Source organism: Malania oleifera, chromosome 2 (genome assembly GCF_029873635.1).
Source record: "Malania oleifera isolate guangnan ecotype guangnan chromosome 2, ASM2987363v1, whole genome shotgun sequence".
In the NCBI taxonomy this organism is placed as follows: domain Eukaryota; kingdom Viridiplantae; phylum Streptophyta; class Magnoliopsida; order Santalales; family Ximeniaceae; genus Malania; species Malania oleifera.
In genome coordinates, this window is record NC_080418.1 from 139469119 (window position 1) to 139541207 (window position 72089).

The 72089-nt window shown below is 37.5% G+C and overlaps 2 protein-coding genes across 2 annotated transcripts; both read left to right on the forward strand.

The window, feature by feature from the left end:
- The first annotated feature begins 28068 nt into the window (after nucleotides 1-28068).
- Nucleotides 28069-44247, forward strand: LOC131147829 (pyruvate dehydrogenase E1 component subunit alpha-3, chloroplastic). Its single transcript, XM_058097432.1, has 3 exons — nucleotides 28069-29018; nucleotides 29125-29905; nucleotides 43601-44247. The coding sequence occupies exons 1-3, from the start codon at nucleotides 28752-28754 to the stop codon at nucleotides 43876-43878; spliced, it is 1326 nt and encodes a 441-aa protein (XP_057953415.1). The 5' UTR covers nucleotides 28069-28751; the 3' UTR covers nucleotides 43879-44247.
- Nucleotides 44248-48153: 3906 nt separating this feature from the next.
- On the forward strand, nucleotides 48154-59454 carry LOC131148974 ((R,S)-reticuline 7-O-methyltransferase-like). The gene is made up of 2 exons (XM_058098967.1): nucleotides 48154-49048; nucleotides 58974-59454. Exons 1-2 carry the CDS (start codon nucleotides 48257-48259, stop codon nucleotides 59271-59273), a joined length of 1092 nt encoding a protein of 363 aa, XP_057954950.1. The 5' UTR covers nucleotides 48154-48256; the 3' UTR covers nucleotides 59274-59454.
- The last annotated feature ends 12635 nt before the right edge of the window (nucleotides 59455-72089 follow it).

Consider the following 72089-nt stretch of genomic DNA (forward strand, 5'->3'; position numbering starts at 1 on the left):
ATTTGTGTATAAAGGTAGTTAGAACTCTAGTAATGTAATTTATGGATTTTATATTTTATTTCAGCTGCATATGAGTGCTTTATATTTGATGAATAAGTTATTAGGTACACTGACGTCACTAAAGTAGCACTCCGAGCCCATATGGCGGGTCGAGGTCGTTAGAGGTGGTATCAAAGCCTAGGTTTGTTAGATTCTGCAGACTTTGAGGATTGATAATTACCAGAGCATAGGTTGAGATAAGATAGGGATAGGAGTGGGTAGGTTAAGATGGGTTTTGGTCTAGAAGCTTGGAGGAAGAAATCTATTGACGGACTTCTTTGATTTTCTGAATCAGTCGCGAGTTTTAGAAAACCATGGTAAATCCATCGATGGTCTCATTTCTAAGTTAAGGGGCTTGAACTCAGGAAATTTAGGTTGGAATGTTAGTATAAGTGGGTATGTGTGTGAAGTTAATGTTAGGATGGAGATTTTTACCACAATGGTTTTGTGATAAAATTGGAATATGAATTATTAAATTAGAACCTATATATTATATCAATTCCATTATTCCATATTTGTATTAATTATGTTAAATGTGAAAATTTTAAGTCAGGTTATATCCTATTTACATACTGTCAGATAGTGCCATTTTATTATTTGATTCGAGGTCAACCCACTTGTTTGTGTCTCGGGAATTTGTTAAACTATGTGGGTTAGAGGCTCAATTGTTAGAGACTTAGTTAGGAGTGGGCACACAGGGTCAGTGTTAATATGTAGCAGGGTGATCAGGGATTATCCAGTAGAGATTCAGGGGAGAGTGCTGCCTGCTAGTTTGATAGTCCTTGATATGCATGGTGTTGACGTTATTCTGGGCATGGACTGGCTAGCATCCAGCTATGCGAGCATTGACTGTCGCAGGAAGGAGGTGGTATTCAGACCTCCTGGGGAGCTGGAGTTTGTATTTGTTGAGTCGTGTGTGCATTCAGCACCATGGATCCTTTTAGCTATCTAAGCAAAGAGGTTACTTTTGTGGGGATGCCAGGATTACCTTGCAACTATTAAGGAAGCGCCGAAGGAGGAACTCAAGTTGGAAGATATCCCAATGATAAGAGAGTTCTCTGAAGTTTTTCGAGAGGATTTACCAGGATTGTCTCTTGATCGGGAGGTGGAATTTACAATTGATTTGATCCCAGGGACAACACCAATATCCAAAGCTCCATACAAAATGGCTCTAGCTGAATTAAAGGAGTTAAAGGAGCAACTACAAGAGCTTCTAGACATGGGGTTTATCAGACCGAGTGTATCGCCCTGGGGTGTACTAGTGTTGTTTGTGAAGAAGAAGGACAGGTCAATGAGGATATGCATCGACTACCGAGAGATTAATAAGGTAACGGTGAAGAACGAGTATCCATTGCCCCGAATTGACGACCTGTTTGATCAGCTTCAGGGTACGCAGATTTTCTCTAAAATCGATCTGCGATCTGGACATCATTAGGTGAAGGTTAGATCAGATGATGTACTGAAAACTACTTTTCAAACTTGGTACGGCCACTATGAGTTCTTGGTTATGCCATTCGGGTTGACGAATGCTCCAGTGGTATTTATGGATCTAATGAACAGGGTATTCCACGAGTACTTAGACCAGTTTGTTATTGTATTCATAGATGATATTTTGGTCTATTCGAGGAGCCATAAGGAGCATAAAGCTCATCTAAGACTAGTACTTCAGGTACTCAAGGGAAAAAAGTTATTCGCTAAATTTAAGAAATGTGAGTTTTGGCTAGATCAAGTTGCATTTCTGGGTCATGTGGTATCCAAGGAAGAGATTTCAGTGGATCCAAGCAAAGTAGAGGCTATAGTTGATTGGGTAAGGCCGAAAAACGCACAAGAAGTCAGAAGTTTTCTACGTCTTGCCCGATACTACCATTGATTTGTCGAGGGGTTCGCTAGGTTATCAAGGTCTTTGAGATGACTTACAAGGAAGAATGTGAAGTTTGACTAGACCAATGAATGTGAGCAGAGCATCCATGAGTTGAAGCAGCGTCTAGTCACTGCCCTAGCGTTGACCCTCCATCAGGTGAGGGTGGATTTGTAATTTACAGTGACGCATCGTAGAAGGGACTTGGTTGTGTTCTAATGCAACAGGAGAAAGTCATTGCATATGCGTCTTGTCAGTTGAAAGAGTACGAAAAGAACTATTCTACACACGACTTGGAGCTAGCAACAGTTGTGCTTGCATTGAAGATCTGGTGACACTACCTTTATGGTGTAAGGTGCGAGATCTCTACTGACCATAAGAGTCTCAAGTACTTCTTCAACCAAAATGAGTTGAATATAAGGCAGCACAAATGGCTCGAGTTGATAAAGGATTACGACTGCACCATTAGTTATCACCCAGGAAAGGCAAACGTTGTAGCCAATGCATTGAGCCAAAAATATGGGGGTACGTCAGCTTCAGCAGTTATGGCTTTGCACCAGATCGTGATGGACCTGGAGATGTTGGGTGTAGAATTGGTAGAAGGGAATCATCAGGTGTTCATTTCTAGTCTGGTGGTTCAACCAACTTTACAAGAAATAATCAAAACAGCTCAGTTGAAAAATGCAGACTTGATGGAGATTGTAAAGAAGATAGAGGATGAGTAGCACACAAACGTCAATGTTGTTGTGGATGGAGTTCTCACATTTCACACTCGATTGTGTGTGCCAGATGACGCAGAGATAAAGAGGACGATTCTAGGGGAAGCTCAGCATTCTCTTTATACTGTTTACCCAGGTAGCACGAAGATGTATAGAGACTTGCGAGAATTGTTCTGGTGGAGTAACATGAAGAGGGAAATTGCTAAATTTATGGGTCAGTGCTTGACATGTCAGCAGGTGAAGGCAGAACACTAGAGGCCAGTGGGACTACTTCAACCACTAGACATCCCTACGTGGAAGTGGGAACATATCTCAATGGACTTTGTATCGGGATTGCCTTCAGCGTTGCATGGATAGAATACCATATGGATAGTGGTTGACAGATTGACGAAGACTGCCCATTTCATTCCGGTTAGAACCAATTATTCCATGGATAAGTTGGAAGAACTCTATGTTCAAGAGATAATCAGAATACATGGCATGCTAGTGGCCATTGTTTCATTTCGGGATCCGTGGTTCACTTCCCGTTTTTGGAAGAGTTTGCAGGGAGCGTTAGGTTCTCTACTCACTTTTAGTACTGCATTTCACCCTCGGACGGATGGACATTCCAAATGAACCATTTAGATTCTTTAGGATATGTTATGGGCATATATGTTAGATTTTGGGGGCAGTTGGATCCGATATCTACCGTTGGTTGAGTTTGCATACAATAAGAGTCACCATGCCAGCATTGGAATGGCACCATATGAGGCCTTGTATGGTCTTCGGTGCCGATCTTTGTTGTATTGGGATGAAGTAGGCGAGCGGCAGATTTTGGGACTAGAGCTTGTTCAGAAGGCCTTTACAAAGGTCAAACTTATCAGGGAAATGATCAAGGCAGCCCAGAGTCAGTAAAAGAGTTATGCGGATACTCGCCAACAGGAACTAGAATTTGAAGTAAGTGATATGATATTCTTAAGGATTGCTCCAATGAAAGGGGTGATGAGGTATGGAAAGAAGGGCAAGCTGAGCCCTAGATACATTGGGCCGTTCGAGATTCTATAGAGGATTGGTTCGGTGGCGTGCATGATAGCACTTCCCCCAGCACTGTCTAGGATACACAACGTGTTCCATGTTTCCATGTTGAGGAGGTATATTCTAGACTCCTCACATGTGATCAGTTATGAATCGTTGGAGAACGGAGATACTCTAGTATACGAGGAGGTACCAATTCAGATTTTGGATTAGAAAATACAGGAACTGCATACTAAGGATATACCATTAGTGAAAGTGTTGCGGCGAAATCATACAGTTGAGGAGGTTTCTTGAGAATTAGAAACGGAAATACGCCAGAAGTACCCGCAGCTGTTCAGCAAGGGCTAGTGCTAGATAGGTAAGGGTAAGGTTGTATAAAGAGGGATTAGAGTAGGTTGTGTGGTTAGTTGTGTATAGTTTTAATTATGGATAGTCTTTGGAAAACTTTGATATGATTATTGCAATTTCCCAAAGACAGTATTGTAATCACGGTATTCCTCCGCCATAAGTAAGGGTAGTTAATAAACGTGAAATAGGGCCGCTATGTGGGTGGCTACCGACTCTTCTATAGACAGAGATCGTGAATTAAGGAGATAAATGATCATAGTTAACAAATTTCGAGGACAAAATTTTTGTAAGGAGGGGAGAATGTAGTGATCCTAAAAAAAATTAAATTAAATTATTAAATTAAACTAAAATTAATTTTTTTAAAAAATAATAACAAATTAATTAATTAAATAATATTAATTATTATTATTATTATTATTATTATTATTATTATTATTATTATTATATAATGATATAATATAATATATTATAAATTATAATATATATAAGTTTAAGTTATCTTGAAGGATATCAATCCTTCAGGAAATAGAGAGTTACTTTTTTTTTCTTTCTTCTTCTTCTTTCTCGTTCTGTGCGCAGAGGTCTAAACATCCCTTTCCGTCTCCTCTCTCCCACTCCCTTCCACCATGTCTCTGATATTCGGCCGATCAAAAATTCGAAAATACCGTTGGGCTCTACTCACCGCTACCGACATTTCTACTAGAGTGGATCTATCGTGGGAGTGGCATAGACATATCTCCTGGGGTAAGGTCAAATCTCAAACTTACCTCAATTTCTCTTAAACTATAAGCCCCATTAACAAACAAAAATTGCTATGAGACTCGTGGGGAGATTCTCTACAATCTAGCCGGATCAAGTTTTCGAATTGGAGCTCCAAGGTACCGATCCTAAATCGGGGGTAAGTTTGATAATTTAAACTTTTATTAGGCTATTTAGGGTATTCGTAACTTAAGGGAATTTTAGGGAAAGTTATTCTAGGGATTGGTATGAGTAATATAGTAAAGTTTGAATTTCAAGGTTTCAGGGGTTTTTGAACGTCATGGGGCGTAGGCTGGGATTTTATCGGGCTTTTCAGGAATCAGGTAAGGGGATTAAGTTAAGTCGGTAATTTTATGAAATTTGAATCAATTTAATTGTTATGTTTATATAAATATATATATTTATTTATTTATTTATTTATTTACTCATTTGGGAATTTAAAGGCTATTTTGAAAACCAACCGTTCAAAATGGATTTTACAAACCTAGGATATATGGTATGGTATTTTTGAATAAAATGAACGGTGGAAAGCTTGTTTGTTTATATGGATATGTTAAAACGTGGAAGATCGGGTGGCAGATAATTTTACTAGTATAAATTATTGTAAATCTAGATTTGAGATTTTGAAATACTAAATTGTTTGAGAAATACTAGAAATGCTTGTGAAAATACTAGAACTATTTATGAAATACAAGTGTTTGAATTAACGGCCAGTGGCTGGGTATTGTTTGATTGGCCAAGGGTTGGGATCATGATTTGACGGCTGAGGACTGAGTTTTAATTGATAGCTATTTTGGGATTAAACTATCCCCACTATTTTGGCTGACTAATGGAAATGTGAAAATATGTAGTTGATGCACATTCTCATATACCCATCTTTCTTTTTCACAACCAATACCGGCGCTCCCCAGGGTGACACGCTGGGCCTGATAGACCCTTTATCTAATAATTCTTGTAACTGTTCCTTTAACTCTTTAAGTTTTGTCGGTGTCATTCTATACAATGCTTTAGAAATTGGCGTTCTTTCTGGAGTTAGGTCAATAGCAAACTCTACCTCATGATCAGGAGGTAGTCCCGACAAATCCTCAGGGAATACATCAGGAAAATCCCTCACTACCGAAATATCCTCTAACCTTAACTCCCCTTTTGATACTTCCTTCACGCAGGCCAAATATCCCTGACAACCCTCCAGCAACAACCTCCTTACCTGAATGGCGGATAACAATTGTGGTGGGGTGCGCACACATGACCCCACAAATCTGTACTCCTATCTATCTAGAAATCCGAACACTACCTCTCTCTGATAACAGTCTATACTGGCGTAGTTAGCAGCTAGTCAATCCATTCCCAGAATAAACTCGAACCCACGCATATCTAAAATCATCAGGTCAGCTGGTAAAGACCTCCCCTGAATACAAACTAGACAGTTCCTAAGTACCTTCTTACATAACCCAACTACCCCAATTGGCATAGCCATTGAAAAATTTATATCTAATGGCTAAATTTCTATCCCACAAAATTTAATAAATTCTAAAGAATGAGTCGCCCTTGAATCAAACAAGACAGTAGCTTTATATGACAGTATTGAAATAATACCTGTCATGACATCTCCTACCGCCTCAACGTCTCATGGTGTCAAAGCGTAGAACCGTGTTGGGCCGTATTTCTCTGCTGACCACCTTGGGATGCCTGGTGACCTCATCTATATGGTCTAAGAGTAGACGAAATCACTGGTGGTGCTCGGCAATCTTGCCATGTGGCCAGGTCGATAGCATCGGTAACATATCACCTCCCTAACCCCACACTCTCTTGGGTGTCTCCTGTAGCATCTGGAACAGGGAGGGGGCATCAATATGCCTTGTACTACTCAGTCTCTCATCCCTTGTCTCTAACCATCTTTACTATTCTGCCTTCTCCAAGACCCTCGGTTAGGCCCTGCCTGAAAATTTGGAGGCGCATGCCTCTTCCTCTGACTTTGTGTTATAGCGCCTCTCTGTAGGTCACTCTCAATCACTGTACCTCTATCAACTATCTCTAAGAAAGTATGGGTCCAGAAGCCTACAACCTACTCATATAATCCCCGACTCAGGCCCTCCTCGAACTTCCTCGCCTTCTTTTCCTCATCTGGCACTAGGTATGGAGCAAAGCGAGACAACTCAATAAATCTAGCGACATACTGTTGCACCGTCATGTGTCCTTGTGTAAAACTTAAAAACTCTACTGCTTTTGCACTCCTATTAGTAGCAGGAAAGTACCGCTCAAAAAATATCTCCCTGAAATGGCTCCATGTCATCACTTTAGGTTCAGGCCTCTATTCCTCTAACATTCTCGCCAATCTCCACCAATGTTTAGCCTCTCCCGTCAATTTAGAAGAAGCAAACAGGATCCTTTACTCGTCAGTACATGGGAGGACTGTCAACATCTCCTCAATCTCCTAGAGCCAGTCCTCAGCCCTGAATGGGTCAGCCCCTTTGGAAAAAATAGGGGTTCATACACGTGAACTGCTTAATCATGGAGCTCCACTCCCTTGAATTCCTGGCCATCTCTGCCATCACCTGCTAGGTGATGCTACATAACATTGCATTGGGAGCTCGGCCACCCACCTTAGAAGGCCCTGCCTCATCACCTTCTACTTTCGTATTATTGTTCCCAAAGTCCATCCCTGAAAAGGAAATAAAACAGTCTTAGAACCCTATCATCATAACACAACCTATATACACATCTGGCTACAACCTATAAAATATTCCTCTATAACCATTCATTTTAATATCCTCAATCTCAATTTAAGATCTAGTCCTACCACTTAGAAACAAGAATCGACGATAGTTTACTATGATTTTCCTGAAGTCGTTACCTTAGGAAAATCACAAAAACAACCACGGAACTCCTGCGTCCAGGTCGCAAGATAGAACCCTAAACTCCAATCCCATCCTCTAACAATAACTAACACATATCTCAATCTACCCACCTCCTACTCTCATCAAAATCCATTCCTATACTCTGATATTATATTCCGCTGTTTACTAAAGTCTGCAGAACCTAGCAACCTAGGCTCTGATACCAAAATGTGATGGCCTGATTTTCATACCATTTTTTTCCAATAAATAATAAATATTAATCAATAATCAGCCACGTCAAAACTCTGATACCATTTAAACATAACTCGACCCAAAGTGGGATACCAGGTAATCAATCAAACTTATATAAACAACCATATCAGCGGAAGTCAATATATATAAATCATCCAAAATACAAATAACCAGAGTACTAAACATCCACACACATATACATATCTAACACACTACCAAAAATCAATCAAAACTCTAGGGGATAACATGCATCCCTAGGTCAAACACTCACCTTGACTATCAGGGTACCAACTCCCCTCTATCTCAGAGCTCTATCTCTTGGTCTTTCTCGGTTTCCTGAAATATTTAAATGATTGGGTAATACACATCTCAATAAGATGGAATAAATTATTTACAGTGTGTAGCAGTGTGAGTTTCATTATATCATAACATTTATTCATTTCAGTGATAATACCTTCTCATAAAAATATATCAATTCCGCATTTATAATAATATAGATATAAAACACAAGCTTTTATAAGCTTTATTGTATTTTCAAATTCATTCACACGCAACCTATGTTTATCAGCAAAGTTTTCGAGAATAGGGGAGATTACACACCTATACATGTAGCTCCCCTCTGCTCTGATATCATTTGTATTCTTGCCCGACTAATTTGGGTTCGGCTACGACGGATACTTATCAGGACACTCACCTTACTCAGTAAGCCCTCAGGCGGAGTGTTTTATTTCGCTTTAATTATTTATGTTATTAACTCACGCTCTTTCATTTCCCATTTTCATCATTCTTTCATTTCCCATTTACATCTCACCATACAGCCCATGAATGTCCTCGGTAAGTAGTACATATCGCGCCTGTAACTTATGGCTGCCCCGAGGATATTTCTCCACGCCATGCTTCACCCCATGGTTGAGGTTATGCTACCCTGAAAATATTCTCCACATCATGCTTCTCCCCATGGTCAAGGATGTGTGGTCCAAAGGCTAGATCTTAACCGCGGTTGGCCTACTTAGTTAGATCAAAATACACATACCATATACCCGTATGTAGTTCGAATGGCCTGCTTCACCCTGGTCCGGACTCTAGGGAGCAAAACTACCCTCCACACTGGCTCATTCAACTGTCATGCCACACGTTTCACGAGTTTATGTGGTTGCACGTAATCACCACTAGCAATGGCACCGTGCTCATTATCTCAATCCATCCATCAGAGTTTTTATTTCCACCTTTCCATTTTCATATATCAGTATTCACCATGCAATATTCATGTTGCATTATTCACATTTCAATATTCACAATCCAGTATTCACGTTGCATTATTCACATTTCTATGCCCAATTTTTCATCATTTCTCAAAAAGTACTCATTAACTTATCACTTTTTATCATTTTCCACATTTCAAATCTCATATTTCAATATACATTTCATAACTTCATTATTCTTAATGTAAATCATTTAACCCAATTTCAAATACATTTCAGTGTAAATCATATGCCACACAATTTTCATCTGATATTCATATCATAACAATTTCAAATAAAATATCATAGTTTCATTTTCACATATTTCCTCAACTAGTAATTTAAAAAATAACTGCAATAATTTATTCCTCTTACCTGTCTTATTAAGATCTCACTAAAATACCCAAATTTTACATCTGCGGCGTTCGACACTCAAAACCCTGAAATTCATATTTTCCCTAAATTAATCAACTCAACTCCTAAAATAATAATTATTTTAATAATTTCTAGGCCCACACACTCCCAATAGCCAATTAAACTTTAACAATAATTAACGGATATATTTCCACTATCCTACCCTAGCCTTGGAGTGGTGCCTAGAAAATCCAAATTAAAAATCTGCTCCAGCCAACATGACGAGGATCAAAGTTTGGACCCCATGGTGGTGTCCAATCGCCGATTTGGCTAGAGATTTAAGGGAAAATTGAGGAGAGAGAGAGAGAGAGAGAGATTACCTTACCTTAGGAGTGATGCCTACGTTGCTCCTACGACAAATCCACTCCAGAGAAAATGTCCGTGGCGGAGATAGGATCCTAGTGGTATTTTCTGTTTTTCGATCAGCCGAGTATTGGAGAAGAAATTGAGGAGAGAGGGAAGGAGGAACGGAGGAGAGTGAGAGCATGAGAGACGGAGCACAGAGGAGACGTTCAGGGCTTTTGTTGGATTTAGGATTGAAATTTCAATCTTTCCTGATTCTTCAGGAAGGAGTTGTTTATTATATATATATCTTATTTAAATAATAATAATAATATTATTATTATTATTAATTAATTAATTAATTTTTTATTTTTTTTTTACATTTCCATGCATATTATTTTTGGGGTCATTACAGATCCTACTACCTTTTAGGAGGTTGTGCATAACTAAGAGAAAGATAGCTGGATAGGCACTAAGGGTACTCACAGAGGAAGGGAGTAGATTATGATGCAATCTTCTCCCCTATAGTCAGGCACACTTCCATGAGGGTAGTGTTGGGACTGGTGGCACAACATAATATGCATCTCAAGTAGATGGACGTAAAGATGGCCTTCCTTCATGGTGATTTGGAGGAGCTGATTTACACGACATAGCTAGAAGGGTTTAGCCAACTTGTATAGGAGCACTTAGTCTGCAAACTGACGAAGTCACTGTACGAGCTAAAGCAGTCTCCAAGGTAGTGGTACAAGAGGTTTAATGCTTATATGACCTGTGTCACACCCCGAACCCGCAGATGGGTCCCAGGTGTGAATATAATAACCTAACATGTCTCTGTATCAATTAAAACATACATGATACTACGCTGAATGAGGGTCCAACCCCATGGGATATACGTAAACCCTATACACATTCACATACATATCCATACTCATCAAATACGCAGCAGAAAATGTTCTTTCTATACATACATTATACCATACCAGAGTCCATATAGAACTAGAATACATGTTCCCAAATTTACAGTACATACTCCAAGTGTCTACAAAACCCAACAATGACAACCCAGTTACAAAACTCATACTTACACAGGTACTAAACGCAGCTAACCGACACCCCCGCTTCCAAACTTTAGGATGCTAGTTTCGGTTACCCAAAGGACCTGAAAAATATTGGTATATTTGAGGTGAGACACCTCTCAGTAAGGAAGAAAGCAAGTTATATCAATGTGTGACATACAAGTGTTATTCGGCATAAAACATAACACAATACAATATAGTACAATATAGTTCAATACAGTTCCATACAGTTCCAGTATTTTTCATAAATTCGTTCCAGTACACACGATACCCAAACATACGTTTAGTGTCGTCACACTAAGCACCCAATTACCCTGCGATAATCAAAGCCTCACAGCGATAACATTGCCAATTCGAGCACCTGATAACTTGTGATAACAGAAGCCTCATAGCGATATCGGTTCCACTACGGTGTAGCTCACACTCATCGGTGACCAGCCAGAAAGAATAGGCAATATTTCACACTCTCGAATATAGAGTCGGACACTCTCGCCTACGGTAATTAGCCAAGACATGACATCAGCGTACGGTAATTAGCCGCCCTTAGCTAATTCAGCGTACGGTAATTAGTAGCCTCTAGCTGATTTACAAAACCTGAAACAATTTTGGAACTCATGTCCCTATACTCATCAGTATACTGTAATTAGCCGCCCCTAACTGTTTTACAAAACCTGGAACATTTTACATACAACAGTTCATTCCACACTTATTTGGTATACAACAAATCCTATCGTTTTCAGTTCGAATACAGTTTAATACAAATATGGGTACGGTCATCTTAATACCACAGTTTTAATACAACATGTGATTTCTCCAACAAAATAGAGATGATACCTGAAACCCCCAAATATTTCCAAAAATTGTAACCCAAAAATCCCGCATTTTTACTTGATAGATTTCCCCAAATAAGTAACCAAAACATACATACGATTGTAAACTACAGGTTTACTGATCTCGATTTCGAAAATAAACTGATATAAATAGAATCCCCTTACCTTTTCTTGAATACCAAAATACAAACTCTATGACTCCAAACTACGAACCGAGTTCCTAAAACCTATATAATGAAGAACAATACTTCCTCACAATCCTATCCTCATCATATATACCGAAACAAAAACGGATTCGGAGTCTTACCTCAGTTTTGGGCCAAAATATGAAAATCCTCGAAACAACTTTTGGATCCGCTAACGTAGAGATTCCTCCCCTGATCCACGTAGTAACATCGAATCATCGAATCAAGCGACGAACAACTAAGAATCGAAGAGAGAGAGAGAGAGAGAGAGAGAGAGAGAGAGAGAGAGAGAGAGAGAGAGAGAGAGAGAGAGATCCCATTGGTTTTAGAGAGAGAGAGCGAGAGTTTGAGGTTTCTTAGCAACTAAGCAAAACAATTGGATATTTATAGCCCATTCGACCTAGCCAACCTCGTCGACAAGATGGCGCCTTCGTCGATGAATCATCCATACATTTCGTCGATGAACCAGCTCCTTCGACGACAAACCCTATTCTAATATTTTACAACACGTTTGGTATCTCTTCGTCAACAAGACTCTGAATTTCGGCAACAAAGAGTATGAGGGCCTTTGTCGATGAGAACAATGGCTTTGTAGGCGAAGCCTACAAAATTTACCTTTCTACCCTTTTTCATTTATTTAATCTACATAGCACAGGTCGAGTTCTTACAACCTCCCCTCCTTTCAAAAATTCTACCCTCAAAATTTGCAATCTCTCATTTACCTAGTCATCTACATACCCATACGTATACCTAACTCTTAGGAAGAGCTGGCGACCACCCACATAGTAGCCCCATCCCGAATACATACATACCCTCACTTATGGCTGGGGAATACCATGGTTACATACATACACTATCTCAAGAGCTCACAATATTACAAAACTCTTCCAAAGACTAACCACATAATACTACTACGATAATAGGGTATTACATACATACATACCCATACCAAGCCTGCTATCAAAACTTCTACTTAGACCAACTGCGGATATTTTTGGCATATTTTTGTCTTTAACTCCCAAGAAGATTCTTCAACCACGTGATTCCGCCACAATACCTTCACTAACAGTATCTCCTTGGTACGCAACTTATGAACTTTACGGTCTAGAATCTGAATGGGTATCTCTTCATATGTCAAAGCATCCCCAATCTCTACGGATTCGTGACTAATCACATGCGACGGATCCAATACATACCTCCTCAACATGAATACGTGAAACACATCATGGATCCTCGAGAGCACTAGGGGTAGTGCAATCCTGTAGGCCACCATCACTCGCTCTAGTACCTCGAATGGTCTGATATACCTCGGGTTTAGCTTGCCCTTCTTCTCGAATCTCATCACTCCTTTCATTGGAGTGATTCTCAGAAATATCTTACCCCCTACCTCAAATTCTAACTCACGACGAAGAACATCTGCGTAATTCTTCTACCGACTCTGAGCTCATTTAATCCTATCCCTGATCAAACTAACCTTCTCAGAAGCCTATTGTACGAGTTCAGGACCCAATACCCACCTTTCACCAACCTCGTCCCAATACAGAGGAGATAGACACCTCAGATCGTATAATGCCTTAAACGGTGTCATCCCAATACTATCCTAGAAGCTATTGTTGTAGGTAAACTCCACCAATGGTAGAAACTGAATCCAACTACCACCGCAATCTAATACACAAGCCCGTAACATATCCTCCAAGATATATATCGTCCTCTCTAACTGTCCATCAGTCTAGGGGTGAAACGTTGTACTGAAAGTAAGCTTCATCCCTAGTGCCTCCTATAAGCTCTTCTAGAATCGAGAAGTGAACCTCGGGTTCATTGGTACAAAATGAGCAGATTTGGTCAACCTATCCACGATTACCCAGATGGCATTATGCCCATGAGCTACTGGTGGTAACCCAGTGACAAAGTCCATGGAGATGTATTCCCATTTCCATTCCGGAATACTCAATGGCTGCAACGACTCTACTGGCCTCTAATGTTCAACTTTCACCTGCCAACACATCAGACAATGCTCTACAAATCGAGCAATCTCCCGTGTCATGCGACTCCACCAGAAAGATTCACGCAAATCCCGATACATCTTTGTTCTACCCAGATGTACCATATACAAGGAACGATGCGCCTATTCCAGAATCGTCCTCTTTATACCCTTGTCATTTGGAACACACAGTCTGATCCCAAACCTCAGCACACCTCCCTCAGAGATGTTAAAATCTACAGTCAACCCTTGCTGCACTTTCTCTACAACCTCGACTAACTCCACATCATTAACTTGCGCGTCTTTAATCCTCTCGAATAACATCGGTTGGATCACCAAGCTAGCAATGAAATCTTGATGATTACCATCCACCAACTCCACACCAAGACTTTCCAGATCTTGTCTAATATGATGTTGGCCTACTACTACTGGTACTGATGCGTGCTCCGACTTCCGACTCAACACATCGGCTACCATGTTAGCTTTCCCCGGATGATAGCTAATGATGCAATCGTAGTCCTTGATTAGTTCAAGCCACCTTCTTTGCCTCATATTCAAATCCTTTTGCATGAAAAAGTATTTGAGGCTCTTGTGGTCCATGAAGATCTTACAATGTTCACCGTATAAATAGTATCTCCAGATCTTCAACACATATACTACAGCCACCAACTCCAGATCGTGCGTGGGGTAATTCTTCTCGTACTCCTTGAGTTGTCGAGAAGCAAAGCAATTACTTTCCCCTGTTGCATCAGCACACAAACCAAACCCTTCAGCGATCGTCGCTATAAATCACGAAACCACCATCCCCAAATGGGATGGTTAAAACCGGAGCAGTGACTAGTCAGTGTTTCAATTCTTGGAAACTCTGCTCACACTCGTCATTCCAATCAAATCTTACTCCCTTCCTCGTCAACCATGTCAGAGGGCCAAACAACTTAGAGAATACCTATACAAACTACAGGTAATACCCAGCCAGTCCTAGGAAACTCTGAATATCCTGCACACTCTTTGGTTTCACCTAGTCAACCACTGCTTCTATCTTACCAGGATCAACCGAGATACCACCCTTTGACATGACATGACCTAGAAACGCGACCTTATTCAGCTAGAACTCGCATTTATTTAGCTTTGCATACAACTTCTTCTCTCGTAGAACCTAAAGTACGAACCGCAAATGGTTTTCGTGCTCTTTCGAACTCTTAGAATATACCAGAATGTTGTCGATGAACAACACTACAAACTGGTCTAGGTACTCATGGAAAGCCCTGTTTATTAGGTCCATAAATACCGCTGGAGCGTTAGTTAACCTGAAAGGCATAACCAAGCACTCATAGTGACCATATTTGGTTCAGAACATCCTCAGTACTAACCCTCACTTGATGATAACCTGACCGTAAATCGATCTTCGAAAAGACCTGCGCTCCCTACAGTTGGTCAAACAGATCATCTATACGAGGCAACGAGTATCGATTCTTCATTGTTACCTTGTTGATCTCGCAATAATCAATGCATATTCGCATCGACCCGTCCTTCTTCTTCACAAACAATACTAGAGCTCCCCAGGGCGAAACACTAGGTCGGATAAAGTCCTTGTCCATTAGTTCCTGTAACTGCTCCGTCAACTCCTTAAGTTCAAATGGAGGCATATGATATGGAGCTTTTGAAATCAGCGCCTTACCTGGCAGCAGATCAATAGCGAACTCCACCTCACGATCAAGAGGTAAATCGGGTAAGTCTTCCAAGAATACCTCTGAAAATTTGTTAACCACTCAGATATCTTCAATTTTCACATCATCTCGAGGTGGTTCCTTCATGCAAGTTAGGTACCCCTGACAACCCTCTAAGAGTAACCTTCTTACCTGTATAGTTGACAGAATATGTGGCATCGAATGCATACACGATCCCACGAACTCATACTCCTGCTCCCTAGGAGGTCTGAACACAACTACTTTCCTACGACAATCAATCACCGCATAGCTAGATAATAGCCAATCCGTCCCCAGTATGACATCAAATCCACATATGTCATACACTACTAAGTTCCCCAGTAGCTGAATTCCCTGCATAACCACTAGGCAGTTTCCCAACATCTTACTACAGATCATTACACTCCCTATTGGTGTAGCCACAAACAACCACTCATCCATAATTTGGGTTTCAATCCCACACAATTTCACAAAACTAGTAGATATAAAGGAGTGGGTTGCTCCCGAATCAAATAAAACAACAGCTCTATTCGAAAGCAATAACATAGTACCTGTCACTACGTTCCCAGTGTGTTCTATATCTGCTAAAATAAGGGAGTACACCCTCGCCGGAATCGTGTTTTCCTGATAGTTCCCCCAAGGCATTTGATTACTCCCACCGTTCTGGCACTGTACTAGCGCACTACTCATTTGAGCAGGACAGTTTCGAGACATATGACCAGATTTGCCATAGTTGTAGTTGTTACACCAACCGTTCCCAGGTGAGAGCCGCGGGCATCCATGTGGGATTCTTGTCGGTGTACTTCGAGAATTCAAGTAAGGGAAAATTATATATTAAATCATAATTTATGAAATTAAAGTTAATAATTTACGTTATATTATATGTATGTTTAGGTGTGAATTATTAAAATGTCAACCATGTAAAACTATGATTTTTGAGCCTAGGACCACTTATTTAGGTATGTATTTGTGGAAATGAATTGAAAAAAGTGGAAGGAATTTTTTTTGATAATTATGTAAGAAATGGAAATTGTATTTTCAGTAATTAAATGTTAAATGTGGGTTAGCCTATTTTATAAGAATATGTATGAATTTTACTGTTAAATTGTGTTGCATGAGATTATGTGCAAATATATGTTAAATGTATGAGATGCAGGCTAAGTAAGTAAAGCATTGAGAATAAAATATGAAATGGACTATGTTACTTGTGTATGTTAAATGCAATCATGTAAACGTAAGACAGCTGAAAGACAACCATGTTAGCAGATCTAGTACACTTATGTGTAGACTAACTCATGACAGCTAAAAGGAGTTATAAACTAACTGATGATGACTAAAGATCAGCTGTAGTACGAAGGAAATGAAATGAAAATGTTATGCAATGACTATGAAATCATGATATGAAATGACAAATGTGAACAATGAAATGTTGAAGATCACGTAAAGTGAAATGCAATGAAATGTAGACGTTATAAAGATGAATAGATGTGTATGATTGAATAATGACAAAAAGGATAATGTATTATGATACTAGAAGTACCTATGTACGTAGAACATGTTATAACTAGGCGGGGCGTACTCTTTGCCTGAGAGCTTGCTGAGAAAGGCGAGTGCACTAGTAGTTTCAGATGTGGTAGTAGCTGCATAACACACTAGGGCAAAGAGAACCTACTTGTATGGGTGGGTAGATTTTCCTATCTTTAGGGCCTTTGCCGGTAAGCTATTGTTGAACGGTGTGAGTACGAGATCAATCTAACACTTGAGGGCTTAGTGAGTAAGGTAAGTGCCCTGGTATACTTTAGTAGTGACCTTCGGGTTACCTAAATATCATAGCCAAGGGGTGCTACTTGTATGGGCGAGTAATCACCCCTATTCTTGGATAATCTCGTTTGTTAAATCTCTACATGTGATTGATTCGGTTCATAGAATGATTTTAGTGTTTATGATAATGTTTTGCAAATGTTATTAAAATGATATTTATATGCCTTATATTAGCCATACACTATTTTAATATATTGTTTCTTCCCTTACTAAGATGTGTCTCACCCGAATATGATTATTTCTTTTTCAGGACATCCTCGAGGTCAGGCTTAAAGAGCTCGAGGGTTTTTAGCCTTTTGAGGATTGTAAAGAAAAATGGTATATTTTTTTTATAAACTTTGGGGATGTAAATATTTTATGTTTTACGTCTTTATGGTTTAAATCTGTTGAGAAAGGAATGATTGTGAGAATACTGAAATGTTTTGAGAGTTATGTAGATTTATGGATATACAGGTGATGGATGATTTATTATGGATTATAGTTAGAATTAGTAAACTCTGGTATTATGTTATATGGATATTATGTTTATGTTTTCCACTGCGTATATTATGAATTATGGATTATCAGGATTTTATTAGGTATAACGCACCGGACCCAGGTTTAAGGGTTCGGGGTGTTATAGTTGGCATTCACCATCGTGCCATTTATGGCACTTGGTGCATGGTGCGGAGGATGGATCCCCCTAAGAACTCTACCGCTCCGTATTCTGCCGATAATCCGAATTATAGTTCTTCTTCTTCTTTCACTGTCTCTATCAAGGACCAGTATGAGAACCAGAAGATACTGGCCTCTTCCTCTGTTCCTGTACCACCTCATCTCCCTGAAGGTCAACCTCGACTATGATGGCTTTATCCACCAGAACAGGAAACTCTCGAATTTGCATCATCCCCACAAGCCTGTGAATGTCCTTCCTTAGATATTTCTCGAATCTCCGAACCTTCTCAAACTCATTCGAGACTAAGTACGGTGCGAACGAGATAACTCGATATATCTGGTGACATATCTCTGCACCGTCAGGGTTCCCTGTGTCAAGCTTGAGAACTCTTCAACCTTTGCATCAAGAGTGGAAGTCGGGAGTATCTCTCAAAAAATACCTCCTTTAAACGGCTCCACATCATACTAGATGGACCAGCTCTCTGCTTCTCAAGCAGACTCACCGCCGTCCACCATCTTTCTACTTCTCCTGCTAGCTGAAAGGTAGAATAGAAGATCTTCTGCTAGTCAGTACAATGCAGAACTTCCAATATCTTCTCAGTCTTCTACACCCAGTTCTCTGCTATTATTGGATTGGGTCCTCACGTAAACGTCGAAGAGTGCATGCGGATGAACCTCTCTATGATACAACCCGTAGTAGTATGAGAGTGCTCACGTCTCCTAACACTTTGCCTGATTTTTTGCATAACCTGCCTCATCAAACCTTGAGGTACAGAAGGAGACTTATCACTCGCAGTCCCCTCGGAACCACTATCCTTAGACTCCATTCTGAAAATAGGATAGGGATCGGTTAGACTTCCTATATCATACACAGTTAACAATCATTGAAAGCTAATCATGTTAACTACAACTCTTATGGGTCCAGGTCCGTCCTATCACACTAACATGAAACCATTAATGGTTTGCCGTGATTTTACTAAAATCGTTATTCCAGGAAAAACACAGAACACTGCCAATGAGTCCCCATCTAGCAACAAAACAACTCTTGACCTACTCTACCCATTTTCTATATCCTATACTCTGGTATGTACACAATACTACGCATAACCAAGTTTATAAGACCTAACAACCTGGTTAGCTCTGATACCACGCTGTCACGCCCCGAACCAGCAGATGGGTCTCAAGTGTGAATATAGTAACCTAACCTGTCTCTGTATCAATTAAACCATACATGATACTACACTGAATGAGGGTCCAACCTCGTGGGGTATACGTAAACCCTATACACATTCATATACATATCCATACTCATCAAATACGCAACGAAAAATGTTCTTTCTATACATACATCATACCATACCAGAGTCTATATATAATTAGAATACACGTTCCCAAAATTACAGTACATACTCCGGGTGTCTACAAAACCCAACAATGACAACCCGGTTACAAAACTCATACTTACACAGGTACTAAACACAGCTAACCAACACCCTCGCTTCCAGACACTAGGATGCTAGTTTCGGTTGCCCAAAGGACCTGAAAAACATTGGTATATTTGGGGTGAGACATCTCTCAGTAAGGAAGAAAGCAGGTTATATCAGTGTGTGGCATGCGAGTGTTATTCGCTGTAAAACATAGCACAATACAATACAGTACAATACAATTCAATACAGTTCTAGTATTTTTCATAAATTCGTTCCAGTACATATGATATCCAAACATACAGTCAGTGTCGTCACACTAAGCACCCAATTACCCTGCGATAATCGAAGCCTTACAGCGATAACGTTACCAATACAAGCACTCGATAACCTGTGATAACCGAAGCCTCACAGCGATATCGTTGCCACTATGGTGTAGCTCACACCCATCAGTGACCAGCCGGAAAGAACATGCGATATTTCACACCCTCGGATATAGAGTCAGACACTCTCGCCCACAGTAATTAGCCGAGACATGGCATCAGCGTACGATAATTAGCCGCCCCTAACTGATTTAGTGTACTGTAATTAGTCGCCCCTAGCTAATTTACAAAACCTAGAAACAATTTTAGAACTCATGTCCCTGTACTCATTAGCATACAGTAATTAGCCACCCCAAACTGTTTTATAAAACATGGAACATTTTACATACAACAGTTCATCCACACTTATTTGGTATACAACAAATCCTATCGTTTTCAGTTCAAATACAGTTTAATACAAATATGGGTATGATCATCTCAATACTACAGTTTCAATATAACATACGATTTCTCCAACAAAATAGAGATGATACCCGAAACCCCCAAATTTTTTTCAAAAACTATAACCCAAAAATCCTGCATTTTTACTTGATAGATTTCCCCAAATAAGTAACCAAAACATACATATGATCGTAAACTACAAGTTTACCGATCCTGATTTCAAAAATAAATTGATATAAATATAATCCTCTTACCTTTTCTCGAATACCAAAATATGAACTCTACGACTCCAAACTGTAATGACCTGTTTATCTTAACATATAATAAAACATAATAAATAAAATAGTCAACCCAAACCCATGGGTAGCGGGGACACCTGTCATACACAACGAAACCTAGGCAGTAGTAAATGTAAATCACATTCATCAACTATAAATTACATAATACCAGAGTCTACTATATCCCCAAAGATACTGTGTTTATACATACAATCTCCAAAAAGATCAAAATAAACCTAAGATCTTACAACAAAAATCTCCTGATCTTAGATCAAAACTTGTCCTTCAAGTAGGGAAGCTCAACTAACTCAACGGCGGCCCTGACCCGTAGGTCTCTCCGAGTTTCCTAAAATAATTTAAACTTGGGGTGAGACATCTCTCAGTAAGGGTAGATAAATTAAAATCAGTTGTGTGGCAACATGAATATTTAATGTTGTAATACATATACCATACATTTCATTTACCATAAAACAGAGATCGTAATATGGTTAAATAAACATTTAATTTCATATTTCCAAGTAATCATACTAAGCATGTATTATCTGATATAATCTATAATACTGAAAACTACCCAGGATGTATAGCTAACCGATGTCATGTATTACCCCCCATGACGGGTTATGCAGCCCGAAGGCAGGACCTGACAATGGTTGGCCGACCATTGCCGAGTCAAGAATGTCTGTAAGTACGATGGACCCGTCACACCCTGGTCCGGACTACTAGGTGGACGTCTACACTCTACACTGAAAGCCACATCGACTATTTATCTCCCATCCCCTCGTAGGGTGGTTAGTACCAATCTGATCATAGATATTTGATCTATAAGTTATGGTACCGTGCTCCTAAAACTGAACTAAACTAACACCCGGGTTCTGATAACATATAATACATAAACATATACGGTTTATCGTAAATCAAATAATAACATGTTTTGAATCTCATATTAACATAATAATTACAGCCTCGCGCCGAAAAACATGAATAAATGCGGCCTTGCGCCGAATAACATGAATAATTACGGCCTTGCGCCGATCATCAATCACGGCCTTGCGCCAAATATATCATATATTCTGAAATCATAATTTACTGCGTCTATCGTGTTATTCCTGAAAAGATTTGTAAACATGCTTTATTTTGTAAATCTAACTTAACATGGAATAATAATAATAATAATAATAATAATAATAATAATAATAATAATAATAATAATAATAATAATAATAATAATAATAATAATAATAATAATAATATTCATGCCACACGAATTGAATGAAATCATATATTCCATTCTGAAAACACCTTTCCTGTACAATTGCAGTATTTTCCCAAACTTACATTTTCTCAATTATACTCATATTTAATCTCATGCTTTCTGAAAATTATTCTACTATTAAATAATAATAATTTCAAGGAAAATAATTGTTTTAATTTATCCCCTTACCTAGCAACTGAAAAAACCCCTCTGTAATACTGGTCTTACACCCGTAGGAAACCTTAAATAGTACCCTGAAACCAACAACTCACAGAACTAAACTTCAATATTTTCACGTAAGTATCATTTCCTATAACTACGAAAAGATCAAATTTGGCATAAAAAGTCTTACCTCAACACAGGGATGAATTTTCAACTCGCTTCCACCAACGATCCGCTCTAGCAGATTTGGAGAGAACTTCCCCAGGAGCGTCGTGGTGGCCCTAAATCGTCGATCCGGCAAACGACGGAGCCGAAATTGAAAAGAGAGGAGAAAGAAACCGTAGGGAGAGAGAGTGTGTGATTTTTTTCTTAATTTTCTGCGTTTAAATCCGAGTTTCAGCTATTTATAAAGTCGGATTCATCGAAAAGACACGTCACCTCGTTGATGAGTCCTGAAGAAAGTTCGTCGACGAACTTGCACCTTCGTCGACGAATTTTAGATTTCCCCAAAATCCTCTCTCGGTATCTTCTCGTCGACGAAACTTGTCTTCGTCGACAAGGCCCTCTTACACCCTCGTCGACGAATCCCCTGTGTTTTTCGATGAGGGCCTGATAAGTTTCCTCGGTTATTACTCCAAAGTGCAATGTTGTCGACGAACGTGAAGCGTTCATCGATGAAGTCTGCTGCCTCCTTCTATTTCTGTTTTCATTTCCCTACCTTTCTATTATTTAAATACCATTATTATTCGGGTCATTACACAAACTATGAATCAAGTTCCCAAAACCTATACAACGAAGAACAATACTTCCTTACAATCCTATCCTTTACATATATACAAAAAAAAAATGGATTTGGAGTCTTACCTCAGTTTTGGGCCAAAACCTGAAAATCCTCTAAACGACTTTTTGATCAGCTAAAAATGTAGAGATTCCTCCCTTGATCCATGCAATAACGTCGCATCGTCGAATCAAGCGACGAACGGCGAAGAATCAAAGAGAGAGAGAGAGAGAGAGAGATCTCATTGGTTCTAGAGAGAGAGAGAGAGAGAGAGAGAGAGAGGGAGAGAGAGAGAGAGAGAGAGAGAGTGTGTGTGTGTTTGAGGTTTCTTAGCAACTAAGCAAAGCAATAGGATATTTATAGCCCCTTTGACCCGTCCAACCTCATCAACGAGATGACACCTTCGTCGAGGAATCATCCATACATTTCGTCGACGAACCAGCTCTTTCGGCAACGAATCCTATTCCAATATTTTACAACACGTTCAGTTTCTCTTCGTCAATGAGGCTCTGAATTTTGGGAATGAAGAGTATAAAGGCCTTCGTCGACGAGAACAATGGCTTTGTCGATGAAGCCTACAAAATTTACCTTTTTATCCTTTTTCATTTATTTAATCTACATACCTCAGGTGGGGTTCTTACAACCTGTATTGGCTACAAGAGGTGTGAGTACGATTTTTGCATCTATTTGAGGAGTCTTGTGGATGGGTTTCTCATATTTATGCTGTTGTATGTTGATGATATGTTGATTGCTGCTAAAAACATAACTGAGGTGAATCGGTTGAAGACTATGTTGGGAAAATAGTTCGACATGAAAGACTTGGGTGCAACCAAGATGATACTTGGCATGGAGATTCGTAGGGACAGAACTGCAAGGAGACTCTGGTTATCTCAGGATAGCTATATGGAGAAGGTGCTGGAGAGGTTTAGCATGACTAATGCTAAGCCGACGAGCATGACTTTGGCGAGTCATTTTACATTGTTTACCACCCAATTCCCAAAGACAGATGATAAGGTTCGTGATATGGCGAAGGTCCCCTATGCTAGTGTAGTGGGGTGTCTGATGTATATCATGGTGTGTATGAGGCCGGACCTAACACATGCTGTCAGCGTGGTGAGCAAGTTCTTCTAGAATCCTAGTCAATAGTACTGAGATGTTGTGAAGTGGATTCTCATGTACTTGAGGGGTACAACTGGATATGGCACCATGTTCAGTGAACAACAGAGTGATCCATTGGTGGTAAGGTATGTGGATGCTGACTACACAGGAGACTTATATGATAGGAGGTCTACCACGGGATATGTATTTACCCTTATGGGAGGACCTATTTGTTAGAGGACTATGGTGCAGTCACTCGTAACTTTATCTATTATAGAGTTGGAGTACATGACAGTGGATGAGGCTACTAAAGAAGCGTTGTGGCTTACGAGATTGGTTAGGGAGCTAGGTGTCCAGTAAGGTGGAGTTTGGCTGCAGTGTGATAGTTAGATCTACTTGGAAAATAATTAGGTGTACCATGCGAGGAAAAAGCACATTGATGTGCGGTATGTAACACCCCGAACCCCTAAACTTGGGTCTAGTGCATTATACCTGATAATATCCTGAAAAATCATAATCCATAACATACGTAACAGAAAACATAAACATAATCTCTATATAACATATACCATAATATCGTAATACCAGAGTTTTCTATTTTTTATCTATAAATCCATAAAAACCTTCCAACACCTGCATTTCCATAAATACATATATCTCCAAAATATTTCAGTATTTTCTCAATCATTCCATTCTCAATAGACTTAAAACCTAAAAACATAAAACATAAATATTTACATTCCCCAAAGTATAACAAAAATAGACCTTTTCTCTTTTACAATCCTCAAAAAGACTAAAAACCCTCGAGCTCTCTAAGCCCGACCTCGAGGATGTCCTGAAAAAGAAATAATCATATTCGGGTGAGACACATATCAGTAAAGGAAGAAACATACATATTAAAATAGTGTGTGACCAACATGAGGTAATACATCTCCAAAATATTTCAGTATTTTCTCAATCATTCCATTCTCAATAGACTTAAAACCTAAAAACATAAAACATAAATATTTACATTCCCCAAAGTATAACAAAAATAGACTTTTTCTCTTTTACAATCCTCAAAAAGACTAAAAACCCTCGAGCTCTCTAAGCCCGACCTCGAGGATGTCCTGAAAAAGAAATAATCATATTCGGGTGAGACACATATCAGTAAAGGAAGAAACATACATATTAAAATAGTGTGTGACCAACATGAGGTAATTAGATTTCATTTTAATTACATTTGCAAATCATCTCATAACATTGAAATCGTTTTCTGAACCTAAACAATCACATGCAAATATTTAACCCATGAGATTACCTAATGATAGGGGTGATTACCCGCCCATACAAGTAGCACCCCTCTGCTCTGATACTTAGGTAATCCTAAAGTCACAACTAAAGCATACTAGGGCACTCACCTTACTCAGTAAACCGTTAACATGTTTTACATACATAAATTCTTCTTATAACATAATACTTTATTCCTTTCTATCATTATTCATTCATACACATTTGTTCATGTTCAGAGCTTAAACATTGCATTTCATTTCACTTTAAGTGACTTTTTCCCATTTATATCATTCACGTCTCACATTTCATTTCATTGCATTGTCATTCCATTATCATTTCATTGCATAACATTTTCATTTCATGCTTTTGTACTATAGTTGGTCTTTAGCCATCATCAGTTAGTCCACATAGAAATGCGATAGAATCTGCTACAGTTAGTTTACATAGAAATGCGTTAGAATATGCTAACATGGCGGTCTTTCAGCTGTATTACATTTACATGGTTGCATTTAACATACACAGGCAACATTGTCCATATCATATTTTATTCTCAATACTTTACTTGCTTAGCTTGCATCTCATACATTTAATATATATATTTGCACAAAATCTCATGCCACACAATTTGATAGTAAATTTCATACATATTCCTGTAAAATAAGTCAACCCACATTTAACATTTATAAGCTGAAAATGCATTTCATTTCTTACATAATTCCTCAAAAAATTCCTTTTCACTTTCGTCCATTTACTTTCACATGTACATAACTATATAAACATTCCTATGATAAAAAAACATCAATTTCATGGTTGACATTTTAAATCCACATAAAATATATATATATATATATATATATATAATAACACATAATCCATTTTAATTCATGAAAAACCTGATTTAATATATAAATTTCTCCATTACCTGACTTCAAACTACGCTTGTAGGATCCTCGAACCAATACCCACAACGTTCACCTGGACCCTGAATCCAAAAACCTTAATTTAATTAAATAAATTCCAATTAACTCAAATCTTAGGAAAAACACCTATTTACAACTTTCTAGGCTTTAAATAACATTATTTGTTAAGGAATTTCCAAAATAACTTACTTACCTTGATTTTGGGATGTTTCCCAGACCTCTCAAACCAACAATCAACTCCTACAACCTTTAGAGAACGATCCTACGAATCTCATAGCGATTCCAGATCGTTAAAACGGGTCAAATACGGCCCGAAATCGAAGAGAGAAGGTAGGAAACCATTTTGAAGAGAGAGAGGAGAGAGAGTTTGCGAGTTTCACGCTTTGTCGATGAGACATGTGGATTCGTCGACGAGGCGCTATAAAGACTTCGTCAACAAGAAGATACCTTCGTTGACGAAATTCAGAGTTTCAAAATATACTCTCTTGGGATTCCTTTGTTGACGAGGAACAGACTTCGCCAACGAGCTTAGAAGGACACTCATTGACGAAGACAGGAAATTTGTCGACGAGGCCTGCTTTTCTTTCTTAAATCCTTCCCTTTCCCTTATTATTCATTAATCCATTTACATTTATTATATTTCCTAATTATTTTAAATTTCGGTTCATTACATGGTATCACAGGGTCAGGGAATTGATTGTTTCAGGAGAACTTCTACTTAATAAGATTCTTACATTTGACAATGTAGTTGATATGCTGACAAAGTTGGTAACAACGGACAAGTTCAAGCATTACTTGGACTTGATCAACGTCTCCAAGTGCTAGACGGGAGACGGTCCCAATCTACTATCCCAAGTGGAGCAGCAATTATGTTTTTTAGATTTTCTAAGCGATGAGTATTCGCCAAGGTGGAGATTGTTGGGGATGTGACTCATACTTTGAGTGAAAACACATGCACTAGAAAAGCTACGTGAAGTGAGGAACAAGAGTAGGAGAAAAGACTGCAAAAAGAGGGATAACCGTCAACGATTTAGGTTGTAATCGTCGACGGTTTTAGGTAGAATGCAGGGGACTACTTCTCGACTTCAAACTGACAATGGTTTTAGTGGGTGCAAGTCATGTAATTCAAATCGGGATGCCAGTAGATTGGGTAAATCGGAGGTTTATCCTCTAAGGATCGCTACATGGATGGTTTAGATAAGATTTAAGGTTCATGTACGCTTAAGGTTCATATATATTCAATGTTTTGTAACCCTAATGTAAGCTTGACATAATTGATAATGAGAATCAAAGTTGCTACTCCCGTGGATGTAGGCAAATTACCGAACCACATAAATCTTGTGTCTTTTGATTGTTGTTTTTGTTCTTATCATTGTTGAGTGTTTGCTTTTTTAGCATTGTTCATCATTGAGTAATTGCATTGGTTGTTTGTTGATTAATTCGTGAGTGTGTGAAAGACTTTCGCTACACATCCGCAAACAACACATGTATTAAAAATATAAATTGTCATCAAGATAAATCCAATTTTAACTAGAAATTATTAAAATGTAATTAGAAAGTAGTGCAATTATACTCAATAATATTATTATTAACATAAATTAATATGCATGTATTATTTTGTTGTGTATTATATTATATAATTATATGTTGAAATATGACAATAGAATTTATAAAAATAATATAGTTTAACAAATTTATAATAAAAAAGTGAATTTATATAAACACCACTAGTTATGAAGACATTTGGTAAAATTATATATTAAGCGGCCAATATTGAAGTCAAATATAATTATATGAGCTAGTTCTACACATTAACTTGGATTATTCACTAAATTTGAATAATTTTTACTAATTTGTATCTAGTATATGAATAAGTTTATTTATTTTTTTCCATTTTAGGTCTCTTAAATGTCAAGAGTATGAATGTTTAGTAAAGTCAATATGTAATTACATAAGCAAATTTTAAATTTAATATAAATAAAGATTTTCTTTCATTTTTATAAATAATTATAAATAAAAACAAGATAATTCATTGTTAAAAAAATAAAATTTATACTCTTAATTTTTATATTTGGGTGCCAGGTTTTTTCATTTTCATTTTTATTTTTTTCTAAAGGATAACCCCACTAAGCTTTGTCTCAAGAAAAGTACACTGGCCAGTACGTGCATAAAACCAATCTCTGCAACACACAGTCGAACACCCAGTTGGCAATTCCCAAAAATCCATTTGATAAATTCTAAAAACCCCCAAAAAATATGGGTAACATTTTGATTTTGTCATGGAATCACATAATATTTACTTATTCTCTAAGAAATTAAGGAAGCAATAATTTGGTTTTTATAAATTAGAGATTTTAAGTTAAAATTTTAAGAGCATTAGAATGAAACATGAAATTGTTCTTCCCGATCAATACACAGCATACAATATCAGATATATAAATATATTGGGAAAAGGAAATTTCACTGAGATTGGTTTCTTGCATGATGGATTTTGCAGACCCAGAAACTGGGGAGGATTAATATTATCGTTATTATAAGAAGGGGAGTTTGGAAAAATTAAGATTTAATTTTACACCTCTCCTTTGTTTCCTCCGCTCAGGGGAAGCCAGATTCACACACTTCACCTCTGCATTGTTTCCTCCGCCCCACCCACTTCCCACCTCCACGCCTCTGCCCTTTTCATCTTCTTCCCTGCTCGATAAGTTTCTTCCTCAGAGAGAGAGATATATATATAGAGAGAGAGAGAGAGATTCAACACAGGCCTCCACCGTCTGCAACAACAAGACAATGGCTTCAACCCTCTCTGCTGCAAACATCATCCATCATCACCCCCTTAATCTCAGATCCCATGACAGAAAGCCCTTCTTCGATTCCCCCCACAAATCCGCCGCACCCACTTCCTCCTTCCTCGGATCTGCCCACAAACTCCTCCGCCTCGATTCTCTCTCCAAACCCAATTCCGTATTCCCTCGCCGCCGCTCCGCCGTCGTCGCAGTCTCCGACGTCGTCAAGGAAAAGAAGCCCAAATCCACCGCCGCCTCCTCTTCCAATCTGGTAAGACTTCACCACTGTCACCGCCGCCCCCACGCCTTCAATTTCATTTCCCACTTGCAAGCTCTAATGCGCAGGATTTATTTCTGTTTCTTATGTGCTTGTGTAGCTGATCACGAAAGAGGAAGGCTTGGTGCTATTCGAGGACATGATCCTGGGAAGATCTTTCGAAGACATGTGCGCCCAGATGTATTACAGAGGTAAGATGTTCGGCTTCGTTCACCTCTACAACGGCCAAGAAGCTGTCTCCACGGGCTTCATTAAGCTCTTGAAGAAGGAAGATTGCGTCGTCAGTACGTATCGCGATCACGTTCATGCGCTGAGCAAAGGAGTCCCCGCTCGCGCCGTGATGAGCGAGCTCTTCGGCAAGGCCACGGGCTGTTGCAGAGGCCAAGGTGGGTCTATGCATATGTTCTCTAAAGAGCACAACGTTCTCGGCGGGTTCGCGTTCATTGGGGAGGGAATTCCGGTGGCCACCGGAGCCGCATTCACCTCCAAGTACCGGAGGGAGGTTATGAAAGAGGCGGATTGCGATCACGTTACTCTGGCCTTCTTCGGAGACGGAACCTGTAATAATGGGCAGTTCTTTGAGTGCCTGAACATGGCGGTGTTGTGGAAATTGCCCATTGTGTTTGTTGTGGAGAATAATTTGTGGGCAATTGGGATGTCGCATCTGAGGGCGACCTCGGATCCGGAGATTTGGAAGAAGGGTCCAGCGTTTGGCATGCCGGGGATTCATGTCGACGGGATGGATGTTTTGAAGGTGAGAGAGGCTGCCAAGGAGGCAATTGGAAGGGCTAGGAGGGGCGAAGGACCGACCTTGGTGGAATGTGAGACTTACAGGTTTAGAGGGCACTCTTTAGCTGATCCTGATGAGCTTCGTGACCCTGGTGAGAATTCAAATTCAGTTTTTACTTATTGTTGGTGCGCAGTTTGTTTCACAATGCTCTTTGTTGAGTTCCATTCCATGGGGTTTGTGCCTGTTGTGCATTTTATTCACTTCTTAATTATTGCCCCTCTTCTCTTACATTTACTTTATGATTCTCTCTATAGTTGTTTGGCAGTTAAACTATAATCTCTGCAATTTGTGCCAAATCTAGAAATGTTCCCTTGCTTTTGTTGTGCATTTGTAATTAAAAGTAAAAAATTCATTAGCATGATTAAGTTGAATTGCTCTTTCTTATTGCACGCACTTGCGATCATTTGAATGGCTAGTGATCCTGCTGGTTGCTTACTTTGATGCAATGGATGCTTATTTATTGGTTATTCATATTAATGCAATAGCTGTAGCACAGACACTTTTCGTGTCACTGTAGGTTGAATGCTGCAGCAACTCTCTATTTTAATTAGTTTTCAGCTACTCTCTTCTTTTCCTTTTACTAGTTGAAAGTGTTCAAATTCTTCAGCCTCTCAGTGTGGCTTTGAGGAGGATGCCCCATCATTATTGTAACCTCTTGAGAGCTGTCAGATTTTTGTGGATACTTTCCTGGTTTTGCCATTCATGAAAAATTGAATTGAGTAATCAATTTTACAAGCAGGTAGAAATCAGTTGGTTTAAAACTTTACTGTATGTTTACTACCTTTTGGCTAGTTAAGGGATGCTTGGTATGACAATCCTACATTGGGCATGTTCTAGAAGGCCATAGAAAGATGGTTTAGGTTTCAAATGTGAGGCTTTTTTTTTATGCGGCAAAATTGTGAGGCTCAATGTGCCAAAATAGACAATACCTCATAAATTTGAGTTGAGACTGTTACATTTAATGTTAGAGCTTGGAGATACTGCCATGTAGGTGGCTCCCACATAGAGGTGCTGACCACTTAGTCAGAGATAAGATGAGGGAGCTTATCATCACCCACTTTTACATTGGATTTGTACTAGGGTGATCTTGACCATATAATGACTTTTTAGATTTCAACTTTTTGAGATGCCTTCATAAGACAAAACAGTCAAGTGATTAGCCAAAGCAGATGATACAACATTGGAGTTGGGCAAGACCTTTCATTGCGTTTTCAATTCTCATCACATTAGCAGAACCAGAAGCCACAAAACCACATGAGCTGAACAGTTCTTGAGCTGTAAGACGTCATTTTGGATCTAGATCAAACTATTTCTTCAGAAGGTCCTTTACACTATCAAAAACTTTAGGCTAAGGGTCTTCTTTAAAATTTTTGAAGGAATGAGTAACAGCCTATTTTACCCTTTGAATAATAGCCCGGAATAAATGATGCATATACCTGTGCATACATGTGAAGATCTCAAAGATTGTGGAAGTTATAAGGGTTAATGGGAGTGATGGTTAATAATCTTATTTTCTACCAAAATTTTAACTTCTGCATTTTTTTTTTCTTTCCAAAATTTCCCATTTCATTCAAAGCAACCACTAAATCTACAGTTCTTCCGGTATACGACCGTCAGAACAATTGAGCACACAAAGAATATAGCAGAATTGTATGCAGACAAACACTTGCATAGAAAAGTGGAAAGCCGCAGAGTAAAATTTTGAAAATAATTTGAGCACTCCAAACATCAACTTCTGGTCCATAATTGTGCTTTAGAATCTTATCGACCATGTAATAAGGAATTATCCCTATCTTAGTAAATTGCTCACCTAAATAAAATGGAAATTTTAGGTATTGTATAAAAAAATTCTAACAATTCAGAGGTGAAGCAGCGACATCTAATGCATGTACAAAAAGTATAATTCACACTGAGAAATGCAAGGTCACTGATTCAAAGCAATATGGGTTTTAAAGAAGACTGATTACCAAAAATCAGTTGGCAACATATATCCACAGTATTAAATATGGGGAATTCCAATGCTGCAGTTCAAAAGAAGACAAGGATGAATATGTGCAAAATTTTTCTTTTAGCTTTTGTCTTTTCTTAAACTTCAATAGAATGACACACTTTCCATGTTCTATGAAAACTGAAATCTACAAAATTTTGAGGCAGCATGTATGTCAAATGCAATGTTAAAAAATACAGCATGAAATCAAATAGTTGGACTTGATGATCCGCAATATAATTGAATGTACTATCTTCAAAATAACTTCCCAATGAACTTTGGGACACGCACTATTTTTGCCATCAAGCACTTGAGAAACTTCAGCTTACACTATCAAATCTAATGTCACATTGATTGCAACCAGTTGGAAACTAAGACTAAAAGATAAAAAGGACAATTATTTTGAAGTCCACTTGGATATGTAACAAGCAACATTGATTTCATGTGAGAAAGATGTGTCCGTCAGTTAATATATGTCAACCTGTTCAATTTAGTTGATCAAATATTGCAGCTGCTTCCTTCCAAGATTTTGAGCCTGCCTATTTTTAATGATTTCTGAATGCCATCATCCCAAACCTGTCTTGTTATCTCAGAAGCTTGAATCAGTTGGGTATTGTGCTGTAACTTCCCTTCCAGTTACGGGATTTTCTTTCTGTTGTTATTCATAAATTTGTTTTGGATTGTGTTGATTTGGTATTTATTATTTTTTTCTCTGGTTATTCCATTATAATCCAGGTTCTCATGTTATGAAAATTTGCTATTTGGCCCATTTAAAAAAGTGATAATTATATCCATGGAGGTTCACCAATGCTACTAATGCAATATTAACCTCAAGCTCTGTGATGGAAATGTTTGACATTTTCAATATTTTTGCGCAATAATAGTTTATTACTTATAGGATTTTCTCTATGTTTTGCAGCATTTTTATAATAATATTTTATAATCTAATTAACTAGGGTCGTTGATTCTACATTTATGTGTTGTTTTAATTTTTCGGGATTTGATATTTTGTTTCTTTATTTAAGATTTGATATTAGTTCCTTGAGATTGTGTACTTGTTTACTATTAGGAAAAATTCTATATAATTGCTTGATCTGTAACCATGAGGGGAATATTGAGCATTCAACTCTAATTGAGCTTTGTGTTCATATTTACCCTCTTTTTTAATTCCCTATTCTTTTCTCTTAATTTCTTGCATCCTTCTTTTGTGCAAATCATTCTTGCACCAATTTGGCGTTAGAGCCTCATATCTCAATCCTCCATCGCTACCATCATCAAATCACCATCTACCAACCAGCCCAACCATCCAACAATCATTAGTCAAGTCTTAAGAGCCACCACCTACAGCACTAATCAGCAGAACTTTCTTGCTGAGCAACCCCCAAATCATTCACCAGAATCTCCTTTCACTCCATCATGGACAACACCATCATTGTCAAAGCCTCACCAGCACTAGTCGCAGCACCACAAGCTGCATGCGGTGCATCCCCAACTTTGCAGATTCATGACTATTCCATCTTCTGTCTCTGTACCATTGAATGTGAGAATTTCCCAAATCTCTATCCCATAGCCTCAATTCGATCCTAAATGCTGTCATAATCACCTCATCATCACTCTTGCATCCTTATTGTCATCACACATGCTGGATCCTTGCCAACAATCATGGTGATTAGGGACCAATTTGAGACAATTTAGCGAGATGTGCTTGAATTAAAGATCTGGAGAGAGATCCATGTCCTTGTCGAATCTAGAAGTCTGGATCTGTAGTATTACAAGAAGGTAATTGCAGACACCAATAGTGGCTCACAGAAGCAAGTGCTTGTTTAGATATAAAAGAGGCTGCAGTTATGACTGAGTGAACAATTCCAACAGTTGCCGAGCTAAGCAGTCAACCGGTATTGTTAAATCTCACGATGCACTTGACTACAAAGAGTATATTGTTGAAGAAGAAACAGAGAGGTCTGTTGAGATGCATAGAGAGCCTGTGTCAAAACCTGAGCTGCAACGAGCTGTATTAGCAGCTGGATTTGGGGGCATAAATGGCATTCCGAGATTAACATTTAAGCCAAAAGAATCTATGAAGGAACCTGAGGTGGAAATTGCAGATATTAAACCATCCATTGAGGGTAAGTCCATTAAGTTCAAGGTTGAAGACATGAGTGAGATTGCATGTGGAATTTATCATTCCTGATTAGTTTTTTTTTTCAATGTTTCCACCCACTTGCATTCATATTTATTTTGAAGCGTATGGATTATAGTTCAATGCGAGCTTCAAGTTTGAATTTTTACCAACTGGAGGTTGAATGATGCAATATGATTTTCAAGCTTGTGATGGAAATGTTTGGCATTTATAGGATTTTTGGGCAATCTTGTGTTTATTACTGCTACATATATCCAACTTCGAATAGACCCTAGAAATTGGAACCCACCAACAAATCTAACATATTGTCCAACCTAGGAATGGGAAACCTATACCTCACTGTGATTTTGCTGATGGCCCAACTGTCAATGCACATTCTCTAGGTGCCATCCTTTTTCGGAGTCTGAAGAGTTTGGACAACACAAGGATTAAGACTAGGCTTAATTTGCCCCTTTCCTTGACAGTCCTATTTGTCTATATTTCCGCATGCTCCCTAGGGTTTAACCCTATAATTGTGGGAGATTTGATAACTAGGACTTGAGAACAAACTCAATGGCTTGTAGGCAACTCATCAGACATTTCCCTAACGGCAACGTCCAGAGTTGGTATCTTGCTGATTCTTTTCCTGCTATTTCAAATTTCTTACCAGTAAAGATTGGTTCCTTTTCGTGTCTAACACTCTGGAGGTACACTTAGACTCAATAATTTTGATAATGGGCTTAGAAGGTTGCATCGGCAAGACGTTGCATAGTTTGCACCTATCTGGAGAGGTACCTTATAGCACTTAGAAATTGGCAAGGAAGTCTTACCTACCCAAGCAACTCTACACGGAAAGGGGTGAGGCTGGGGCTTGAGATTCAATCCTTTTAAGCATGACTTTGATATTACATTGATGAAACTTCCTCCATCAATGACAAGCTTGCAAACTTTTTCTTCACAATTGAGTATAGAAGATACTGGACTGCTTTTGTGGCTTAAGTTTTCTAGGGTGCCACTATACACCCTCTTTGTTTTTTTTTTTTTAGGAAGAAGGTAAGAAGAATATTATTTAGAAAGCGAAAGAAAAACACAATCTGAAAGTCAGTCTGATTTGCTCCATGGCATCTATGCAGAACATCATTTTGAATCTTCAGGATGGTAGCTTTGCATGCAATTTTTTCATTCCTGAACGGAGAAGTATTCCTAGTTAGTCTGAACGTGATTGTTAAGTTCTGACCAGATAACCTTAGGTTTTTTCATCTTCCTTTCATTTTTCTAGATTAAAAATCAACTATAAAACCTTATAATGGTAAGAAAGGCGTTAGGATCCTTATCCTCACACTTCTCGAATGTACGTGGGTCTAATGGTTCATGGATGTAATTGTTGTTGTTTTCTTGGGGGTTTATCATCTTCTCAGTTAGCATGGCAAAGGTGACACACCCAATGGACGATGGTGGGTTAAGTGGCTTGGATGTGACAGGTGTTAGCCCTCTATCCATTGAAGTGGAGGAGCGTTGATTGACACTTTGACTAGCTAGTGGAGCTTAAGGATTAGGGTTTTAAGTGTTCTTTGGGCATATGGTAGCAAGCAAAGCTTGTGGCCCTACAACCCTATCAAAGGTCGTCGATCTAGGTTGACTATTGATTTGAGCTTGGGGAGTGGCTCTCCTTTGTAGAAGTCCTATGATATTTCTAATCTGAAGCCTTACAATAGGCGTCGTATAAAAAATCAGGAAAGTTTAAGGAAACTGCTCTCTTTAACTCATTTCTGAATCCTGCCCACCAACAAACTTGACACAATGTTCATAGATTCATAAAAATTGTCACAATGCAATATCAAAATCCTCATAACAAATCATGTAATCATGGTGAGTCGCCTAAGATTATACCATTGGTCTAGAACTGGCTTGTGTAACATGTAGGGAAATTTTCAACTGGCTTGTACAATATGTAGGCGCATTTTTCTTGCATTCTAATCATCTCATCCTGTTTGACTGTTGGTGTCCCACTTGTGTGCTCTAAGTCATGTTGAATTGTCTTTGTCTGTCAACATCTCTCTTAGCAGAGCCAATAAGTTTCATCTTGGTGAAAGGAAAACTATTGCAGGGTGCATCGGGCATTCCACAGTGCTCAAAGTAGTCCTCTAACTCGTAGCCAATCTAAGAATGTAACCGGGTCTTACCTATCATCATAGGAAGGTACATAGACTTTATTTGTAATGACATCATTATACCCATGCTTAGGTTGAAACAGTTTAAGCAATCGAAAGTCCTACCAAGTCCATCAACAGTTCAGTGAAAGAATTGGGACACCTATGTTGTGGACCAAAAGGATGAGAACCTGCATCTATGGCATCATCAAAAGGAAGCTCCTTTGTCCCATATGGACTTACTACCATATAATGAGGGGAGACTCTACATCGAGTAGCATTGAGCAATGGACTAAATGAAGATTGCCTATGTTCTATGACTTGGTGATGAAGATTGCCTCGTGCTGGCTTCTGGATGTGTTGCATTTGTGGATGAATTGGGCTACATACTAGACTAGACATGGCCGTCATAGGGACTGAACTAGAGTGATGTGAGTCCCTTGGGTTGACTCAAAGATCTTAGTATCTAAGGGTCCCACTTGGGCTTCCTCGATAGATAGTTTTCTAGGCACTTTTCATGCAAGGCAAGTTGATGTTCTTTTTGTTTACCCATTGGAGTTGCTATGTCAGTGCAGAAATTAGCCTCTTTTTGCGGAATTTTGTGGTAGTGCTATAAAGTTGCTCAACCAAGTTCATCTTTTTTACGGTTTCTTGAAGATGGGGAATGACTAGTTCTGATCATCTCAATTTCTTTTTCCATGTTAGCATGAGCTTCTTTTAGGTTTCCAATGCTCAGAATAGGACGTGATGTAGACAAGTATGCCAGGTGTGCTGATATTAGAGTCCAGACAACTGAAATACTGACAATGTTCACTATTGCTGATGCTCAACATTAATTATGCGAAATGAATGAGTGCCTATGTTCTAGTGCATGCTGTTGGTTAGGTGCAATTTGGGCTACCACGACAATGAAGGTGTTTTTGTTTTGTTTTGTTTTATTATTATTATTATTATTATTATTATTATTATTATTATTAATAGCAATAGAGGAATGTAAAAGGGGAAGGAGCACAATAGGTAACTCATGCTATGAATTGCCAATAAAATTGAGCATGAAACACAATTCTCAAAAAGTTGGACTTAGTGCATTTCCCAATGTCCCAAAGCCTACTGACTGAATGTGTGCCCTACTGAGATGATTGGGTTAACGAGCTGTAACAATTCAATGAGTAACTTTGAAATTGTCTGTGAGTTTGCTGAGAAGTGGACCAATTAGCTAAGTAGTTGTTCATAAGAGTGTAATTCATGAATGAGAAAATGGTGAAAACGGGAGAAAAAAATTTGTCAAGTGACGGCAGTCACCATTTTCTCTTTGCTGTTTTCTTTTTGCTTTTTCTTTTTTAGCTTTTTTTTTTTGGAATATTGAACTGGATCAAATGGCTTAAAGCTTGGGGGGGGGGGGGGGGGGGGTCCTGCTTTGTTTGCAACATGGGTTGGACTTGGTTGATACGTGGGTTTGGATTTGATGTAGGTGGATCAGGCTATAATAAAAGCTGGTTGGGCTTTTATGCGATTATAGGTTGGGCTTTGTTGTTCTTTGCAGGAAGGAACAAGGTTAAAGAAAAATAAATCAGATGGGGCCTTTGTGGGCTAGGGATTTGGGCAATTCTTCACATGCAGACGGAAGGTGGCGGAGCCACGAATCTGTGATGGTGGAGATAGCAGTGTGTGAAAAGGAAGGTGTATTCCCAAGAGGGGGGGTGAATTGGGATTTTAAAATTTTTATACCCTTTTTAATTTACTCTTTCTTAACTCTTTTCGGTTTCAGCAAATGTACATACAAAGTTGATTTACAATCACAAGTTCAGCGGAAAATTAATTTAGTTATAAACCTTTATGAATGAGAGTTCTAACTTGAATACTTCTTTCAGCAATTTAGTTCAACCAACCGAGATTCCCAAACCAAGTTTCACAATATAGAATGAATTCAGCAATGCTTCCAAGATTTAGCAATTGAGTAACTCAAAGTAGAGTTTAAGAATGTAGCTGATAAAAACCCTGTATTAATAAATTTGATTTCTCAATATGGAGCACAATTGAAATTTCCAACACTTCCAAAAACTCAAAATTTAAATAAACTTTCAATTAACGAGTCTTGGGTGTTAACCAATCAACGTACTCCCTTAAAGTTTCCGCAATAAATATTGATCAATCAATGTACTCCCTTTTTGGTTTCCACAATCTCAAAGTCAAATTAATTTTCAATTTATTTGTAATACAATCCATGTAGTTTATATGAACAAAAAAATTAAATTCCAACCACGCAATTTATATGAGCTGAAAATTAAATGAAATTAGGGAAGAGAGTGAGATGCGAGTTTTACGAGGTTCGGCTATACCCGCCTACGTCCTCGCCTTAGGCAAGCACACCAAGGATTCCATTATACTACTCCTTTATGGGTAGGAGCAACCTTATACACTCCTTTGACGGGCAGGAGTAGTCTTACAATCTCTCCTTCAGTAGGTTAGAGTTCGCCTCTCCAAACGATACCTCACGCTTGGTCCAACAACGATTCAAAGACCTGAACCGTCTACAAAAAACAAGAGCAAATTTGGTGTACAAAGACACTCTCAACAAGAGCTGATTAGTACAACAATTAATTACTATAATATACTTCAATTCAAAATAACAATTGAAAGAATTTGAAGCCTTAGAAGTATATTACCGTGAGCTTTTTTTTGGATTGAAAGAATTCAAAATATGCTCAGAATTTGTGAGAGTTTCACAGCAAAACTCAGTAGAGAACTTCAGAGAATTTGAGAGCAAGAGAGCTTGTTTGCTGTGTATTGCTTTATATAATGAATCCTTAGCCTTGGGAGGGGTATTTATAGATGTTTAAATAAGAGTATTTCATGTACCCCAAGTGACATGGAGCGTTTCCCAAGTTTTCATAACGTTTAGAATTCAAAAACTCAAATTTGGAAACTTCCCGTTATGTTTTAAAATTTGAAATCTCGAACAGTTAGTCGACTGGAAACAAGGAGTCAGTTGTTTGGATCATTAAAACACTGAGACTTTCAAAGACAGCAAGGAGTGAGTCGACTGGGTCATTATGAGTCAGTCGCCTGGGTCCTCTCGGGTTCTCTCAAAATTAGTCTATTTTCATGTCAATCGCCTGGGTAAACTTTGTCAGTCGCCTGGACAGATGAAAAAAACTGATTTTTCATTTTGTTCTCAAATTCTTTTTGCTCTTTTGCTTTCCCCAAATTAATTTAATACTTTTGAAAAATATTTTCCGGGGTTTTTTAAAATATGTTCTCTAAGTCAATGAGTTTCCTAATGAGCTTCAAGTTCAATCAAATCATCATTTGAATAAAATACTTACATAGAGACTCTCTTAAGACTTTAAACACATTTTAAGCTTGGAGTCTTCATGCTTTCCATTTGCTTTAGTCCATCTACCCTTTGAGCTTCAATTCTCTAAGATTTCATCAAATCATCTTTGGACTTCATGCTCTCATGTTCTTTAAGCTTTTATTCCCTTTTTGTAGTCTTTGCAGTCAGTTTCATGTTTACTTGAACTTGAGTTTAAAAACCTGATTCCTGAAGTATCATCACTTTCAACAAAACATGTTAAATTACCTTTTATTTGTTATCATCAAAACAAGATTAGTAAGCCATGTTAGGCCAACAGTGTGCAGTGCTGCAACTATTCTTGGTGAAGCTTTGAAGAGACGATGCTCTGGTCATGGCCTGTGATTTAAGGGGAAGGAGATTCTGGTGGATGATTCAGGATTGACCTAGGAAGATGCGCTGGTTGGGCTTCTCAATTGAGGATGAAGATGGTGGTGACACAGCAGCAGCAGCAGCAGCTTTTCCCCCCCTTACTGCCACCTCTGCTCATTGTGGCAGTGGTCAAGAATAACAACCTTTTTTGAAATAAATTTTATCCATTTCTTGGCTTCTTTTGTCTTTGCCTGCGGTACTGCAAATCACTTGGGTTCTCTGTATCTTTTGATGGTTTATTTGGTCATTAGTGTTTCAGTGTAGTTGTTTGAAGAGGAGAAATTAGAGTTTTGATGTGTTGATTGGTAACTTTGGGGGTCAGCTAGGGCTTTTGAAAGGGTATTGGTTTATGAATGATGGACGCAAAGGTTTGGTGTTGTTGGTGCTGGGGCAGTGACTAAAATGTGTGCTGACGGCTGATGGCAATGATGGCTGCAGGTTTGAGATGCTATAGTCAGAGGATGGCTGTTGACCACATAGTCGTTGTAGTGAAGCTGTGATGGGGGTTTGAGTTGGAGCATGATACCAAATTTATGTAGGACTGATTAGCACAAAAGAAGGATGCAGGAAAATAAGGGAAAACTATGGGAAAAATAAATAGGAAATTAAAAAAGGGGTGTAAAAATGCTTTGTCCTAGATTTCCTATAGGGAGATGTCTAATTCTTTTTTTTTTTTTTGGTGTATTATTAATCTATTAATGAAACTTCTTTCGCTGAGAGAGAGAGAGAGAGTCGTGGGGGCTATGGCTTTCCAATTGATATTAAACCTTGGTATTTAAGTGCAGAAGGGTGGAGGAGTAGGCCTATTATCCCAATGCATTGATTGAGTGTCCAACGAGCCTTTGACACCATCATATCTGGAAAAAATGAGGACAAAACTCAATTAGGGGATTAATATTTTATATTTGAATTTTATTTTCGTGGTTAAACATGTGGATTAGTTGGGCGCCCAAAAAGGGCCTTGAACACCATCCTAACTAGAAAAAGGACAAAACTCAATTAGGGATTAATGCTTAATATTCTAATTTACCTCTCATGGTTACACAACGAGCCTTTATATAGGTTTTCTCCTAATGCTAAATTAGAAGCATCTTGAGGAATTAATATCAAATCCTAATTAATGGAACATAACATCAAATTTCTAAAGATCAGATGAACACGGAATTATATAATTTTTAAATCATAAAAACTCTGTATAGCCATAAAGACCCTCTAGTATGTCAACATTTATTGTAGACACGAAGATCTTGATGAGTGTGAATCCCCATCAACAAGACTAGCAAATTTCCACAACATCAGGAGGGGAAGGGCATTTGTTTGGATAAGTGGGAGGCTTCTCCTGCATAGAAGAAGGGAGAAAGTTTCCAATCTGTTGTATGCCTGGTTCTTCCTACACTTACGTGTTAATATACACTTTTAGATACATGGGCTGCGAGAAATTGGCATTTGGATTTGCACATGTAAATAAGGGTCAATTAATGATTAAGTTTTTTAGTTATGGGTTCTTAAATTTAAAATTTAAAATTCAACAGGTAGTTAGTTAACTGCTTTCTAGAAGGCTATCTTTTCTAAAAGATAGGAATTAGTCTATTTAAATGAAGTTGTGGAGCTGGGAGGACTTGCTCAAAAACCCTCTACATCTTAGGTGCATAGAAATGGAATCAAATTTATCAGTTGAATTTGTCATGATCATCTCAAATTTTCGTTTCATTCCTTTCCTACTCCATTCCACAAACCGAACATGACATAATTTACTTCATAATTCCAGATCATCTTTAGTTGATTTGCAGCAGAAATAGTGTGCTACTCAAGATAGTCTTATTAATATCAATTAGCCCTGGGTTAGAATTCGTCTGTTTTCTACACATTCTAAGACTTGGCTTCTTTGTATCCCAGGGGCTTTTCGCTTACATTTGGAATAGTGGAGGCGAGTTTAGCTTTAAGTGGCATTGCTAAACAACTTTACTCCATTTCCTCAAAGTGATCTCCATAATACACATCCAATGTGAGACTGCGACAGACTCTCTCGCCCAATCTCTAACGTTTTCATCATAGTATGTACTCTTAAGGATAGATCTGCTCACACTATAATACCCCCAGGTGGCTCTGGTATCAAATGTAACAGTCTTAGATCCAACTCCAGTGAAGTATTATTCGCTTTGGCCCACTGGTCTCATGGGTTTGTCCTATAAAAACGGTTTCACACAGTTGAGCCCAAGAACGAAATTTCAGATTACCAAAATTTTTTTGAAAAAAACTGTTTGCAAGTAAAATTGACAAAAGAGTGGATGGGCATCAATTAAGAAACCCTGGCATCCGTACAGACCCATAGCTAGGTATTTACTCCTCCTACCCATAACACGACATGGGGTGTTATTTCTGCTGGGTTGTAGTTGAACCACACAAAGCTATAATATTAATTTACAACAGCTACCAGCAGGCACATACAACTTCACTACTCAATGCACACCATCATCACATGCTAAAAATATCTAAGACCCTAAGCAGTACTACACACTCACATTCGTAGAAACTCTTCTTTTTCTCTGAAGGATTGACTATTATATATATATATATATATATAAAATTAAGATCAACCCAAATGGGCTGTCAGGTACAGTTCCTATCTTTAAACCATCGCCCACCTTAAGACCTGTATTCGGTTCATAAAAATATCTTCTTTTATGAAAATTTACGTAATCAAATTTATCAGTTGAATTTGTCATGATCACCTCAAATTTTCATTTCATTTTTTTCCTACTCCACCATTCCACAAACCGAACATGACATAATTTACTTCATAATTCCAGATCATCTTTAGTTGGTTTGCAGCAGAAATAGTGTGCTACTCAAGATAGTTTTATTAATATCAATTAGCCCTGGGTTAGAATTTGTCTGTTTTCTACACATTCTGAGACTTGGCTTCTTTGTATCCCAGAGGCATTTCGCTTACATTTGGAGTAGTGGAGGTGAGTTTAGCTTTAAGTGGCATTGTCAAAACTCTACTCCATTTCCTCAACATTTTGCCCCCTCTCCCATTTTAACAAAGAGGAGCTACCAGATAGATCACCAGAGAACCTTACTTGTTGACACCTATGCCGTGCAAGATCTGGCCATGCCATCTAAAAGAGATGGACCATTTAACTGACTGCTTCAAATCCTTGTGTGCTGATCTATATCAGTTGCAACTGTCCAAGGAGTTGAATGTCATTTTATGACAAAAGTACCTTTGCCAACTGAGCTGACCTACCTCAATGCGTCTGCTTCTGCTACCAAATGCCTAGGATGCAACCCTTTTGGTTACAAGGTGTACAACTGGGAAAACTTCAATCTTTTCACAACTCTTTGTTAAATTCAATGTGACCTGAAAAAACCATCCGACTGGGGGTAAGAAATTCTGGAAACAGAAGAGAGGATTGAACTCCCTCAAGTGCACTTCTTTGCATTTTGTATTTCAACAATTGCTCTGGGTTGCTGTTAGATCCAACCTCGATAGTCTGTATCAATTTACCTTTTCAGTTTCAGTTTTCCCGAGTTCTCATTATCATGTTATACAGTTAGGGTCATTCTATGATGAATAAAATGAATTTTGCATGGTCATCTATTTAGTTTTTGAGTACAGTTGGTGGATGTACTGATAAGATTGGGCAAAGGAGGGGCAATTATGTATGTCTAGTTGAGCTGGCACTCATTTCCTCATTAGGTTCCTTTATTTATTTATGTGTGTGTGTGTGTATATATATATACTTGTCTTTGGGGATCAACAATTTTCTCCAACTAAATTTATTTGTCCAATTTTGCAGCTGAGAAGGCTCGTTATGCTGCCAGAGATCCTCTCGCAGCCTTGAAGAAGTACATGATTGACAATAATCTGGCCACAGAAGCAGAGTTGAAGGCCATAGAGAAAAAGATAGATGAGATGATTGAGGAGGCTGTTGAGTTTGCAGATGAAAGCCCGTTTCCAGCTCGCAGCCAGCTGCTAGAAAACGTATTTGCTGATCCAAAAGGATTTGGGATTGGACCAGATGGGAGGTACAGATGTGAGGATCCCAAATTCACCGAAGGCACTGCTCAAGTCTAACCTTTCAAGACTATCCACATCTCTCCATTCATTTGGCTTTCAGTTCAAGCGAGCAGGGTTATATTTATTTACTACTAGAAGCAATTACTTGTTTATAAGTGTTAGATCTGCCAATACAAGCAGGTTTGTTCGTTTAGGTAGTTTTCTTACTTTCAATTTTTGCCCTGTTTTTATTTCTGGTAATTGAACCTAGTGTTCTCTATGGCAAACTGCCGAGTGCTACAGGGCTTTTTCCAGTTCTCTGTTCCTGTGGATGGATGATAAGCCATTAAATTTTGTGATTTGTTTGCTGATTGTTGTGTATCAGAATTTTAGCTAAATCAACAGCGCTGATGAAAGCCTAATACACTAATTTTTTTTTCTTAAAAACTACGATTGACTAGGATGAACTTTCGATTGTTTGATCTGCCAGTTTGGTCAGTTGCAAAGCTCATGCTAGTGCTGGCTGCCAATAGTTTGGCCCAACATTTTCAATTATTATTTTTTGTTTTATTTATTTTTCTTTGTTAGTCAGAGGGTTCAGTTGTGTGAATTTTCAGGGTGCTACCTAATTTACATTCCGAGCATTTCATGCCCATAATTTTTTCTTGTATGTTGGTCGTGGCCATTTTAATTTGTCCATTATATTGTTTTAGTTGTGCCTGTCTAGCTTCCTCGTTGTTTCCCCTAGCCTAGTGTTTGAGATTTGGTTTATTATTAGTGGTGACTTCGCCGACATGCTTTGCTGCTGCTATGTATTGTCTTCAAGAGGGTTCCGTCTGCCTTGACATGCATGCTAATATGAATTTCTACTCGAAGTGGTTCTCTTTTATCATCTTCAACATTCATATTCATAAGAGGAGCTTACTATCATCCTCGTAGGGCGCCTTTGGTATCTCATCTTTGACATTCTTGTTTTTGCAAATGGCAAGAGAAGTTCCATTCTGCTTATTAAGACCCTAAAGAAATATGAGGATTGGTCAAGTCAATTGATAAATAAAGAAAAGTCAAGTATTTTTTTGTCAAAGAGAATTGTTTTTGCTCGGAAGAGATCTCTGTTAAGGATGATTGGCTTTACGGAATGAGGTTTTCCTATTACTTACTTGGGTGTTCCTTTGGTATCGGGACGCCTTATGGCCCGTATTTTAGAGTCCCTAGTTGATAAATTGAGGAAAAAGATAGCGGGTTGGAAATTTAAACTTTTATCTCAAGGGAGCCGCTTAATTTTAATTAAGCATGTATTATCATCAATGGCGGTTCATCAATTGGCGGTATTAGACATTCCTAATACTGTTTTCACAAAGATAAATTCTATGTTATCGATTTTTTTTTTGAGTGGAGTAAATGACAAAAGGAAAAGGAATTGGTGTTCCTGGTCTAATATATGTAAGCTTGTTTGTGAGGGTGGTTTGGGTGTTAGGGATTTGGAGGAGGTAAAAAAATATTTTCATATGAAGTTTGTGTAGAGATAGTTAATTATGGATAATCTGTGGACTCAATTTTTTAAAACCAAATATTTGTATTAGAAACACCACTTGAGAGAAATGAAACTAGATAAAGGAACCAGATTTTGGAGATTGATTGTTCGTGTGATTCCTGAAGTTTTAGAGCATGTCCGTGTTCGAATTAAAGAATGGTCGGTTTCTTTCTGGTTTGATCGTTGGTTAGCCTCCGGTCCCTTTTGTGCTAAAGTTCAGGAAATCAGTAATCATAAGCTACGAACTCAAGATTGTTGGGATAGAGATGGGTAGAATGTTGATTTATTAGTGGATCTGTTGGGTGAAGAGCAGGCTGAGGAAGTAATGAACTCTGCTGTTTCTTGAAAGGAGGGTCTAGATATAGTAATTTGGGAACGGAACCTTCAACAGATGGGAAATTCACCACGACAAGTGCTTGGAAAATTATAAGGGAGCATAAAGAGGAATTCTCAGTTGTAAAATGGATCTAGCATCCTATGTTGCCAAAAAAGGTGTCAATTTGTATGTAAAAGTTTTGGTTAACTTGTCTTCCGGTTGATACTCGTATTAAAGAAGTAGGTGTTCAAATGATCTCTCGATGTGATTGTTGTTCAAAAGCCAAGATTGAATCTCTAGACCATGTGTTTTGCACTGGATCTTTTGCTCAGGAGGTATGGAAAAAAGCAGCAGTGGCGTTGGGTGTTAGTTGTATGGCCACGAGTACTTGGAAAGGCAGAATTAATGTTTGATTTAGTTGTGCAAGACGGGTCTCACAGTTAGGCATTTTGGTAGGTCTTATACCTAGTCTCATCATTTGGAGACTCTGGACTCGTCGATGTAGAGCCAAGATAGAATCAATTCATGATTCGGTGAGAACTATGTGGCTTGATATTAAATATTGGTTGAGATCCATTTCAAACAAGTTAATTAAATGTGTATTTGCTTCTTGCACGGATATTGCAGTCCTTCGTGCTTTGGATATTCAAGTAAAAAATGTGGGGGTTCGTCTTCCTTGTGTAGTTAGATGGTGTAAACCTGGGATAGGTTGGGTTAAGTTGAATGTGGATGGGAGCTGTAGAGGTAACTCAGGTAATTGTGGTGATGGAAGCGTGATAAGAGATAAAAAAGGTTTATTTAAAACAGTTTTTTTCTCATTATTGGGTTATAGAACAAATAATATGACTGAATTGAAGGCGATTATTTTAGGGATTAATCTGTGCAAAGATCTCGGATTTGATCAAGTGGAGATTGCATGTGACTTTGCTTTGTTATTTCAGTAGATAAATTCTGGGAAGTATTTGATTTGGAACTTATGGGAATTGTGGGAAAAGCTTACGCTAGCATTAATGAGAGGCATACAGTTTAAAGTGGAATATGTTTACAAGAAAGCGAATAAAAGTGCAGATTTCTTTGTCAAACAGGGTGAATATGGTATTTCTCGATCATATAGTTGTCAGAATGATCTTCCTCAGCAAGTCAGGGGAATGAGTCGATTGGATTTGTTGGGTTTTCCTTCTTTGCGCTCATAATGTTTTATGTTATCTTCTGGAGTTTTGTTTGTTTTCCACTTATAGTTGTTAAGTTCTTAGTTTTAGAGGTTGCTGGTCTTTGGTTTATGTTGGTTTAGTTAGTTTTAGGGTCTTGGAGTTTGCTTTTATTGTCCCAAAGTCTCAAGATTGGAATCACGGTATTCCTTTGCCATAAGTGAGATGTTTTCTAATAAAGTTAGGAGGTGCCGCCCTCTTTTACTAAAAAAAAACCATTCATATTCAATTTTTTATGTCTTCAAGAGGATCCACACTGTGGGTTGGCTTTAACACGGTAATTCAAATTCCCACTCTAAATGGGTTATTCTTTAATCATTTTCTTCTCCTTTACTAATGAAGAAAAACATCAATAATTAACTTTTCAATGTGTTCTTATTTGGTTATATACACATATGAGCCATGCTACGGAAGATAGGCTCAGGCTTGTGTCTGTCAAATGATGGAGCCCATGTCACCACCTTGAAGTTAAAGCACTTTCTTATCTATATATAAGTGCATGGTCACATATGTATTGTGTCTAACTCCTATGGGTTATTATTCGCTTTGGTCTATTGGTCTCACGGATTTGTCTTATAAAAGATGTCTTACATAGTTGGAGTTCAAACTCTCCTTATAAGTATAAGATCTTCTTAATACACATTCAATGTAGGACCATGATAAGCTCTCCCATACAATCTCTACCTTCCTCATTAATGTGATCCCTTTATTGCACACCTAATGTGAGATCATGACTAATTTTTCTATCTGATTTTTTATATTCTCGTCAACGGGATCTCCCTAATACACATCCAATGTGAGATCGTGACACTCTCTCAACCAATCCTTGATGTCCTCGTCAAAGTATATGTGAGACCGTGATAAACTTTCTTGTCTAATTTTTGTCGTTCTGTTCAAAGTGATCTCCATAGTACACATCCAATGTGAGATTACGATAGACTCTCTCGTCCGATCTCTAACATTTTCATCATAGTATGTTTAAGAATAAATCTACTCACATGATAATACTCCCAATGTGGCTTTGATATCAAATGTAACAATTTTAGATCCAACTCCAATAAAATATTGTTCGCTTTGATCCATTGGTCCTATAAAAAACAGTTTTACACAGTTAGAGGCCAAACTCTCCTAAACTTAATGTACACATGATGTGGACCGTGACACCGCACCCATTAAACTCAAAAAAAAATATTATATAGGTTTAGTGCATACATCTTACCTAACATGATACATGACCAAATCAAAATCAGTATGGCGTGTCTTCAACCCTGTTCTCACGTGAACTGCATGTCACTGTCGGTGTTCCCCACTTCCCCGACACACAAACTTGGTTAAACGCCACTCTCTCCGGCTCAATGTCACTAAGCCTTCTTGGAGAGAGAGAGAGAGAGAGACTTAATGGCAACGCATGGAGGAGTTGATGATGATGCAGATCAAGCAAAGCTAAGCGGCCAAGCACACATTTGGCAACTTATGTTTGCCTTTGCAGACTCCATGGCACTCAGGTCCGCTGTGGAGCTCCGCATCGCCGACATTATACACTCCCACGGCTCCCCAATCACTTTGCGCCAAATCGCCTCCGCCATCACCCCTACCCCCGCCGCTGACATCACCTCCCTCGGCCGCATCATGACACTCCTCGTCCGCAAGTCCATCTTCACCGCCACCGTTCCTCCACCATCAGACGGCGGCTCATGCGCAGACACCCTCTACGGCCTCACCCCTTCCTCCCGCTGGCTCCTCCGCGACGCCGAGCTCACCCTGGCACCGATGGTGCTGCTGGAGAATCATCCCCTGCTCATGCACCCCTGGTATTGCTTCTCCAACTGCGTCCGAGAAGGTGGGATCGCCTTCCAGAAGGCTCACGGCCGTCAGATCTGGGAGTTCGCCGGTGCAGATCCTGAGTTCAACGCCATGTTCAACGCTGGGCTGGCGTGTACGGCTAAGATCACGCTGGAAGCCATCTTGTCCGAGTACAAGGATGGGCTTGCCGACGTGGGATCCCTCGTGGACGTGGGAGGTGGCACGGGGTCAGCCATTGCTGAGGTGGTCAAAGCCTGCCCACACATCAAAGGCATCAACTTTGACTTGCCACATGTCATCGCCTCGGCTCCCGCGCTCCCTGGAGTGTGCCACGTAGGAGGTGACATGTTCAAAAGCATTCCAAAAGCTGATGCGGTTTTCATGAAGGTATGCAGGGACATGGCTGGAGTGAAAAGTAAAAAATTCGAACAATAACATTAGTCTCACCACTTTGTTTGACAAATATATATTTTTTAACTTTTAAAAATTATTTTTTTTTAATTTTTAAACAACTTTTAGAATATATAAACTTAAAACTTTTAAGATTTAACAGCTTTTTTTTTTTCAAAAAACTATTCTATTGCACAACTATTCTTACTTTTTAAAATTAAACCAGTGTTATACTAATGATTAGGGCTATTATTATTATTATTATTATTATTATTATATAACAAATTGACCATTTTTGAGATTAAATAAAAAAACTTTAATTAATCTCTTCAAAAGTTCCAAAAAGTGTATGGACATCCCTTAAGATTTAATGAAAGAGAAGCTAAATGCAAACATGGGATTGGATTAGTGTTTTAAGACTAATATTAAGAAAATGACTAACATACCCTTAATATTTTTTATTTCTTTGCATTTGTTTATGAGTGATGTTTTCCTAAATGCAAGCATGAGATTGGATTAGTGTTTTACGACTAATATTAAGAAAATGATTAACATACCCCACAATATTTTTTATTTCTTTACATTTGTTTATAAGTGATTGTTCCTAAATGCAAGCATGATATTAGATTAGTATTTTACGTCTAATATTAAGAAAATGACTAATATACCTCCAAATATTTTGTATTTCTTTGCATTTGTTTATAAGTAATGTTTTCTTAAACGCAAACATGAGATTGAATTAGTGTTTTAAGACTAATATTAAGAAAATGACTAATATTTCCCCCAATATTTTTTATTTCTTTGCATTTGTTTATGAGTGATGTTTTCCTAAATGCAAGCATGAGATTGGATTAGTGTTTTACGACTAATATTATCAAAATGACTAATATACCCCCAAATATTTTGTATTTCTTTGCATTTGTTTATAAGTAATGTTTTTCTAAACGCAAGCATGAGATTGGATTAGTGTTTTAAGACTAATATTAAGAAAATGACTAATATACCCTCCAATATTTTTTATTTCTTTGCATTTTTTTATGAGTGATATTTTTCTAAATGCAAGCATGAGATTGGATTAGTGTTTTACGACTAATATTAAGAAAATGACTAATATACCCCTGAATATTTTGTATTTCTTTGCATTTGTTTATGAGCGATGCTTTCCTAAATGCAAGCATAAGATTGGATTAGTGTTTTAAGACTAATATTAAGAAAATGATTAACATACCCCCCCCCCCCCAAAAAAATTTTTTTATTTCTTTGTTTATGAGTGACGTTTTCCTAAATACAAGCGTGAGATTATATTAGTCTTTAATGACTAATATTAACAAAATGACTAACATACCCTATCCCAATATTTTTTATTTATTTGCATTTGTTTATGAGTGATGTTTTCCTAAATGCAAGCATGAGATTGGATTAGTGTTTTACGATTAATATTAAGAAAATGACTAATATACCCCCCCCCCCCCGGCGAATATTTTGTATTTCTTTGCATTTGTTTATGAGTGATGTTTTCCTAAATACAAGCATGAGATTGGATTAGTGTTTTAAGACTAGTATTAAGAAAATGACTAATATACCCCCCTCCCAATATTTTTTATTTCTTTGCATTTGTTTATGAGTGATGTTTTCCTAAATACAATCATGAGATTAGATTAGTGTTTTACGACTAATATTAAGAAAATGACTAACATACCCCATCCCAATATTTTTTATTTCTTTGCATTTGTTTATGAGTGATGTTTTCCTAAATGCAAACATGAAATTGGATTAGTGTTTTACAACTAATATTAACAAAATGACTAATATACCCTCGAATATTTTGTATTTTTTTGCATTTGTTTATGAGTAATGTTTTCCTAAACGCAAGCATGAGATTGGATTAGTGTTTTAATACTAATATTAACAAAATGACTAATATACCCCCGAAGCCTATACTAGCAGGAATGCCATCGGCCTCCTACTTGGTTTCTTGTCTTTCTTTTTTTTTTTTTTCCTTTTTGTTGTTAGCATGGATCGCAATTTGCCATGACTATTTTTAACATATAGTTGAATATTATTGGTTAGTTTAATATTTATAACATCTCTTTTTAGTGTGTGTTTCTTTTAGCTTTCATTAATTACTCACAATGATATATTTTCATTTTTATTTTTTATTTTTCATTTCGTAACCTAAGCAAAATATTTCTTTGCATTTGTTTATAAGCGATGTTTTCCTAAATGCAAGCATGAGATTGAATTAGTGTTTTAAGACTAATATTAAGAAAATGACTAATATACCCCCACCCCCCAATATTTTTTTATTTCTTTGCATTTGTTTATAAGTGATGTTTTCCTAAATGCAAGCATGAGATTGGATTAGTGTTTTACGACTAATATTAAGAAAATGACTAATATACCCCCTGAATATTTTGTATTTCTTTGCATTTGTTTATGAGCGATATTTTCCTAAATGCAAGCATGAGATTGGATTAGTGTTTTAAGACTAGTATTAAGAAAATGACTAACATACCCCATCCCAATATTTTTTATTTCTTTGCATTTGATTATGAGTGATGTTTTTTTTTTTTTTTTTGATCAGTAAATGATAAATTATATTGATCAAATGGATATGTACAGAAACTCTAGCGTACCCGAGAGGAAGGAAGCAAAACTTCCATCGACAAAATGTACACTATTACATCAAAACTTGGGTATTCCCAGGGGCAAAAAGCCATCAAACTAACCAAAAATAAAAAATGCAATAAAAAAATATCTTAAACTCAAATCATCACCAGATAGAAAGCCATAAAAAATGATGGATATCCAATCCAGGAGGAATCAAGGTGCATCACCCTCCAACAAGTAAAGCCAAATGTCGAAGAGAGGCACGAAATCTTTAAGCAGCCCTCAAGCTTGAAGAGGAACATCAACTTGGCCAGTACACCATCCACAATAAAAAAGAAGACCAGGCCCAAGATGAAGACTAACTTCAAGAAATCAAGAAACTCCAACCGCCTCAGAGTATTCCGAAAACCCATTGAGAGATAAGAAAGAAAAAGAAAAGAAATGGAATGAAAATGGGATGATAGAAAGGGGAAATCAGGAAACACACTTTTTTTTTTCTTTCATCTGAGCTAACTACTAACTATAAATCAGACACAAATCCAAAAGAGAACAAGTCCCTTCAACCAAGAATCCAATAGCAGCACCTCACACAGAATAAGACCCCAACACTTCATCTAACAAACTGACCTTCACTGTTCACACCAGAGTCCAGCTGCTCAAAGCAGATCTTTCATATTGAACCTGATCCACTAGAAATGAAACACACCAACTTCCAGCACAACCAGATTAATACTGCAGCCCAACACAGCAACATCAACAAAGGATAATACATTCAGTCTTGTATTAATCCTGAGATTAGGAACTTAAGAACCCTTCTTCACAACCCCAGAGAAATAGTAGCCTGGAGAGTCATTTCAGATCAACATAGCACAACATAACTCAACCAAAATAAAACATCAAAATAATCAGCAGATTAGGCAAGCAGGCTGAGCCAATGTAAAGCAAGCAGTAAGCATCAACCACTAGAGACATCTGGAACAAAAACTATTACTCCAGCCCCTATAGTAGGCCAACTCCAGAATAGTCCTACCATTACAACTTAAAACCAAGCCTGAAATCAGGAAAGATCACTCATATTCTACCGGTTCCCAAGTTTTTACAAACCTGGGAAATCTGTCGAATACAGTTCTGTATGTATTCATTTGAATAACTTGAACAATGGCTTCTAAAGGAGTGACCTTACCTTCAAATATCTTCTTATTTCTGAAGTGCCATAAATAATATACTGTGGCAGCAAAATAAACTTTTTTAGCCACTAATTGAACCCTCGTACCTCTAGCTTCTTTATGCATCCATTTTAGAGAAGCCTTAAGTGTGGTTAAAGCTCTTGTGATGCCCAACCAACTCCTCAGGTGACCCCAAACTGCTGCTGTAAAAGTGCATTTAAAAAAGAGATGGTCTATTGTTTCCTCCTCACTATTACAAAAGCAACAAGAATGGTTAATCCCTTCCACATGAATATTGTCAGTAGTAGCTAGTCTACCTTTTGCACCAAGCCAGAGAATAAAGGAATGTTTAGAGTGCAACCATTCATCCATACAACATTAAACCACGGAACCTTACTTCCTTTCCTTCTCCAGAAATGATAGACTTCTGAACATGAGATTTTGTCACCAATCACCCATTTCCTTAACTGATAGTCAGCTTCTTGTTGGTCTTTGCAATGCAGCAGTACATTATTCTTAAGTTCAATGATCATCTTAAACAAAGGAGAGTCCTCATGTTTATAAGAAGCCTCCCAAATGTTACAGCCTCTCAAATAATTCTGATTTATCCATTTCACCCATAGAGAATCTTTTTTATCATGAATATTCCACAAAGCTTTTATAAGGATAGCTTTATTCCATGTTTTGAGATCAAAAACTCCCAATCCCCCTTCTTCTTTTGGTAAACACACATCCTTCCAGGCCACCAAGGGTTTCTTCCTATCACCCCATAAAAACACCCTACACAGCTTAATAATGTACTCTCTGACAGAGCTGGGAATGGGAAAAATTGAAAGCCAAAAGCACTCTGAACCCTGAATAACTGAATTGATTAACTCTAATTTCCCAGCATAGGAGATAGAATTCTTCGGCCAAGCACCAATATTATTGGATATCTTACTAATTAGTAGAGAATAGTGCATTGCATTCAACCTAGTCGATGCTAGAGGGATGCCCAAATAACGAAAGGGGAATTCACCACGAGAAAAACCAGTTAGCTCCATAATTTCATCAAGATCATTATCTCTAATACCTGCAGTAAAGATATTAGATTTCAGTTTATTAACTTCAAGACCAGAACACTCTGAGAATTTCCTCAAGCACTCCATGAACAACCGAACTGAGGAAATATCCCCCCTCGAAAACAAAACCAAATCATCTGCGAATGCTAGGTGAGAAATCTTCAATTCCCAACATTTTGGGTGGAAGTGAAACTCAGAATAAGCTTCAAGAGATTTTAACAATCTAGAAAGGTATTCCATGCAAATTACAGAAAAAAATAGGGGATAGAGGATCCCCTTATTTGAGTCCCTTTTTGCCTTCAAAAAATCCATAGTAACTCCCATTTAGAGCTATAGAGAAGGATGTTGAAGTAACCAACTGCATAACCCAATTAATCATTCTTTCATGAAAATTTAGTTGTTCAAGCATCTCCTTGAGAAATTTCCAGGAAATAGAATCATAAGCTTTCCTTAAATCTATCTTCAGCATGCATCTAGGAGATATCCTCTTCCTAGCATATTTTCTAACCAATTCCTGCACAAGGTAAATATTCTCAATCATGCTCCTTTGTCCCACAAATGCAGACTGCGCAGGGTTCACAATTTGGCCAAGGCAAGGAGATATTCTATTGGCAATGATTTTAGATATAGCTTTGAAAATTACATTGCAGCATGATATAGGTATGAAATCCTGGACTGAGGAGGAATGAGAAGATTTTGGAATAAGGGCAATAGCTGTATGATTTAATTGTTTAAGCAACTTACCATTCCTGAAAAATTCTTGCACTGCACGTGTGACCTCCTTACCAACAATACCCCAAGATTTCTTAAAGAAACACGAAGTAAATCCATCTGGACCTAGAGATTTTTCATTTCCAATACCGAAAATGGCATTTTTAATCTCCTCATCTGTAATAGGAAGACTAATATTAAGAAAATGAGTGATGTCTTCCTAAATGCAAGCATGAGATTGGATTAGTGTTTTAAGACTAATATTAAGAAAATGACTAACATATCCCCCCTACCTCAAATATTTTTTATTTCTTTGTATTTGTTTAGGAGTGATGTTTTCTTAAATACAAGCGTGAGATTAGATTAGTGTTTTACGACTAATATTAAGAAAATGACTAACATACCCCATCCCAATATTTTTTATTTCTTTGCATTTGTTTATGAGTGATGTTTTCCTAAATGCAAGCATGAGATTGGATTAGTGTTTTAAGACTAATATTAAGAAAATGACTAATATACCCACTCAAAAATTTTTTATTTCTTTACATTTGTTTATGAGTGATGTTTTTCTAAATGTAAGCATGAGATTGGATTAGTATTTTACGACTAATATTAAGAAAATGACTAGTATACCCCCCGAATATTTTGTATTTCTTTGCATTTGTTTATGAGCGATGTTTTCCTAAATGCAAGCATGAGATTGGATTAGTGTTGTAAGACTAATATTAAGAAAATGACTACATACCCCCCCCCCCCCCCAAAATATTTTTTATTTCTTTACATTTGTTTATGAGTGATGTTTTCTTAAATGCAAGCATGAGATTGGATTAGTGTTCTACGATTAATATTAAGAAAATGACTAACATACCCCCCCCCCCCCCCAATATTTTTTATTTCTTTGCATTTGTTTATGAGTGATGTTTTCCTAAATACAAGCATGAGATTGGATTAGTGTTTTACGACTAATATTAAGAAAATCACTAATATTCCTCCAAATATTTTGTATTTCTTTGCATTCGTTTATGAGCGATGGGTTTTCCTAAATGCAAGTATGAGATTGGATTAGTATTTTAAGACTAATATTAAGAAAATGACTAATATACCCCCGAAGCCTATACTGGCGGGATTGCCTTTGGCCTCCTACTTTGTTTCATTGTCTTTTTTTTTTTTTTTCCCTAGCATGGATCACAATTTGCCACGGTTATTTTTAACATATAGTTGAATATTATTGGTTTGTTTAATATTTATAATATCTCTTTCTTTTAGCTTTCATTGATTACTCACAATGACATATTTTCAATCTTATTTTCTATTTTTCATTTGGTAACCTAAGCAAATATTGTTATTTAGTCATTATGATTTTCTTTATTATTTATTTATTTTACATATTGACATGCATATTGTATTATGAATTTGATAAAAAAGAATTCACTTCATGAAATTTAAATGGATTAAGAAACTTGTATTCAAAATTGAATATTATCAAATAATTACATACAACCTAATTTATTTAAATATTATAGCTATGGCTCCATCTGAAAGTGTCTACCACCTACATTCAGTATTAGCTTAATAAACAATGTTGTGCATTGTGTAGGTTAGTCTTTAAGTAGTTTATAATTTTTCAAATCATATTTTAAATATATTTGAATCAAGAAAAATATATGATCATGTGATGAGGAAAATTTGTTATTTTAATAGTTTTTTTTAAATAATAATTTTGAAGTTTAAATCACAAACAATCATTGTATGAAGATAAAATTTTAAAGTCCTTAATTAAAGTATTATTATTATTGCTGCCAAAATTTGTCCGAAAGAATTTGAATCAATCATAACTTCCATTACCTGCCAAGAATGAGAGAAAAATGACATGAAAGACTCGGGGTGTACTCTAAAAGATCACTGTGAAGTCAATGAATTTGGAAGGATTATATGATACAATAGTAAAGGAGTCAGTGAGAATAAGATGAGATAAGATGATATGAGATGTCTTACCCAGGGCCGGCTTTTTACAATATGGGATCCTAGGTGAATGATTTAATTAGGGGACCTTAATATTTCGTTTAATTTTTATTTTTATTTAAAATTAAATTTTCTAACTTTTGAGATGCAAAATCACTAATTAAAGTTTTATATTCAAGATTACATTGAGACTTGAAAAAAAAAAAATTAAATTACATTTATTTTACTTTTTCAAAATACAATTTCATTTACTTTTAAGATAATGGGAAAGTCAATGTATGGAAAGAAATGACATCATAAATAATATTAACACTAAAAAAAAATTGAGGGCCCCAACTTTTGAGATAGTGGGAAAATCAATATGTGGAAAAAATGACTTCATAAATAATGTTAATATTAAAAAAAATTTGGGGGCCCCAAAAATTTTGTGGCCCTAGGCAAAGTGCTCAATGGCCTTATGGTCAGGTCGATACTGGTCTTACCTTCTTTAGGGGGTCCTTTTATAGGCATTTAAGATATTTCCTTATTGATTTCCCTACTATTGGTTCACAAGAGTTACACTTTGACTATTGATATGTTACTAAGGAGTAAAGATGGTGTGCTAACCCTTTGCTTTAATTAATGAACGTTACCTCCTTTTCATTGATCACTTGACGTATTTTCATTTTTTGATCTTACATAAGTTAATGTTATGTTTTAATGTCTGGGTCTCTTTTAGTTTATATTAGTTGCCCCCTTACTCTTGAGTCTTAGAGTTACCTTTTTGATTTGAAAGTATATTGTATTTACTATAAGTCCTTTTATTATCACGAGATTCAGATTAAGCAACTAGATTAGCATTTTTAGGCATCATGAGTAGTCTTCATCAGATGGGCCAATATTCTACCGAGTAGTGCCTATTTTTTGTTGCCTCATGAACGGTGTGCAAATGATGAACCTATACTTTGCTAGACAATGTTCATCTAGCTCTTCCTACCTTATGAACGGTGCTCATCAAATATATTATTTTTTTTACTGAACAGTGTATGTCACTTGTGCCTTATGAGTAATGCTCATTAGATGGACATTTTTGCCCCTTATGAGCAGTGCTCATCAGATAGGCTAACTTTTTACCAAGTAGTGTCTATCTCTTGTTGCCTAATGAGTCGTGCATAACATTTTTTAGTCTAATGAATGGTGCTCATCAGATGGACCAATTTTATTATCGAGTAATGTTCGTCTTTTGCTATCTTATGAATGGTGCTCATCATAGGAGTATATTTAGGCTGCTCAACAGATGAACCAATTTCTTACTTAGTAGAACTCATCTCTTGTTGCCTCATGAGCAGTGCTCATTAAATGGACATTTCGAATTTACTAAGTAGAGGGATTTCCATTATTAGCTTAGTAAAGGGGAGATCAGATGATCTAGCTAAGGTTTCCTCTATTAAAAGTTGGCTACAAACGTCTTTCACCAGCTTTTTCTAGTTGATCAATTTTCTTGAATTTTCTTCAAATTCTTGGAACCGTTGCTCATTAATGCCCATACTGTTGGCTCCTTTTACTTTCTTTGTCAGATCTAAAATTTTCAAGGTAGCTTTTTATGGTGCCACCACCTTAACCATAGGTGTCTTTTCTACTTGAACAACCCTTGGGCCATGTTCTATAGGATCTTTTTCTGTTGTAAGATCATGTTAAACATGTCTTCCACCCTCCTTTGGAAGGTTAGAAATTGGTTTAAAGACATAATTTGCAATGAATTGTCTACTAGTGAGCAGTGAATTGACTGGGCGATTGATCCCTAGCAACGAGTTATGACTTGGAATTGTATGATGCGACCATGATTAAGTTTTAAATGGAAATCCTTCCAAGTTCCCCACAAACAACACCAATTGTTGCTACCAAACGTTGCTCAGGAAAATTTGGATCAATCACGACTTCGATCGCCTACCAAGAATAAGAGAAAAATAATTGTACTCTAAAGGATTACTATGATGCCTAACTTAGGGAATTTGGAAGGATTATATATGATTGCAATAGTAAAGGGGTGAGTGAGAATAAGATGATATGAGATAATATGTGATGTCTTACCTTTCTTAGTGAGTCCTTTTTATAGGCATTTAGGTACCACCTTACTAATTTCCTTACTAATGAATCACATGAGTTACACTTTAACTATTGATATGTTACTAAAGAGTAAAGATTGGTATGCTAATCCCTTGTTTTAATTAACGGAAGTACCTTCTTTTCGTTAATCTCTTGATTTCTTTTCATTTTTTGGTTTTGCATAAGTCAATGCCAAGTCTTAATGTTAATGCCTCTTTTAGGTTATATCAATTATTGATATGCATATTGTTCTATTCTTTTTTTATAAAAAGCATGCCTAAGTGACCAATCGTTACTCACTATGAAAATTTATCAATTGTCTTGCAGAATATTATGCACGATTGGGGTGACGAAGATTGTATTAAAATTCTAAAAAATTGTAGAGAATCAATACCAAAGAAAAAGGGTAAGTTGATTATTGTTGATGTGGTTTTACAACCTAATGGTAATGAATTTTTTGATGAGATAGGGATTGCGCTTGATTTAACAATGCTGGCGCATAGCTCTGGCGGAAAGGAAAGAATTGAGAAAGAATGGGAAAAAGTGCTACAGGAAGGAGGGTTTTCTCGCTATAAAATCATTAAAATTTTAGCTCTACCTTCAATTATTGAGGCATATCCAGAATAACTCAATATTCATGTTGCTTTTCAATGTAATCTTCTATTTCTATTTTATCGAAACTAAAAGCAACTTAGTTTTAATATATATATATCTCACTATCTAGGATTGTATTTATTTTCTATCTGTTATTATTTGTGTATATGTTACATACATTACATGTAATTGCAAATGAGTTATTTTTAAGAAATATGTATAGATTTTGTGATGGCTTGATAAATTAACTTCTGCCATTTAATACTCTTACATTTAGTCTTTGTGTAGTTTTCTAAAACGCAAAATTTATGGACCTCCTCTAAGTACTATAGAAAAGACATGTACCTCTTTTAAAATGTGCCAAAAAAAATGTAAATGTCTCGAGAGATTAAGTTTTTATGTCACCAATGTTGCAATTTTCTAATAATATTTTAATTATTCTATCTCGTAAGAATTGGCTTAATAGACACAAAGGGACTACAAGGCTCCTATAATATGAGATCTCGGGTTTGATTCTATATGAAAGCCAATTAATTTATCAAGAGAGAACCTTGGGGACTACTATATTAAAAATACATAACTAATTAGCATCAACTAGATAAAACTTTAGCAACTAAAATATTACAAAATTACCTAATTAAATATTTACACAAATTCACAAGATTTATTCGTAGTGTTGCGATTTGAAATTTTCTATTCTAATTCGATGTTTGTATACATGAATAAAATATAATAAAATAAAATTAGTCTTTATATTTTTACATGTTTGTCATATAATTTTTCATTGAGTTGCATTTTCGAGATGTTCTAGTTCATTTCATTTTAATGCACAAATAAGTCGTAATAGACTCAACATTTTTTTAATGTTAGAGATTGCAATGCAATGATCATGAGTAGAAGATTGAACAACAAGAGTTTCTCCTTATTCAAGCTTAGCTAATCTCATTGTAAAGGCTCAACGATAACTGTAATAACACAAAAATAAATACTATTTTATATATATATATATATATATATATATATATATATATATATATATATAGACTGTAAAATTATATTACTCTGATACCCCTTATAAAATCTACTATAATGTCTCGATCCCAAAGTGGACACCGAGAATTCCTGTTTATAGAAACAAAACACCCAAGCAGCGGAAAACATAAATTACATCATCATAATTACAATACCAGAATTTCAATAATTCCAAGCATGCATACACATCTCTCCAAAATCATTCACCAGATTCCCTAGGAACTACTCAAAAATACATCTCCCAAAAATCACTTACCCTATAGACAGGGCAGTACACGGGTCTCCTCTATCTCCGAGCCTGATCTGTTCGTCTAATTGGATCACCTGAAATGTTTATAAATACTGGGATGAGACAACTCTTAGTAAGACGAAATATGTTATCACCAGTATGTGGCATATGAGTTTACGTGAGCATTATATTTATTAATCAGGCTGTAACTGAGATAGCATATAAAGATAAGATACATCATAACTCACACCTATGTCACTTAAAGTACAAGTGTTTATTAACTTTCTACTTAATCATACTTTTAGTTACTATATATATACTTTCTGTTTTCTGAAAATCTATATATATATAACTGTAAAAACCTCCCTAAATGGATAACTATATGTCATCGTTTAACCCCTCATGACAGGGTTATGTAGCTCGTAGGCTAGACTTAACACTAACTAACCTACCAAGATAAGTCAACTGAAAACCTTTGTCGTTAGATTGACCGCCTCAACCTGGACTACCAAAGAGTCTTCGTCTTTCCTAAGGCATAATCGACTATTCATAAATTCCACACTCTATCTGAGATGTGTGGTTGCACTCTGAACTGTATAGCTACAGTACCATGCTCTAAAATCTGATATGGTCTATCAGGGTTTGATATTATATAATACTATTATATACATATGTTTTACTATTTTACCATAATTATTTAATAAACTATGTTAACCATAATGTTGTTGATTATACGTTTAAACTGCGTAATTAGGCATCTTAATCCGGTTATTAGGGCTTATATTTTTAATTAAATGTCTAATTACTCTCAATATTCTAATAAAGTGCCATATTTATTATTTCTGAGTTTTATTGAACAATTGATGAATTTTTAGCATTTTTTTATCGTAAGAAAATTCTCGGGAGCTAAAATCGTTATCAGTTCATAATTCGTGCATAACTTTTTTGTCCGAACTCCGATCGAGACGATTCGAAATTCTGGAGAAAGACGAGAAGATTATTTACAATTTTCATGTTTTTAGTTTCAAGAGAAACGGGTTCTAGAAGGATCAAAATTGGATCAATCCCCAAGAAAATAAAAATAAAAAAAAAAGAAAAAAAAAATAATAAATGATTAAGTTTGATGTGACCCGGCCACAGCAGCTCGCGGGTCATAGGGCAGCATCCCTCGCTTCCCTACTCTATTTATTTTTTTTTCTTTCTTCTTGTTCGTGCGGTGCCCCCACGCACCATTCTCTCCCTCTCTCTTCTTCAACTTTCTCTTTCTCCCTGAAATTTTTCCCGCTCTGTTTTCAGCTTCTCTCCCACTAACTCCCTCAGTCTCTCCCTTCTCCCCTTCCCCAGTCTCCCTCTCTCACTTGCCGTTCTCTCTCTCTCTCTCTCTATCTCTCCGGCCTCACTCTCTCCTTCTCCCTCTGTTTCAGTTTTACTCTCTCTTAACTCTTTCTATAACTCCCCCTCTGTCTCTATCCGCGGCTCTGCTCCAGCAACTCCAGACGTCCAACTGCTGCAACACCCTCTGCTCCAACCGAAGCTCCACCCGAGTCCACACCAAACCAGCAGCCGACCACACCAGCAGACCACCCGAACCACCATCCTGCAGAAGTTGTTGTTCCACAGCAACTCCAGATGTCCAACTGTTGCAAGCTGACCACTCTTCAGCTCCAGCACAGCGGTTTCCCTCCAGAATTGCCGACGGCCACCACAGCTGCTCCTCCTCCCCTCTACAGCAACCCGAGAACCAGATCACTCCTCTCTCTCTCTTTATTTCTTTTATCTTTTCTTTTTCTTTATTGTTAGTTAGTAGGCATTGATAAAGTGTAGTTTTTTAATTTTTATTTGAGACTTTGAATTGTTAAATATTATTTAAGGTATTTAATTTTTTTTATAGTTATTTATTTAATTAAATTACGTCTGGTTCGGTTCTAAGATAAAATAAATTTAAAAATAGAAAATAAAATACAAAAAGAAAAAAAAGAAATCTTTTGTTTTTAAAGAAATTAGAATAGTTGCCTTTTTAAAATTTAATTTTTTTTTATCAAAGCTCTATAAGAACCCGAATTTGTATTGTACAGGTTAAGTATGTAAAAGAGGGGTAAAATGGGAACTCTGCAGACTTCGTCGACGAGGCCATAATTCGTCGACGAATGTAGTGGATTTCTCGTCGACGAAATTCAGAGCCTCGTCGACGAGAAAAAGCTGAGAGGCGGTAAAAATTGGAAATATCAGGGTTCGTCGATGAGACCACTAGTTCGTCGACGAATTTTGGGAAGACTTCGTCGACGAGAAGACCAATTCGTCGACGAAATCCCTCGAGTCAAAGGTCTATAAAAGAGATAATTGGGTTTCTTCTTGGCTAAGTTATGGATATTCTCTCTCTCTCTCTCTCTCTAGATTTCGAAGCTCTCTCTCTCTCTCTCTCTCTTTGATTCCTTCACTGTTTGTCATCGAGTTCACAAATCCAAAGTAACAGCGAGGATCAGCAAAGGATTCTCTACGTTTCTAGTGGATCGGAATCTCGATTCGATCGATTTCAGGTTCGGGTTAAAATCGAAGTAAGACTCAGTTTTCATTCCTGATTCGATATATGTATAGTAGTACGAATTGTAAGTATGTTTAGTATTGTGATTCGTAGATTTCGGAGTCTTGGTTCATAGTTTTGAGGACGGTAGAGTTCGTAGTGGATTTCGGGTTAAGGTAAGGGGATTCTGCTTATATTAGTCCATTTTTGAAATCAGGATCGATAAGCTTGTAGGCTACGATCGTATGTATGTTTTGACTACTTATTTGGGGAAATCTATCAGGTAAAAATGAGGGATTTTTGGGTTACAGTTTTTTGGAAAAATTGGGGATTTCGGGTATCATCTCTATTTTGGTTGGAAAACCGCTTGTCTTGTTTAAAACTGTATTATTGAGGTGACCATAATTCATAATTGCATAAACTGTATACTTGGAATTGTAAACGATATGATTTGCCATAAACCAAATAAGTATGGTACGTATGAATGTATGTATGTTATTCCAGATATTTGTGAAACAGCTATGTCGCGGTTTATTACTGTAAGCTGAAATGTATAGGGATGTGAGTTCCCAAAATGATTCCAGGTTTTGTGAAATTGGCTAGTGGCGGCTAATTACTGTACGCCGAGAGTGGCTGACTCTATATCCAAGGTGTGAAATATCACCAGTATGGTTCGGCTGGTCACAAAAGGTGTGATCTACACCATTTGTAGCAATGGATTCACAGTGGGCCTGGGTCATCGCAGCGTAGTTGTCACATGGCAATGTAATAGGGGTAAGACTAGGTGACCTTGTGTAGTTGCGTATGTAGCAATGGATTCACTATTGGGCCTGAGTCGTAGATCTTCGTAGTTGCATGTGTAGAAACGTAACCGCTGTGAGATTGGGTGACCTTGTGTAGTTGTGTATGATGCAATGGATTCACCATTGGGCCTTGATCGTCACAGTGTAGTTGCGTATGTAGCAATGTAATCGCTGTGAGACGAGGTGACCTGGTGTAGTTGCGAACTAGTGTGACGACACTGACCGTATGTATGTATGTATGTTGGGTATTGTATGAACTGGAATGATTTTTTGTGAAAATACTAGAACTGTATGGAACAGTATGAAACTGTATGAATTGTTTCAAATTGTATCGTATGTATAGTGTTATGACGTATGTAAAATAACACTGGTATGCCACACACTGATATAAACTGCTTTCTTCCTTACTGAGAGGTGTCTCTCCCCGAACGTACGTACAATATTTTTCAGGGCCTTCAGGTTGCGGTAAGTAGCATCCTAGCGGGTGGAAGTAAGGGTGTCGTAGCTACTACTAGTACCTTCCAGGTACGAGTTTTGGTATCCAGGTTGTCGGGATAGTTGTAGAAACCTGGGGTATGTTTTGTATTATGGGAATGTATGTCCTAGTTGTATAGACTCTGGTATGATACTGTTATTGCATAAAAGACCGTATTCCGCTGCGTATGTCAATAAGTATGGATGATTGTATGTATATATATAGGGCAACCGTGTACCCCACGAAGTCAGACCCTCATTGTATGTTGTATCATGTATGTTTTATTTGATACAGAGACAGGTTAGGTTCCTAAATTCACCTCCGGGTCCTGTTTCCTGGTTCGGGGCATGACAAGCTTAGTTTAGTTAGGATCGGTTTGATTAAAGCTCGTGTTTTTATTGTTTTTCGTTATCGTTTATGTGTTAAATTTTTGTTTGTGTCTGTGTTTAAATTGTGATTGTGGTTCAAGTTCGTCTTTGTGTGCGTTTGAATCGGATTAAGTCTCCATTGTTGCGTGTTTTAATTATGTGTTTAAAGTTACTGTCTTTAGTTAACGCATGTTTCGATGCTTGCCTGATTAGATGTAGGGTTTTCGTTATTGCTCTTTAATTCAGTGCATACTAGTTTTAGGGTTTTAAGTCATGCGTTCATTTAATTTATCAAAATAAGTCTCCACAATCTTGAAACCCCTGAATCTAAACTGAGTTCAGTAACGTTTTAATTTCGATTGGAAAAACATAAAATTTGAGATTAAAACGCATTCCTTAAGGAGACAATCTAACCCTTGGCTTGAATATTACATGACGCAACTCTTATACTTGGGATAACTTCCGAACTGCTCATTTTTCGAGTGAGTCAAGTTTTTGGCACCGTTGCCTGGGAATGTCGGTCTTAGTCTCAAATTAGCGTTTTTTTCCATCATTTTAATTAGTCTAATGAAAAAGAAAAAGAAGAAAAAAAATTAAAAAAAATTGAGTTTTGAAAAAATAAGCAAATAAATATGGTTGCACCTGCACCGCGCACGAGGATGGATTTTTTGTAGCTTGAATACGCCACTACACCCTCTTCCACTGTTTTGCCTAATGAAGAGTTTGATTTCATGATGAAGCGCGGGAGGACATCATTGCTACCCCAGTTCTACGAGACAGAATCTGAGTGCCCTTATTAGCACCTGTCAGAGTTCGAGTTAACCTGCCATATGTTTTTCTCTCATGCTAGAGCTGACAAATCTACTAGACTGCACTTATTTCTTGCTTCTTTGCAAGATGGGGCACAAATGTAGTTTCAATCCTTAAGACCTCACTCTATCACTAATTGGGCTGATATGGAGTATGAATTTCTGTATATGTTTTGTCCCTCACAGAGTACTCAATTTTTGCAGGAACAGATTATTCAGTTTGTGCAGCAGGGTGACGAGACATTTCAAGCTTGTTGGGAGCGATTCAAGGATCTGGTAAGTACTTGTCCACATCACGGGTCTGAATCATGGTGGTTAGTTAATTGTTTTTATACTACTCTTATCCCTGATTGCAAGCACTTTGTCTAGGCCATGTGCCATGGAGAACCCTTCAGCAAGGATCCGAATCAGGTACTATCACTCTTTGATTACCTAACTGAAAATGTCCCACAATGGAATACGCGATACAATCAGGCACCCATGACAGTACACCCTATTAGCACAATCAGTAGTGGAGATGCATATGAGCCAACATACTACCCAAACAATCTTTCGCCTCAATATTAGCCACAACAGATCCCTCAGAGCTGTGCCCCATCAGAACTTCTTGATGATAGCATAACACAGATGACAAATATGCTCCAGCAGTTCATGCAGACTCAAGTCAATCATTATAATGAATTGCGGGACATCATTAATGCGATGAGCACGCAGTTGGACATCTTATAAAAAGAGAAATTGCCCGTGGAACCTTAGCCTAGTTCTCAAGAATACCAGCCACAACAACAAATACACGATGTTTCTCTTGAGACAGCGGAGGCCGCCATTACTTCGAGAAGCAAGGAGGAAGTTTCTCAACCCGAAATGTTCATTAACAGATAACCAGTTGTTCCGGCACCGAAAGTTACGGTTGAAACAGGTGAATTCAAAGAAAAATCAGAGGAAACAGGCCTTGAAGTGGAGCAGTTAGTTAATGAGGAGGCTGATACTAATAAGGAGTACCAACCTGTGGTACCTCATACTCAGAGCTTGGCAACTGTGGAACTGTCACTCTCGACTGAATTAAAGGTCAAAGAGCCCAATGCCCAGTGCTGAAGCAGCTCCCTGTAGTGGTAAGATGATTGGTATACCCGATAAAAAGGGTACACAGAAAGGTGAGAGTCTGATTTTCATGGAATCAGGTAAAATTTTTAATGCTAATGCTTCTGAAGAAGTAAAGGTAATTGTTCCAATAAATTTTCCTCAAACACTAATTCGTAAAGAAGTAAATTTCCTAAAAAATATGATAAATAAAGACCCTTTCTTGTTAAAACAAGAAAGTCGATATGCACACGTATTGTCTGGTATTTTTACGAGTATTAATTCATTTGAGGCTAACTTTCGTGTAGGTATGAAGATTGATTCATTGTGGCGGCTCAAATTTGGAGACCCGCTAGTTCAATTTATAAAACTGCACCCACTAGATGAAATTCCTCCAGAGCCTCCGCCAGACAACTGTGATGTTTTTCTTTTCCTTCTTTTCATTTTTTTTTACCTTATTTTATTTTTAGTTAGTTTTCAGGTACATTTTCTTGTAGTTCAATTTTTATTTCTATTACTTCTCCACTCAGGTACGCCCTACTTTTCTCGTGCACAGTTTTTCTATTTCCCCTATACTTTCACATTGAGCACAATGTTCCACTTTAGTTGAGGAGGGGGGGGGGGGGTGAGCATTTGAATGTGACACTGTGCACGTATACGTACTGGGTTTTATATTTTAAAAAAAAATTCAAAAAGAAAGAAAGAAAGAAAGAAAGAGTAGTGAGGAATTACACTGAATTATGTCATGATTAACACTGACTCATACCCTTCACATACTTGCATATAATTTAAGAATTACACACTTGAGTCATTTATGCGTAGTTTCTCTTCATATGATTTTGTAACTCCATAAAGAATTGATTGGTAGTACACTTGTATTAATCTGGCTATATAATTTCTTGTATTTACACGGCATCTCACGAGATTAAATAAACACATTTATGTGATTCATTGCACTTAGAGTTTCTTGTGAGCACTGAGAGAACACCCGTGGCAACTATGACACCTTGTGAGATATCCTTAAGCTATTTATTGTCCTTTTGAGTGTTAACATCAAATCAGAGTTCATGGAACTTAAATTCTCCTTTCTTCTGGATGATTCTTTGTACTCTAGCCTCTAGTTTTGATTTGCTAGCTTAGAGGTGACATCTAGTGGGGAGATAGAAACCTAAGTCTTGTAGCCTACTCAAGATGTGAAGGCTAAGCCACCCTAGAGATAGACTTAGTCCATAGACTACTGTTCGAGCTTAATTCCCATTAATGGTATGAAGATAACAAAAGAAGTGTAATGGTTGTCCTAATTGATCAAGAAAAAGATAGAAAATGAAGAATGAGCAAAAGAAAGAATAAGAAATAGAAATGCACATGAAATGAAATGCTACTGTCTGCTCTATAGAAATAACAAAAAGTCAAGGACACGACACATGTTCTCCACATATGAAGCTCCTTCAACCATTTAATGCCTCAGATGTATTCACGTCAAGTTGTAAATAAGTTGATATAGGGTGATCTCGGTTGGATATGGCGAGTAAGTGAGAAGATGTTAGGGTGAAGGACCCGACACCTCATAAATAGGCTAGATCCTTCTCAGACTAGTCCACTCCATATATTTAACGTTTGTTCCTTTCAGTATGTGGGATGTTTGATTGCGACACTCCTCCTCACATATGACGAGTGAACCCATTCCTTTTGAGTGTTCTTGAGGGTATAATAGTTAGGCCGAGTCAAAGCAACCGTTCTGTAAGTGTCCACTGGTATCCTAGGTGTACTGAGTCACACACATCACACACACCTCGAGAGTTTACCTATTTATACTCGAACTTATATGACCGCATTAACTCTGAATTGTGCCGCTGTTTAACTTCATATGCGTATATTGTTCTTAATTGCTATATAAACGATGAAACTTGAATGAGTGGCGTGCTTTGGAGTTATGTGCATTGAATAGGAACAAGTTTGTGTGAAATTCAGTTATATTCTTGTAAGTGAAACGGTATGAATATGTCGCATGTGCATTAATTTCATGTAGCTGGAGTTTGTAGTTATGGATACCATCCTGAAATTCATTCACGTTGTTTGCTAGAGACTAGCAAAACGTTTGTTGGGAAGTGTGATTACGCGCTTAAATTGCGTAGTTAGGTATCTTAATCCAGTCATTAGGACTTATATTTTTAATTAAATACCTAATTACTCTTAATATTCTAATAAAGTGCCCTATTTATAGTTTCTGAGTTTCATTGAGTAATTTATGAATTTTTGACATTTTTTTATCGCAGGAAAATTTTCGGTAGTTAAAACCGGCATTAGTTCGTAATTCGTACATAACTTTTCCATCCGAACTCCGATCGATACGATTCAAAATTCTAAAGAAAGAAAGAAGATTATCTACAACTTTTGTGTTTTTAGTTTTGAGAGAAATGAGCTCCAGAAAAATCAAAATTGGATCAATCGCCAAGGAAAAAAAAAATGATTAAGTGTCAAGTTGAATCTAGCGGCTCGCGGGTCATAGGGCAGCATCCCCCCTCCCCTTCTCTATTAATCTTTTTTTTTTCTTTCTTCTTATTCGTGTGGTGGCCCCGCGCACCATTCTCTCCCTCTCTCTCTTCTTCAAATTTCTCTCTCTCTGAAATTTTTCCCTCTCTGTTTTTAGCTTCTCTCCCTCTAACTCCCTCAGTCTCTCCCTTCTCCCTTTCCCTGGTCTCCCTCTCTCCCTTGCCATTCTCTTTCTCTCTCTATCTCTCCGGCCTCCCTCTCTTTCAGTCTCCCTCTCTCCGGCTTCACTCTCTCCCTCTCCCTCTATTTCAGTTTTACTCTCTTTCTCAGCTCTTTCTCTAACTCCCCCTCTGTCTCTGTCCGTGACTCTGCTCCAGCAACTCCAAACGTCCAACTGCTGCAACACCCTCTGCTCCAGCCGAAGCTTCATCCGAGTCCACACCAAACCAGCAGCCGACCACACCAGTAGACCACCCGAACCGCCAACCTACAGAAGCTGTTGTTCCACAGCAACTCCAAACGTCCAACTGCTGCAAACCGGCCACCCTTCAGCTCCAGCATAGCGGTTTCCTTCCAGAACTTCCAGCGGCCACCACAGTTGCTCCTCCTCCCCTCTACAGCAACCCGAGAACTAGATCACTCCTCTCTCTCTCTCTCTCTCTCTCTCTCTCTCTCTCTCTCTCTCTGTTATCTTTTCTTTTTCTTTATTGTTAGTTAGTAGGCATTGATAAAGTGTAGTTTTTTAATTTTTATTTGAGACTTTGAATTGTTAAATATTATTTAAGGTATTTAATTTTTATTGTAGTTATTTATTTAATTAAATTATGTCTGGTTCGGTTCTAAGATAAAAAAAAAAAAGAGAAATAAAATACAAAAAGGAAAAAAAAAAGAAAGCTTTTGTTTTTAAAGAAATTAGAATAGTCGTCTTTTCAAAATTTAATTTTTTTTTATCGAAACTTGGTTTAGTTAGGATTGATTTGATTAAAGCTCGTGTTTTTATTGTTTTTCGTTATCGTTTATGTGTTAAATTTTTGTTTGTGTCTATGTTTAAATTGTGATTGTGGTTCAAGTTCGTGATTTGATTAAAGGTTTGATTTTTAGTGTGTGCGTTTAAATCTGATTGAGTCTCCATTGTTGCATGTTTTAATTATGTGTTTAAAGTTATCATCTTTAGTTAACGCATGTTTCGATGCTTGCCTAATTAGACGTAGGGTTTCCTTTTTTGCTCTTTAATTCAGTGCATACTAGTTTTAGGGTTTTAATTCGTGTGTTCATTTAATATGTCAAAATAAGTCTCCACAATCTTGAAACCCCCGAATCTGAACTGAGTTGTGGAACCTTTTAATTTCAATTGGGAAAACGTAAAATTTGAGATTAAAAGGCATTGCCTGATGAGACGATCTAACTCTTGGGCTGAATATTATATGACGTAACTCCTATACTTGGGATAGTTTCTGAGCTGCTCATTTTTCGAGTGAGTCAGTTGTAATACACTGATCTGTGTAAGCTGTAATATCTATATGTTATGGTTTGAAATCTGAATTTCATGGTACTGTGAAAACTGTATATCATAGTTCTGTATAACCATGTAAACTATAATTCTGTAAAATATTGTATAGCCACAGTTCTATAAATAAAACTGTATAATTTGAATATCATGATTCTGTAAAAACTATATAATCGTAATTTTGTAAATCCGTATAAAAACTCTGTAATATACTAGTATTTCTCATGCCACACAATAATTGAAACTCATTAAATATAATCTATAAAACTGTATAATTTCTTACTCTAAATTATTCAAAATCTTACTCTGGAAACCCATAATCGTATACTATATTTTACTGGTAAAATCTTCTAATTTAGCTGGCGTAACATATTTTCCTTACTTAACTAACTGGGAGGCCTGACTCCAACTCTATCCTCACGCCCACAACATATCAAACTCGAAATCCTGAAATGATGTATATTTTCTAATTCAATCAACCTGAACTCAGAATAATAACTATACTCGCATTTTCCCCAAGCTCACATATCTCATTTTATCCATGAAATTCTAAACCATTAACTATTTATCAACTTTACCTGAGTTCTGAGGAAACACCTGTATGGATCCTCAACCCATGCCTGCAGTGTTTGCACCAAACCTCTCACATCAACCCTAGTTTACTAAATTCAAACTCTAGTATATTAACATCTAATACAATTCCTGGGCCTATAATTATCTTATAACCATGAAAACCTTAAAACAATCCACTTACCCTGATTTTGGGATGGTGCCCAAGAACTTCGAACCAACAATGTCACACCCCGAACCCGACAATGGGCCCCAAGGGTGAATTAGTAACCTAACATGCCCTTGTATCATAGAAAACAACAATGATACAGAATGAGGGTCTAACCCCGTAGGATTCCCGTGCATCCTATACACATTCACATCCATGACATATACGCAGTAGAAAGTTTGTTCTATATATACATAGTAAAATACCAGAGTCTATATAGATAGAGTCTAAGCTCCATAATACCAAAACATAAACTAGGATGCCAGCAAATATCCAAAACGACAACCATGTTACAGTCCTAGTACTTACACAAGCACTCCACGTAGTACACCGACCACTACGCTCCCAACACAAGGACGCTAGTTCTGGTTACTCGAAGGACTTGAAAACATGTACGTACAATAGGGGCGAGACACCTCTCAGTAAGGAAGAATCAGGTTATATGGGTGTGTGGCATATGAGTGTTATCATGACATAAAACATACACAGTTCAATACAGTTCCAATATTTTCACAAGACAGTCCCAGTATAGTTCTCATCACCCACACACACATGATCAAGCAACCCGGTGTCGTCACACCCTTTGGCATGAAGCCGACCCGCATTACACGGCGTCCCTGGCACATGGCATAGCCCCAGGCTCCCATGGCATCCTACTGGTACAACTGGTGGATCCACACCCTTCGGTGATCAGCCGGTAAGAGGCGATATTTCACGCCCTCGGATATAGAGTCGGATACTCTTGCCACTAGCA

Coding starts and splice junctions, on each gene's coding strand:
- LOC131148974 (XM_058098967.1), top strand. CDS start 48,257: ATGGCAACGCATGGAGGAGTTGATGATGATGCAGATCAAGCAAAGCTA. Junction 49,049..58,973: donor CTGATGCGGTTTTCATGAAG/GTATGCAGGGAC, acceptor ATTGTCTTGCAG/AATATTATGCACGATTGGGG.
- LOC131147829 (XM_058097432.1), top strand. CDS start 28,752: ATGGCTTCAACCCTCTCTGCTGCAAACATCATCCATCATCACCCCCTT. Junction 29,019..29,124: donor CCGCCTCCTCTTCCAATCTG/GTAAGACTTCAC, acceptor GTGCTTGTGTAG/CTGATCACGAAAGAGGAAGG. Junction 29,906..43,600: donor TGATGAGCTTCGTGACCCTG/GTGAGAATTCAA, acceptor CCAATTTTGCAG/CTGAGAAGGCTCGTTATGCT.